This window comes from Cricetulus griseus, assembly GCF_003668045.3.
Source record: "Cricetulus griseus strain 17A/GY chromosome 1 unlocalized genomic scaffold, alternate assembly CriGri-PICRH-1.0 chr1_1, whole genome shotgun sequence".
Lineage (NCBI taxonomy): Eukaryota > Metazoa > Chordata > Mammalia > Rodentia > Cricetidae > Cricetulus > Cricetulus griseus.
In genome coordinates this window covers 152,446,426-152,511,098 of record NW_023276807.1, presented here as the reverse complement: position 1 = coordinate 152,511,098, position 64,673 = coordinate 152,446,426, and the positions used below count along the sequence as shown (strand labels likewise).

Below are 64,673 nucleotides of genomic sequence, written 5' to 3'. Positions count from 1 at the left end.
TTTGGTTTCTTTGTCAAAACTCAAATGTTCATAGGTGTGCAGGTTAATATCAGGGTTTTCAAGTCAATTCCATTGGTCTACATGTCTATATTTGTGCCAATACCAAGGTGTTTTCAGGACTATAGCTCTATACTAGAGCTGGAAATCAGGGATGGTGATACCTCCAGAAGTTCTTTTATTGTACAGGATTGTTTGAGATATCCTGGGTATTTTGTTTTTCCATATAAATTTGAGAATTGTTTTTTTAAGTTCTGTGAAGAATTGTGCTGGGATTTTGATGGGGATTGCATTGAATCTGTAGATTGCTTTTGACAAAATTGCCATTTTTACTATGTTGATCCTACCTATCCAAGAACATGGGAGATCCTTCCATTTTCTGGTATCTTTAATTTCTTTCTTCAAAGACTCAAAATTCTCATGATGCAAGTCTTTCACTTTTTGGTTAGCATTACCGAAAGGCATTTTATGTTGTTTGTGGCAATTATAAAGGTTGATGTTTCTCTTTCTTTCTCAGCACTTTTATCATCCATATATAGTAAGGCTATTGATTTTTTTCAGTTAACTTGTATCCTGCCACATTGCTGAAGGTGTTTATCAGCTCTAGGAGTTCCCTGGTAGAATTTTTTGGTTCACTTATGTGGACTATCATATCATCTGTAAACAGTTAAAGCTTCACTTCTTCCTTTGCAATCTGTATCCCCTTAATCCCCTTTTGTTGTCTTATTGCTCTAGCTAGAACTTCAAGGACAATGTTGATGAGATGTGGAGAGAGTGGACAGCCTCGACTAGTACCTGATTTTAGAGGAATAGCTTTGATTTCTCTCCATTTAGTTTGATGTTGGTTGTTGGCTTACTGTATATCGTTTTAATTATTTTCAGGTATGTTCCTGTTATTCCGGATCTCTCCAGGACCTTTATCAGGAAGGGATGTTGGATTTTGTCAGAGGCTTTTTCAGCATCAAGTGAGCCTGAACATAACACCATTAGCACAGACACTGAGATCTACAATTAATAATTGGGACCTCTTGAAACTGAGAAGCTTCTGTAAGGCAAAGGACACAGTCAACAAGACAAAACCTCACCCCACATAATGGGTAAAGATATTCACCAACCCCACATCCAACAGAGGGATAATCTCCAAAATTTACAAAGAACTCAAGAAGCTAGTTCAAACACAGCAAATAATCTAATTAAAAAGTTAGGTACAGAACTAGATAGACAATTCTCAATAGAGGAATCTACAAAGGCTGAAAGACACATAAGGAAGTGTTCAACATCCTTAGCCATCAGGGAAATGCAAATCAAAACAAATCTGAGATACCATCTTACTCCTGTCAGAATGACTAAAATAAAAAAAACACCAATAACAGTTTATGCTGGAGAGGTTGTAGAGAGGAACACTCCTCTACTGCTGGTGGGAGTGCCAACTCGTAAAGCCACTTTGAAAATCAGTATGGCAATTCCTCAGGAAAATGGGAAATCAGTCTACTACAAGATCAGCAGTTCCACTCTTAGGTATATATCCAAAAGAAGCACATTCCTACAACAAGAACATCTGTTCAACGATTTTCATAGCAGTATTATTTGTAATAGCCAGAGCCTGGAAACAACCTAGATGCCCCTCAACTGAAGAATGGATAGAAAAAATGTGGTACATTTACATAATGGAGTATGACTCAGTGGGAAAAAAGGCAATGGAATCTTGAAATTTGCAGGCAAATGTATGGAACTAGAGGAGACCATTCTGAGCAAGTTAACCCAGTCACAAAAAGAGAGTCATTGTATGTACTCACTCCTATGTGGATTTTAGACACAGAGTAAATGATTGCCAGCCTTACAGACCAGGCTGCTGTAGAAGCTCATAAACAAGGAGGACCCTAAAAGAGACATACATGGTACCCTAGGGAATGGGAAAGGGACAAGATATCCTGAGTAAATTGGATGCATGGGGGGAGGGGAGAGGGAACCAGGAGAATAAGAAGGGAAGAAGAGGAGGGGTTAGGAAGACATGATGGGACAGGGATGTTGAGTTGGGGGAAGAACAGAAGAGAGCAAGATAAGAGATCATATAATAAAGGGAGACATTATAAGTTCAAAGAGAAATCAGACACTAGGGAAATGTCTGGAGAGCTACAAAGATGACCCCAACTAACAATCTAAGCAACAGAGGAGAGGCTACCTTAAATGCCCGCTCCTGATAATGAGATTGATGACTAATTCATATGCCATCCTATAGCTTTCATCCAGCAGCTGGTGGAAGCAGAAGCAGACACCCATAGCTAAACCTTGAACTGAACTGAAATCCAGAAGCAGAGGAGTAGGAGTGATGAGCAAAGTGGTCCATACCAGGTTGGTGAAACCAACAGAAACAGCTGACCTGAACAAGGGAAAACTCTTGGTCCCCAGACTGATAGCTGGGAAACCAGCATAGGACAGATCCAGACCCACTGAATGTGGGTGTCAGTGAGGAGATTTTGGAAATCTATGGGTCCTCTTGTAGTATATCAGTACTTATCACTACCATAGGAATGGACTTTAGGAGCCCATCCCACATGGAGGGATACTCCCTGAGCCTAGACTCAAGGGGTTTGGTCTAGGCCCTATCCCAAAGAATATGACAGACTTTGAAGACCCCCCTAAAGGGTATGGAAATGGTAGGGCATTAGCTGGGGGGAGCAGGGGAGGAGGGCAGGAAGAGGGACCTGTGATTGACATGTAAAATAATTTTCTTTCTAATAAAAAGGGGAAAAAATGAAAACACATACCAAAGGAATTTTGGAAATTGAAAATATGGGTAAATGAACAGGTACTACGGATGCAAGCATAACCACAGAGGCAAGAAATGAAAGATAGAATCTCAGGGATTGATGAAACAATAGAGGAAATTGTATCACAAAAAAAGAAATGACCCAGAGACTAATGTTGGGGTTCCAGCTGAAGATCAGGGAATCAAAGTAGCTGGCCTCTAAGCTTCTTACCTCTACCTCGGGCTGAATGGGCTGATTCTGTCTCCATTAGCTCTCACCTAGCCTCAGAATTAAGTCTCTATTGAGTGAAGATGGAGAAGTTCTTCTTGTTTGTTGTTGCCTTCTTTTTGTATTAGGCATAAATGGAAAATGTAGTGATATGTTGTTTAAGTTTTATTAAATCTTGACTAAGGATTCAGAAAAGCCTAGTCAGTCCCAAGCTATAAATAGTGGTGATGCGCACCTTTAATCCCAGCAGCCAGAATCTAGGAGGTAGTGGTACATACCTTTAAACCTAGGACTCAGGATTAAGAGATAGATCTCTGTAAGTCCAAGGCCACCCAGAACTCCACAAGAGTGAATCACCCTAAAAGAGAATTACAGCTCATACCTTCAATCCCAACACTTAGGGAAGTATATAAGGCAGAAGCAAGGTCTCAGGGTGGTGTTCCTTTTCCACCCATACTGAGAAGAGGCAGCAGTTTGAGACTCAGAGAGTAATGTCATGTTCATATGTTTGTTGCAACAAGTCTTCATATTTGAATTAAGGAATTTGACCTGTTAGCCATAGACTGAGTTTCTGTCCTTTCTGGTCCCTCTACCATTCAGTCCCAAATGAACACACTGAGGTTCATATTAATTATAAACTGTATGGCCAATGGCTCAGGCTTCTTACTGGCTACTTCCCTCTTAATTATTAACCCATTTCTACTAATCTAAGTATTTTCATGTGGTCTTGGCTTACCAGAGAATGCCTGGACCTGTTACTCCTTCAGTGGCTACATGGCATCTCTCTGGCAGCTCCTCTCTGCCTCCCTCTTCCCAGAATTCTCCTTGCCTGGTAGCCACACATAACTTCGTTCCTAGCTACTGGACAATGAGTGTATTATTCATTAACCAATAAGAGAAACATATATTCACACAATAAGGAACTCCCTACCATCTCCTCTTTTCTGTCTCAATAAAAAGGAATGTTTTATCTTTAACATAGTAAAATTATATATAACAAAAGTTAACAAGAAAGAGTTATAGTTATGATATATAGTTCATTAACATTTAACAAAATTTAAAGAAAATATTCTATCATTTATCCTATCTATTGACTCTCAAGATTTATATGTAACATACTGTACATATGTTTGTTTCTAATATTGTTCAAGGCATTGTACCTATACAGCTCATTTTACAATATTATACAAATCTCTAGTCCTTGAAAGTTATTATTATTGACTATTGAGATAATAAGGAAATGTAGTTTAGTAAATAGTGAACTGTTACAATCAAACTTGTAGTCACTGTAGGTGTGCTTACAAGGTCAAATAGGTATTTTAGAAAGATAGAACTTCTTTAAAACACTTCAGAGATCTACATAATATGGCATTTAACATGTTTCAATAACAGAGTTTTAATGACAATGACACATGTCTGCTTCTTGCAGCATGCATTATTGTCAGATAAGTTGATGGACATCAAAGACTCCACATGGAGTTTACTTTCTTTGTTGCAAAGGTAAGCTACAGTGCAAGAAAGTGCACTTGCTTCAACTGATGACATTATGCTGTACAAATTGGACAAATGTGTTATTAAAATGAGTGACTGTAAACATCTGGCTAGACAAAGTAGTCCAGTATGTCAGATTACCCTGGTTCACAGAAATGTCTCTCTGATATGCCAGATCTAAAGGCTGAAGATGGATGCCCCATGTTACTGAGCAATCTTGGGGGACTGTCCAGGCAGCAAGCTTTTTCTGTCATTTCTCATAATTTTTGGAAGTCTCTTCCTCACACTTTCTGTTTACTCAGTTAATATTATTTCCCTCTCAGGTCTCTGAGGGAGTTGAAGACTAGATAGTAATAGTTACAGTTTTCCTTGTTTACCAGACTCAGGAAAGAAACTTACTAAATATTTGTTAAGTGCAATAGCCTTTAAAGATACTAAAGGATAGTTTGATATTGCAAATTAGAATAAAAAGTAAATTAGCTTCAAGACTTGGACTCATCAAGCAAGAATTAATAATGAAGTATTTCCTTTGAATTGCCTAATGCTAATGGACTAGACACTGTTAATGTACTTAGTGCCTGTATATATTGGATACATTTATTGCACTTATTGTATATACTTTGTCTTATAGTAGTCATTAACTTTTTTAAAAAAATTAGACAAAAAAGTGGGATATGTGGTGATTTCTTGCTTGTACAAATAAACCCAATCTGAGGATCAGAGAATGGAGCTTGCCACTAAGTAACCATAGAGGTCTGAGGTCTGTACAGATAAACAGGAAATGAGGTAGCTGGTTAGAAACAGAATATAAGCAGGCAGAAACAAGAACTCGCTTGCTTGTATGCTGAAACAGTAAGGAGGTATGGTGTGGTGGTGGTTTGCTCATTCTTTCTGATCTATCAGCATTTTCCTCTATATCTGACTCCAGGTTTTTATTACTTAGACATATTAAGAACTCAATTTATACTTAACATCCAAGCATGTTATTTATAATTAAATAAAACCTAGTGTCATTTCATTAATTCTATTTATTGAGCATAAATTGTTCTTTCTTCTTTTTTATTATTCATTTTTATGAGTTGTGGTTTTCTCATTGTTGTTACCTTGTAAAAACACAATAGAAGGAAATATTTGGGTTTATCCATAAGGGAATTTCCAGAAAGAATTAACTTCTCAGTTCTCCATGATGTGAGGGTATCCCTGCCACATAGTCCCATCACATAAACCACTATAGACCTTGTAGGAAGCCGGTTCCTGCATTATAATGCTGCCTGAAGACACCAAGGTGTGAATTACTTCACAGGCGCTGGGTAATCTCCATTCCTTTGATCTCTGCCTATCCCGTGGCTCATTTTAGCCTGAGGAGCTAAAGCCATTCATAGGGTAATACGTCCCAGGCGGCTGGTCAGCCTTTTATATAGGGATGGTTTTCTTGGTTCAATGTCTCTGCTCAGTCTAATGCATTAAAGCTTGTCTGCAGAAGGATCCGAGTGTCCTGCGTGTATTTCTTGCTGGCGAGGAATACAGAGCGGGTGCGGGACATATGGTGCTGAAACCCGGGAATTGTTAACATCTCCGGCATCACGGAGACCCCTCTAACAGGGCGGATTCAGAACTGCAGGGTGGTAAGTTCGGAGAGGTATGCTTCATTCTGACACCTTCCTTTTTGACTTTGCTTTTAATTTGCCACCACTATGGGATGGAAAAGCCTTAATTCTAGTCTTTATTCTAATTTTGTTCACATTGGTCTTATATTATGCCCACCGTGGCTGGTGTTCCAGTTCGAGACCAAGCTTACCCCAGGTAGCCTCCAGCATTATGGGCTCTTCAAAACAGAGAGACCTAATTAAAAATTATATAGAGATTGAGGCTTGCCGTCCCATGGTAGCAGAGAGTCAAAAAATGCTTAAAGAGGTACAGGATAATATATCAGAAACCGAACGAGATGAGAGAATAGGAGCTCGAAAAAGGAAGGACATGTCCAAGGAAAAAGGCCCTCCCCAGGATATAAAAAAAGGGGGAGAGAAAATAGGGAATAACCGGTCACACCCCGGTGAATTTAAGAGAAATAAAGATTTAAAACCTAGCCTCTGCCCTACAACGAAACTAGAGGTCTTGGAGCAGAGCAGTTCAGACTCTGAGATTTTAGACTCTAACAAGGAAACAGAGCTAGAGGAGGAGCTGCCAAAAATAAAAGCAAATATGAGGCCACCGCCTGTTAATCCAGCGGGTGTGCTTCCATCAGCACCGCCATTATTTGGTACTGACTCTTTTTTACCATTAGAGGAGCGAAGGAAATTGCAGATGGCTTTCCCAGTCTTTGAAAATGAGGGGGCAAGAATACATGCTCCCGTAGACTATAATCAGATTAAAGAATTGGCTGAATCAGTCCGGAAGTATGGGGTCAATGCCAATTTTACAACAATACAAGTAGAAAGACTAGCAAACTATGCTATGACACCCACTGATTGGGAGACAACAGTAAAAGCAGTGCTCCCCAATATGGGACAATATATGGAGTGGAAGGCTCTTTTTTATGATGCAGCCCAGGCACAGGCAAAGGCCAATGTCACAGCAGAAAATGAAAATCAGAGACAATGGACCTTTGAAATGCTGACAGGACAGGGGCCACATGCCCTCAATCAAACTAATTACATTTGGGGCGTATATGCCCAGATATCAGCTGCCGCCATTAAAGCATGGAAGGCATTGACAAAAAGAGATGAATCAGGTGGACATCTTACAAAGATAGTCCAGGGGCCCCAGGAGCCATTCTCTGTAGGAAGCCGGTTCCTGCATTATAATGCTGCCTGAAGACACCAAGGTGTGAATTACTTCACAGGCGCTGGGTAATCTCCATTCCTTTGATCTCTGCCTATCCCGTGGCTCATTTTGGCCTGAGGAGCTGGAGCCATTCATAGGGTAATACGTCCCAGGCGGCTGGTCAGCCTTTTATATAGGGATGGTTTTCTTAGTTCAGTGTCTCTGCTTAGTCTCTGCTTAGTCTCTGCTTAGTCTCTGCTCAGTCTCTGCTCAGTCTAATGCATTAAAGCTTGTCTGCAGAAGGATCCGAGTGTCCTGCGTGTGTTTCTTGCTGGCGAGGAATACAGAGCGGGCGCGGGACATATGGTGCCGAAACCCGGGAAGCTTAACATCTCCAGCACCTCAGAGACCCCTCTAACGAGGCGGATTCAGAACTGCAGGGTGGTAAATTCGGAGAGGTATGATTTTTCTGGACTTTGGCTTGGGAATGTTGCTATTTTGGGAGGTTAATCTATTTTGACTTTTCTCACTGTTGTAACAATCTTAAAGAAGTCCAAAATTACATATCAGAAACCGAATGTAATGAGAAAAATTCGGAGAGGTATGATTTTTCTAGACTTTGGCTTGGGAATGTTACTATTGTGGGAGGTTAATATAGAGGCTTCTATGCTTTTACTAGGAGCTATTTTGACTTTTCTCACTGTTACAGCAATCTTAAAGAAGTCCAGAATAACATATCAGAAACCGAATGTAATGAGAGATGGGGCGCGCCTAACAATAAAATATAAGAAAAAAGGACCTCCCGGGATGTCTAATGACATGGGAGTATATGTAAAAAGAGAAACTACAACATATAAGAAAAAAAGACCTCCTGGAATGTCTACTGACAAGGGAGTGTATAAAGCTTTAAATCTTAATAGCTCTGATAACCCTAAAAGCTCAAGAGATAAAGTTTTAAAAGAAACAGCTCAGCTGGATGAGGGAGAGACAAAAAAGGAGGGAGAAAGAATGGGGAATGGCCGGTCACACCCCGGTAAATTTAAAAGCTGCCCTACAACGAAACTGGAAGCCTTGGAGCTGAGCAGCTCAGACTCTGAGATTTTAGACTCTAACAAGGAAGCAAAGCTAGAGAAAGAAACAGCACGGCCAAAAATGCCAGCGGGTGTGCTTCCATCAGCACCCCCACTATTTGGAACCGACTCCTTCTTACCATCAGAGGAGCAAAAAAAAAAAAAAATTACAGATGGCTTTCCCAGTCTTTGATAGGGGAAAAAGGCCATGCCTGCTATTCAACACTTCTTAAAGGCCTGGAATGCCTGGGGCTTTAAAGCCTCATTTACATTAACGCTGGGGGCCATACCGAGGCCAAGCGTCTCACCTCAAAAACTAAAAGGCCAAAAGGAAATGGTAAAATGGAAAGATATCTTAACTGATCTTTGGAAAGGCCCGGATCCTATTCTCATAAGATCCAGGGGAGCGATATTGTGTTTTCTCACAGGATGAAGAGAATCCCCTGTGGATCCCAGAAAGACTCACCCAAAGAGTCCCTTCAGACCTCCAAAAGTCGGAACTCCACCCTCTACCCCCGGGAGTTGAGAGCCGCTATTGTTATCCAGATTAACTCATGCCCTTGGCGGAGCGATTGTCTCTACTTAAGGGGTGGGGGTAATTGTTCGATGCAGCCGTTTACAGATTGCTGTTATTTTTGGCTGGTCTGTGAGAAAAGGGGTGGGTATAATTGTTCGATACAGCCGTTTTTTGGCTGGCCTGTGAGAAAAGGGGTGGGTGTAATTGTTCGATACAGCCGCTTATGGATTGCTGTTACTTTTGACTGGCATGTAAGCTCCAGGGCTCAAACCAAGAGATCACCCAAGCGCTTATATTTTGGCTAAGCGATAGGCCGCCGGCCAGACAGCTCTTGCACACCCGGAGCCTAGGCTCACTGCACAGGGTAGAGTGTCTGGTTTGTGCAGCCCCAAAAAGAGGGATGCTGAGCATAGGCATCGCACAGAGTTGCCTATTATACAGGCTTCTCTGGGAGGTACGTTGACCTGCATAAGGGTTACCTGCCTTGAGAATCCCCTTTCCCAGAAAAACGGCAGAGGACAGGTCGGGAGTACTTCGGGTCAAACTGACAGCCTGATGGTGACTCTCGTACACAGTCTTAATGTTTGATTTTGGGAAGGTCAACCCCTGCCTCTATCCCTCAACATATGGGTGACCTATTTGCTTGTAATAATATAAAGCCTTTTCATTAATTAATAAAAAAAGGGTGATATGTAGGAAGCCGGTTCCTGCATTATAATGCTGCCTGAAGACACCAAGGTGTGAATTACTTCACAGGCGCTGGGTAATCTCCATTCCTTTGATCTCTGCCTATCCCGTGGCTCATTTTGGCCTGAGGAGCTGGAGCCATTCATAGGGTAATACGTCCCAGGCGGCTGGTCAGCCTTTTATATAGGGATGGTTTTCTTAGTTCAGTGTCTCTGCTTAGTCTCTGCTTAGTCTCTGCTTAGTCTCTGCTCAGTCTCTGCTCAGTCTAATGCATTAAAGCTTGTCTGCAGAAGGATCCGAGTGTCCTGCGTGTATTTCTTGCTGGCGAGGAATACAGAGAGCGCGCGGGACAATTCTCAGACTTTGTGGCCAGAATGACAGAGGCTGCTAGCCGGATATTCGGTGATGCAGAACAAGCCATGCCTCTGATTGAACAATTAGTCTTTGAACAAGCAACTCAAGAATGCCGAGCAGCCATAGCTCCACGGAAAAGTAAAGGTTTACAGGACTGGTTAAAGATCTGCAGAGAACTCGGAGGGCCACTTACTAATGCAGGCTTGGCCGCAGCCATCTTACAAACCCAAAGGCGCCGAAATACGTCTGCCTGCTTTAACTGTGGAAAAACAGGGCACCTTAAAAAGGACTGTAGAGCCCCTGAAAGGATTAGAGAAGTGGAGTTGTGCAGGCGCTGTGGAAAAGGTTATCATAGGGCCAGCGAATGCAAATCCGTGCGGGACATAAAAGGTAGGCTTTTACCCCCTAGGGAGGAACCTAAAGTGTCCCAACCAAAAAACGGGCTGCGGGGCCCATGGTCCCAGGGCCCTCAGAAATATGGGAACCAGTTCCGGAAAAGCAACTCAGAGAAGGAAGGGACTCCCGAGGACACTCCGGAGTGGACCTGTGTGCCGCCTCCGACTTCTTATTAATGCCCCAAATGAATGTTCAGCCGGTCCCAATCCAGTCTCCGGGGCCTTTACCCCCCGCTACCATTGGGCTTATTTTGGGCCGAGGTTCCTTGACCTTACAAGGACTCATTGTGTATCCTGGAATCGTAGATCCATATCATAAGGAAGAATTCCAGGTCCTCTGCTCCAGCCCTCGGGGCGTGTTCTCCATAAAGCAGGGAGATAAGATCGCACAATTAGTGCCATTGCCCTCCCCTGGGGATAGAGAGAATTGCACCTCCCGAAAAAGAGCCTTGGGCTCTACCGGTAATGATTCAGCTTATCTGGCCATACCCCTAGATGAGAGACCAACTATGAAATTATTGGTTAATGGAAAAGAATTTGAGGGGATTACAGATACAGGGGCTGACAAAAGCATCATTTCATTGCATTGGTGGCCGAAATCCTGGCCTACTGTGACTTCATCACATTCTCTTCAAGGCCTTGGATATCAATCCTCTCCAGCTGTCAGTGCTGCTGCCTTGGTCTGGCGGAGCACCGAGGGCAGGCAGGGACGCTTTACCCCCTATGTCTTGCCCCTCCCAGTAAATCTGTGGGGGCGAGATGTGTTACAAGCCATGGGCATGACCCTGACCAATGAGTATTCCCCTCAGGCATCAGCTATTATGACAAAAATGGGCTATGTACCAGGAAGGGGCCTGGGCAGAAGGGAGCAAGGTAGAATAGAGCCCATTGAACAAAAAAGGAATCAAAGCAGAATAGGACTGGGTTTTATTTAGGGGCCATTGAGGCTTCACGACCCATACCGTGGAATACAGAGGACCCGGTATGGGTCTCTCAATGGCCATTATCCTCTGAAAAGCTGGAAGCAGTCACAAGACTTATACAGGAGCAAGAACAGTTGGGGCATTTAGAAAGTTCTACTTCTCCCTGGAACAGCCCAATTTTCATTATAAAAAAGAAATCTGGAAAATGGAGGTTGCTCCATGACCTGCGGGCTATTAATAACCAAATGCGCCCTCTGGGCCCTGTCCAGAGAGGCCTCCCTTTGCTTTCTGCGCTACCCCAAAATTGGAAGCTTCTTATTATAGATATTAAGGACTGTTTTTTCTCCATCCCCCTCTTTCCTCGGGACCGGCAGAGGTTTGCCTTTACTGTTCCCTCACTCAATCACATGGAACCAGACAAGAGGTACCAATGGAGGGTGCTCCCACAGGGCATGGCCAATAGTCCAACTATATGCCAATTGTATGTCCAAAAGGCATTGGAACCTGTAAGGAAGCAGTTTACATCCATGATTATGATTCACTATATGGATGATATTCTTATCTGCCATAGGAAGATAGAGGTCCTGCAACAAGCCTTCCCCATGCTGGTAGCTGAGTTAAAACAATGGGGACTGGAGATAGCATCAGAAAAGGTCCAGGTCTCAGATACTGGTCTCTTCCTGGGCTCAGTAATTACCCCAACAAAAATAATCCCACAAAAAATAGAAATACGCAAGGATCATCTGAGAACCTTAAATGACTTCCAGAAACTCTTGGGGGATATAAATTGGCTGAGACCCTTTTTAAAGATCCCCTCTGCAGATTTAAAACCCCTTTTCGACATCCTGGAAGGTGAGCCTCATATTTCTTCCCCCAGAAGCTTTACTCCGGCTGCTTGTCAAGCCCTACAAAAAGTGGAAAAGGCCTTGCAGGATGCACAATTGCATCGCATAGATGAGACATTGCCATTCAGCCTATGCGTCTTTAAAACGGCTAAGTTACCGACCGCCGTCTTGTGGCAGCATGGGCCGTTGCTTTGGATTCACCCAAATGCTTCCCCCGCTAAGATCATTGATTGGTATCCGGATGCTGTCGCGCAGCTCGCACTTCGGGGAATAAAAGCAGCTGTCGCTCATTTTGGCAGGGACCCTCATCTCTTGATTGTACCTTACACCGCTGCGCAAATTCAAACATTAACAGCTACTTCTAATGACTGGGCGGTGTTAGTTACCTCCTTTTCAGGGAAAATTGATAATCATTTCCCAAAACATCCAATCCTACAATTTACACAAAATCAGGCTATAGTGTTTCCACAGATGACAGCAAAGCATCCAATCCCGAATGGGACGGTGGTTTATACTGATGGTTCCAAAACCGGTGTAGGGGCTTATGTTATAGGAAATAAGGTAGTTTCTAAACAATTCAATGAAACCTCACCCCAGATCGTTGAATGCCAAGTGGTGCTGGAAGTCCTTGAGGCCTTTCCGGGGCCACTTAATATTGTATCAGATTCCTCCTATGTGGTTAATGCAGTCAACCTCCTTGAAACTGCTGGTATAATACGACCCTCCAGCAGAGTTGCAGGTATCTTTCAAAAAATACAAATTACCCTATCAAACAGGAGGTTCCCTGTTTTTGTCACCCATGTTCGAGCACATTCGGGGCTCCCAGGACCTATGTCCTCTGGGAATGATTTGGCAGACCGGGCCACAAAGCTGATGGCTGCCGCCTTGTCCACCCAGATACAAGCTGCACAAGAATTTCATCAGCGCTTTCATGTGACGGCTGAAACCTTACGCCGTCGATTTGCTTTGACAAAGCAGGAGGCTAGACAAATCGTTACTCAATGTAAAAACTGCTGTGAATTTTTACCTGCACCTCATGTAGGAATAAATCCGCGCGGCATTAGGCCGCTGCAGATGTGGCAAATGGATGTTACACATGTTGCCTCCTTTGGAAAGCTCCAATATGTTCATGTCTCAGTGGACACCTGCTCAGGCATAATTTGTGCCACGCCTTTGACAGGGGAAAAGGCCGCGCATGTGATTCAACACTGTTTAGAGGCTTGGGGTGCCTGGGGCAAACCTCATATCCTAAAAACAGATAATGGGCCGGCTTATACCTCTCAAAAGTTCCAGCACTTCTGCAGACAGATGGAAATTACCCATCTAACTGGCCTTCCTTATAATCCTCAAGGACAAGGCATTGTGGAACGTGCCCATCGCACACTTAAGTCTTATTTAATCAAACAAAAGGAGGGAATGGGAGCATCCTTACCCTCGGTGCCAAGAGTTGCAATATCCATGGCACTCTTTACCCTTAATTTTCTAAACACCGACGTTCAGGGCCATACAGCGGCCAAGCGCCATACCTCAGAACCTGATAGATCTAAGGAGATGGTAAAATGGAAAGATGTCTTAACTGGTCTTTGGAGAGGCCCGGATCCTATTCTCATAAGATCCAGGGGAGCGATATGTGTTTTTCCACAGGATGAAGAAAATCCTCTGTGGATCCCAGAAAGACTCACCCGAAGAGCCTCTGCAGACCTTCAAAAGTCGAAACTCCACCCTCTACCCCCGGGAGTTGAGAGCCGCTATTGTTATCCAGATTAACTCCTGTCCTTGGCGGAGAGATGGCAAGGGGTGGGGGTAATTGTTCGATGCAGCCGTTTACAGATTGCTGTTATTTTTGGCTGGTCTGTGAGAAAAGGGGTGGGTATAATTGTTTGATGCAGCCGCCTGCGAAATGCTGTTACTTCTTTGGCTGGCATGTAAGCTCCAGGGCTCAAACCAAGAGATCATCCAAGCGCTTATATTTTGGCTAAGCGATAGGCCGCCGGCCAGACAGCTCTTGCACACCCGGAGCCTAGGCTCACTGCACAGGGTAGAGTGTCTGGTTTGTGCAGCCCCAAAGAGGGATGCTGAGCATAGGCATCGCACAGAGTTGCCTATTATACAGGCTTCTCTGGGAGGTACGTTGACCTGCATAAGGGTTACCTGCCCCAGTCCCCCTTTCCCAGAAAAATGGCAGAGGACAGGTCGGGAGTACTTCGGGTCAAACTGACAGCCTGATGGTGACTCTCGTACACAGTCTTAATGTTTGATTTTGGGAAGGTCAACCCCTGCCTCTATCCCTCAACATATGGGTGACCTATTTGCTTGTAATAATATAAAGCCTTTTCATTAATTAATAAAAAAAGGGTGATATGTAGGAAGCCGGTTCCTGCATTATAATGCTGCCTGAAGACACCAAGGTGTGAATTACTTCACAGGCGCTGGGTAATCTCCATTCCTTTGATCTCTGCCTATCCCGTGGCTCATTTTAGCCTGAGGAGCTAAAGCCATTCATAGGGTAATACGTCCCAGGCGGCTGGTCAGCCTTTTATATAGGGATGGTTTTCTTGGTTCAATGTCTCTGCTCAGTCTAATGCATTAAAGCTTGTCTGCAGAAGGATCCGAGTGTCCTGCGTGTATTTCTTGCTGGCGAGGAATACAGAGCGGGCGCGGGACAAGACCTTGCTTGCAATGATGGATACTACCCCTTCAAATCATGGGACAAAATATATTTATAATAACAGAATTTGGTTTTGATGAAGGACTTGGTAAATGTGATGAGACATTGGCTTTTTTAATGAAAGAATTGCTCTGAATGATGCCTCTTAGAGAGCTTTGATAATTTTTAGCTTCAGCAGAATTTCAGGGCACACAAGAAGATACAGGCAGATCACACATCCATATGCAACACCTGCATGGGCAATCTTACAGAGATTAGTGACTTCAGGAATGGTGGACATGGTGTTTCCATGAGAGGAGGGAACATAGATGCATGTACTCACCTACTTCTCAGGGCCTTTGTGGACTAAGATTCTGATAACAAGATATTCAACTATTTATTGTGTTTATGACATGCCAGTGGACAGGTTAGTTGAACCAACTGGCTGCCTTAGCTGATGACATCATTCAGGCCAGTGTGTTCAACAGTCTCCCAAGGGACATGTGTAAGAGGAGGCAATTGCCTATCTGCCCCCCAAGGTTTCTGTCAGTCAGGTAAGTTAGGCACACTGTTAAACTATTTTAGAAATCATATGTAAGTGGATATGTTAGGCAACATTCTTACAAAAATTCTGGATATTGATATCCATAAAAAACTTAACAAGCTATGCAATTATTACATTTTGGGTTCTGTGTTGAGAAGAAATTTCAGACAAACCTCTTGCTAACCAGTGTTCTTGCTACTATCCAAATATCTTAGAAACAGAAGAGTTATGCAAACAGGTCATTGACTCCTAAATTTGCTTCATTACAAAGTATGTGACATTGAACACCTCTATGCAATATGAAATAATTAATATTTGCTTTTACTATCTCCATTCAGCTCACAAGTTCAATGTGGTCATTTAGTATATTTGCTTTGACCAACTCAGGTTATATTTTAACTCATGCTTTTTTTTTCTTCTTGGATATAAGGATAAGCCATGACAGAAGGGAACACACTGTGAACAGAGGACTTTGATTTTCCAGGATGCCTGTGAAGTGGATGCCTCTTCTGCTGCTCCTGCTGCAATTGACTTGCTGCTTCAGATCTGGGAATTGTGGGAAGGTGTTGGTGTGGCCAATGGAATACAGTCACTGGCTGAATCTAAAGATTATACTGGATGAACTTGCACAGAGGGGTCATGAAGTAACAGTTCTGAGACCTTCAGCTTCCATCTTTCTTGATCCCCAAAAGTCACCTGACCTGAAGTTTGAGAGTTTTCCTACATCTCTCAATAAAGATGATCTGGATGAGGTTTTCCTATCGCTTGTGAATAAATGGATTTATGAGATACCAAGAGATTCATGTTTATCATACTCTCCTTTGCTACAGGATGTGTGTGAGAGATATTCTGACAGTTATCTAAGTCTTTGTAAAGACACAGTTTCAAACAAACAACTGATGACAAAACTACAGAAATCCAAGTTTGATGTCCTTTTATCGGATGCCATTGCTCCCTGTGGGGAGTTGATAGCTGAACTGCTCGAGATCCCTTTTCTATACAGTTTTCGCTTTTCTCCTGGCTATACAATGGAAAAGTACAGTGGAGGATTGCTAGTCCCTCCCTCTTATGTACCTATAATTTTATCAGGATTAGGGGGTAAAATGACATTCATGGAGAGGGTAAGAAATATGATATGTATGCTGTATTTTGACTTTTGGTTCCAGTCATTTAATAAAAAGAAATGGGATCAGTTTTACAGTGAAACTTTGGGTAAGTTCTTATCTGTAGCTCAGTGACCATAATTTCACAAGTATTTAAATATATCCTATGTCCCTGAAATGCAAAGTGAGAGTTGTCTTTTATAGGTGATCAAATATAATCTGATATTAGCTACCAAACTCAAAAACCTGTATAAGCTCATATTATTGATTAAATAGAAGCAGAGCAGTTCTGATACGGGACATTCTGGTGAGGTATGCAGTTGCAAAGAGATGCCAGAAGACTTTCCCTAAGTGATTCTTTACTCATTTTACAATAATTTTTATCTATTTTAATAAATCACTAGCTCTTAATCAAATCCTGGCTAATGTAGACAAAAGGACAGCATATTTTACAGTTTTAATATGTATATAATATTGAAGAATTTTTTTCTCTTGCATAGGCCACCTTCTTAATTTAAAATTAAAATGTGGTATCTGAAAACAGGACCAAATAGTTAACAGTGTTTTCCATTCCGGTGGAGTGCCTGAGTTCTGTTACTAACACCCACCCAGGTACAGTGGCTCAAAATTGCCTGATAAACTTAGCATACACGAACACACACACACACACACACACACACACACACACACACACACACACAAACACGGATAAATCATAAAGTGTTTCCTCTGTATTTCCTAAAGTGTTACCTTACATTTGAAAGATACTATGTTAGTTCACAAATGTAAAAATGGAACTGCAGTTGCTATTAATACCAAGTTCCTTTATTGTGTACTTTCCTAGCATCCATTGTTTAAACACTACAGAAGCATGGGTGCATGTGCACTCAGTCTGTACATTCTGAAGTCATGGTTTTTTTCACTTAAAAATATGCATAGTTAAGATTGGGCAAAAATTTCTACTATCATAATTTCTGAAAGTGTTGTGATAATTTTTATAAGTGCTATTAAATTAGTGGTTATTTCAATAACTATTTAATATCTCAAATTACTGAGGAAATGATAATTCTTACCATTTACTTTAAAAATAAGGCCAAGTTGACATTTATATATCAATTGCACATGCAAATTATGTTACATATTAATGAGCATTGGTTTTTAAATGCTCTTGTTCTGTACCAAAAATAAATTCTTCCATCATTTTTAAGAAAATATATATTTTGTATTCTGATGACAATCCTGGTAATTTTTCAGTTTCTCATTTGCTCCTATTCTCCATCTAGGAAAGCACACTACCTTAGCTGAGACAATAGGCAAAGCAGAAATGTGGCTCATTCGCTCCTACTGGGATTTGGAGTTTCCTCGTCCAACCTTACCAAATGTTGAATATGTTGGAGGACTCCACTGCAAACCTGCCAATCCCTTGCCTAAGGTAAATACATTTTTTTTTTTAAATCTCTTTTCCATTCTATTTAATCTTTGTTAAAGATGATTCTATACCTTTCATTACATTTTGCTCCCAGTGATAGAGATATAGAGGAAGTGGAATTAAACATCCTGCTAACTATGGGGTCAATAAAGTCAGGAATGAACAGGATAGACCTGGGAAATATTCATATCAGTGAGTTAAATGAAGTCAGTTAGGGTACTTGGGTGGTTAGCCATTGGGTAAAGTCCTTACCAAACAACTATGAGGATGTAAGTTTGAATCCCAACACCCATTAAAAAATTGGGTGTCCCACACAGTACTATGACATTGGTACTTAGGATGCAGAAAAGGATTGATACTGGGAGCTTGCTGGCCACAATCTGGTAAAAATTGTAACATTTCTCTTCAGAATGAGAGCCTCTACAACTATATTAAAGAATGATAGAGAAAGGCATCAGATTTTAACTTTTGGCACCTATGTGCTAAAACTAAGGCAGAAAACCTCCTCAGGACCCCCAATACATACATACACACACACACACACACACACACACACACACACACACACACACACAGAGAAGCACACTTGTACACACATGCATGCACACATATAAACACATGCAAAAAACAAAGAAACAAAGAAATTAATTCAGTTAAACTCATCACTTCAGAAACTATCAATCATCAAAAGCTGTGACTAACATGTATCTGAGGTAATTGTTTCATATCCAGAGAAACAAGGATATAGCTTCTGTCCATCCAGTGTTCGTGAAGGTCATCTCTGAAAATACCTTATTTAAACACAATTTCAGAATATTATTATGTGGTATATGTTTGCCATGCAGTTATGAATATTTCAAAAAATACCAAAGCATTTTATTAATCATAGTAGGAAGTTTGTATTAACTACTAGATATGCAAATACTACAGCATAGATATTATTTCATCAAACATGAATTAGTAATATTTAACCAATCATTATAGGAGAAAAATAAAATAGCAAGGGAAAAATATCACATTTCCTGTAGGATGAAAACTTGTAAATGAAGCTACAATTTTATGAATACTTTATAAAGTATGCTGGCACTCCTGAGTTTTAATTTTGCCAGAGGAAAGTAATTAAAATGTTCGTTGCACAATGTGTGAGTACAAAGTCTTTGACACTGGCAGTTTTGTCTTCTGTATGTATGTTTTAAAAACACTACTCTAAAAATTCCTAGGAGCACCTTAATTTCTATTCTCCTAGTTTTTTCATAAAGGTATCATAAGTGAGTTCTCAACAATTGGTATTTTGTCATGAAGCAAATTCTCTTCACAGGAAATGGAAGACTTTGTCCAGAGTTCTGGAGAGCATGGTGTTGTGGTGTTTTCTCTGGGGTCAATGGTCAGTAACATGACAGAAGAAAAGGCCAACACAATTGCATGGGCCCTTGCCCAGATTCCACAAAAGGTGAGGTAAAGTGCTCCATGGGAGGTAACTGTATACTAAGTCTGTCAAAGTCCTTGAAAGGTCTGATGATTACAGAAAGGACTTGTGAAAGTAAAGTTTTAAGTATGCTCTAATTTGCCTTAGAAACAGATATTCATAGCAGATGCTACAATACCGCAGAAGGTGCCTTTGACTGAGAGTAACTTGGATATAAGCACTGTGATCACTGTGCACACATTCTGAAATGCTGGCATAATAATGAAGTTCCTTTCAAGAGTATATAGACATAGCCAAATTCTTCAGTGACACTTTTTCTATTTGTTGATTATTTAAAGTCACTGCATACATTAGATTTTTCAGGGGGTTATTTACTATTTCTACAGAATAACAGTAAGCAAGTATTGAAAAGGTTTCAAATGTAGCATGACTCTGCATCCTAATTTTAGAGTAGGCCTGTTCAGAGTGCAGTGAGAGAATCTTTTAAAGGAAGGGAGTCCAAGGCTCACCACTCTCAATCAAAGCACACTTTTGGCTAATTGAGAGAAAGAGAATTAAAAGAAAAAACTATGTTCTGAACTGCCTTGCCAATATTTGTATTGGAAATGTATAAAGGAAATACAGAGATGGGTGCTACCCTCATAGTTACGTCTGTGCCTCTAAATGAAGAAACACAGAGCTTGCTTGGAATCAGTCAGAGTGAAAGTTCTACCACTCAAGGAAGAAAAGTGAAAACAAGAAACAGTCCAAAGGAATCTAAAGTTTAAAAAGTATCAGGTGACTCACTTCATATAGCATACTACAAATTAATTTTCTATGGATTAGATTGGAATGTTTGTGAACATTTTATAATTTTGTAGTGGAACAGTCTCTCTTTAATCACCTCTATTAATTTTCTGATGCAATAGTTAATTTTGTCAGTCATATAGCAAATCCATGGTAACCATGTGGATAATGGTTCATTTAATGAAATTTGCCTGAGAATTCTACCACTAGCACCCATAATTGGCCTGGACATGGAACGGGTTTTTCTGTCTCAGACCATTCTGACCTCTGATGTAAAACCATTGCAGTTTGTCATAAGGACTACATACCAATCAGTAGGATGTAAAGTAGTGTCATTAGATTTGGGGATATTTTTCAAAAACCATTTATGGACAGCAAATTATTTACAACATTCTGCAAAGAATCCTTGCTGGGATTAATATACTCATTAAATCAGTTCCAATCCAGACCCCAGATATGGTTATAATTTTAGAACTCGCTGACAAACCTCATAAAATGGAGCATCTACTACATGCGAACATCATTTGCCACATTCAAGGAAATTCTGAGCTACAGAAATGGCTTAGTATGTTATACATTTTCAGTGCAGTGTGATCAGCTCAGTTTGAATCCCTCAAACCCACATTAAATCAGGTATAGTGTCTGTAATGCCAACACTCCCTTCAGAGATGAAAGACAGAAAAAGGAGAATTCCAGTGGGCCAGAAGCAGAAAAAAACTGAACAAACAATATGAAACTCTGTCTCCAACAGCAGAGATATCAGAAAAATATTTGTCAGTATGGCTACTGATTTTTTAGTTAATCTTGTATCCTGCCACTTTGCTGAAGGGGTTTATTAGCTGTGGGAGTTCCCTGGTAGGGTTTTTCTGGTCACTTGTGTAAACTATCATACCAAATGCAAATAGCGAATGTTTGACTCTTCTTTTCCAGTTTGTATTTCCTTGATCTCCTTTGTTGTCTTATTGCTCTATCTAAAACTTCAAGTAAAATATTAAAGAGATATGGAGAGAGTGGACAGCCTTGTCTTGTTCTTGATTTTAGAGGAATCAAGTCAGTTTCACTTAATTAGTTTTGATGTTGGCTGTTGGTTTGGTGTATATTGCGTTTATTATGTTTAGGTATGTTCCTATTATTCCTATTCTCTCCAAGACCTTTATCATGAAGGGGTGTTGGATTTTTCTCAAAGGCTTTTCAGCATCTAGTGAGATGATTATGTGATTTTTCTTTCTCAGTTTGTTTATATGATAGATTACATTTCATATGTTGAACCATCCCTTCATCCCTGGAGTGAAGCCTACTTGATGATGGTGGATGGATTTTTCTGATGTGTTCTTGGATTTGATTTGTTAGTATTTTATTGAGTATCAATGTTCATAAGGGATATTGGTCAGTAGTTCTCTTTCTTAATGGTGTCTCTCTGTGGCTTGGGTACCAAGGTAATTGTAGCCTCAGAAAGAGTTAGGAATCACCATTCAGCTTCTATTGTGTGGAATAATTTGAGGAGCATTGGTATTAGGTGTTCTTTGAATTTCTGATAGAATTCTGCATTGAAGCCATCTAGCCCTTGCCTTTTATTTTGGTTGTGAGACTTTTGATGACTGCTTCTATTTCATTAGGGGTTATATTTAAATTTCTTATCTGTTCTTGATATAATTTTGGTAAATGATACCTATCCAGAAAATTGTTCATTTCCTTTAAGTTCTTGATTTTGTGGAGAACATGTTTTCAAAGGATGACCTGATGATCTCTGGATTTGCTCAGTGTCCATTGTTATTCCCCCTTTTCATTTCTGATTTTGCTAATTGGCATGCTCTCTCTCTGTGTCTTTTGGTTAGTTTGGATAACTGTTTTGTTTATCTTATTGATATTCTCAAAGAACTAACTCTTTGTTTCATTTATTCTTTGCATTGTTTTCCTTGATTTTATTTTATTGATTTCAGCTTCAATTTCACTATTTTTTTGCTGTCTACTCCTCCTGGGTGAGTTTGCTTCTTTTTGTTCTAAAGCTTTCAGTTGTTCTGTCAATTCTCTAGTGTGACTATTCTCCAGTTTCTTCATGTTGGCACTTAGTGCCATGAACTTTCCTGTTAGCACTGAATTCAATATGTCCCATAAGTTTGGGTATGTTGTGTCTTCATTCTCATTGAATTGTCTGAAATCTTTAATTACTTTATTTCTTCCTTGACCCAGAAATGGTGCAATTATGCATTGTTCAATTTCCATGAGTTTGTAGGTTTTCTGCAATTTGTGTTGTTGAATTCTAACTTTAAAGCATGGTGTTCTGATAAGATACAGGGTACAATTCCAATTTTTTGCACCTGTTGAGGTTTGCTATGTTGCCAAGAATGTGGTCAATTTTAAAGAAGGTTCCTTGTGGCACTGAATACAAGGTATATTCTTTTGTGTTTGGATGGAATGGTCTATAGATATCCATTAAACCCAACTGGGTCATAAATTCTATTAGTTCCTTTGTTTCTTTGTTAAGTTTCTGTCTGGTGATCCTGTATAGTAGGGAGAGTGGGGTGTTGAAGTCTCCCACTCTAATTGTGTGAGGTTTGATGTGTGATTTGAGTTCTAGTAATGTTTCTTTTATGAAAGTTGATGCCTTTGTATTTGGGGTATAGATTTCAGAATTGAGACTTCATCCTGATGGATTTCTTGTGTGATTAATATGAAATGAACTCCTCATCTCTTTTGATTGATTTCAGTTTAATGTCTAATTTGTTAGTTATTAGGATTGCTACCTCATTTGTTTCTTGGGTCCATTACATTGGATAATCTTTTACTAATCCTTAACTCTGAGGTACCACCTTTCTCTGAAGTTCAGGTGTGTTTTTTGTATGCAGCAGAAGAGTGGATTCTGTCTCCATATCCATTCTGTTAGCCTGTGCCTTTTTTTCTGATGCAAAACCAATGAGACTTTTATTGCAATTGTTTAATGAGCTAACCTCATTAGCTCAACCTTTCATCTATCTGCCACAGTGGATGACTGGGAAAGACCCTGAGAAACCACAGGACAGAGATCTTATAGGACAGCATAAGGGGAGTGTCCAGGGGTATGCACAGGCTCAGGATTGGTGCATCTCCAGTCTTGGAGGACCTGCCTTGTGTTGATTGGTCAACTAGTTGTTATGGCCTATAGGCCCTCCCAGGGCAGTTGCTATGCTCTGTACGTCATTGCTGTGCACTTATCTGTAAAGCACACCCAGAGCCATAAAGCATAGTCCAACTAGCTTTACCAATAGCCAAAAGAAAAAGGGGGTGGAAATCCACCCACAATTCTACCACCACCAACAAATCCAAAACAAAGAAGAATGAACAATCAAAAACACATAAGCTAAATTCAGATGCCTGCCTCATGGCAAGGAACCAAACAGAAGTTAACCTGTGTCTTTTTATAAGCAATTTAAGACCATTAATATTGAGTGGTATTAATGGCCATTGATTGTTCATTCTTCTTTGTTTTGGATTTGGTGGTGGTGGTGGAATTGTGTGTGGACTTCCCCACTGTTTTGTGTTTGGTAAAGTTTGATTATCTATTGCCTATGTTTTTTGAGTGTAGTTATCTTCGTTGGGTTGGAGATTTCCTTCCAGACCTTTCTGTAGGGCTGGATTAGTGAATATGTATTGATTATATCTGATTTTGTCATGGAATATCTTGTTTTCTCCATCTATAGTGATTGAAAGCTTTTCTGGGTGTAGTTGTCTGGGTTGGCATCCATGGTCTCTTAGTGTTGGTAGATTATCTATTCAGGACCTTCTGGCTTTCAGAGTCTCCATGGAGAAGTCAGATCTGATTCTGATAGGTTTGCCTTTATGTTACTTGGCCTTTTTCCTTAGCTGGTCTCAATATTCTTCCTTTATTCTGTATGTTTGGGCTTTTTTATTATTATGTGGTGAGGAAACTTATTGTGGTCCACTCTATTTGGTGTTCTGCTAGCTTCTTGTACTTTCATTGTCATGTCTCTCTTTAGGTTGGGAAAGTTTTCTTTCATGATTTTGTTAAACATGTTTTCTGCACCTTTGAGGTGGGTTTCTTTACCTTCTTCTATAACTATTATTTCTAGGTTTGACCTCTTCACAGTGTCCCATATTTCATGGATATTTTGTGTTAGGGATTTGTTGGACTTAAGATATTCTTTGGTCGATAAATCTATTTTTCCTAGTGTATCTTCAGCACCTGAGATTCTCTCTTCCATCTGTTATATTTTGTTGGTTATGATTGCATCTGTAGTTCCTGATTGTTTACCCAGCTTTTCTGTTTCAAGCATCCCCTCAGTTTGTGTTTTCTTTATTGTCTCTATTTCAGTTTTCATGTCTTGAACTGTTTGAATTATTTCCTTCATCTGTCTGATTGCGTTTTCTTGCCTTTCCTTGCTTTCTTAAGAGATTGGTTGATTTCTTGTGCTTTTGGGTTTATTTTTTCTTCCATTTCTTTAAGGGATTTTCTCATATCCTTTCTGAGGGCCTCTATCATTTTCATGAAAGTGTTTTTAAGTTTATTCTCTTCTGCTTCATTTGTGTTACGATGTCAGGGTGTTCTTAGTGTAGAGTCCCTGAATTCTGGTGGTATCATTTTGGTTTTTCTGTTTTTGAATGTGTTTTATATTTTCTTCTTCCATCCCATCTTCAAGTGGGTGCAGGAGGAGTTTCTTCATCTTCTGGAAGGTATGTTCCAAGGTTCCCTTCTGGTGGGTGCAAGCAGGTCCAATACTCGAAAGGCTCTTCTCCACTCATGGGTGGAGGTGGGACTAGTATTGGGCCTTGACAGTCCTGGATGAGCCAAACTACCTGGATGGGATCCCCAATGCACATTCCCCAGGCCTTAGGCAGCTCCAAGCAGGCCACTAGAAAATGTCGTCTGGCAAATTTTCTATACTGAGAATACGGCTCTGGGTGTGCATGAACTCCCTTGGACACTCTACCTCAAGTCATCCCCAGGCATTGAACTTCAGTCAGCAGAATCTGCGGTAAGAGAAACTCCAGCCAGGCTACCGAAGTTACAGTGGCCCTGTCCCCAGTGCCCAGACCAGCCCATCAGTGTTCTTTTTTAAGGACACCAATTGTAGGAAAAGAAGGTGGTGATTTAAGAAAGACTGTGGTAGGGAGTGAATGTGATAAAAGCACATTATATGAAACACCCAAAGAAACAGAAAAAAAAGTAATGTCAATTTCACTTAGTGTGGTCATAGTCATCATGGACAGCAGTTGGAATTCCAATGTGCAGATAATGCAGGCATGTTCTGAGTCTTTTTGTCCACAGTATTGATCTACAAACAACATACGTCTTTTGGGGTGAACTTGATACAGCAGGTTTACTCTCTTGTTTTAAAGCCTAAACTGTCACAGCTCTGGAGACAGTAGGACTTGGGAGAATGGAGCTGATAAATGAGGCAGATTAAGTCTCATGCAATAGCAAGTTTATTTAGAGAATCAGACAATGTACACTCCGAGGGTTACGAAAGGTCATGAATAAAGATCATACAAATTCAAGCTATATGCTATCATAATGACAAGCTGTGTGTATGTGGCAAAAACATGCTTTTCCAAAGAGGCATGAAAATAACAGTTTAATTTCTTTACTTATTTATTCATTAACCCAGGAATGGTGCAACTGCAAGTTGTTCAATTTCCATAAGTTGGTAGGTTTTCTGCAATTTGTATTGTTCTTGAATTGTAACTTTAAAGCGTGGTGGTCTGATAAGACACAGGGGGTTATTCAAATTTTTTGGTATCTGTGGAGGTTTGCTACGTTGCCGAGTTTGTGGTTGATTTTAGAGAAGGTTCCATGTGGTGTTGAAAAGAAGGCATATTCTCATGTGTTTGGATGGAATGTTCTATAGATGTCTGTTAATCCCAATTGGATCATAATTTCTGTTAGTTCCTTTGTCTCTTTGTTAAGTTTCTGCCTGGTGGTCCTGTCCAGTGGTGAGAGTGGGGTGTTAAAGTCTCCCACTATAACTGTGTGAGGTCTTATTTGCAATTTGAGTTTTAATTATGTTTCTTTCACGAACATTGGTGCATAGATGTTTAGAATTGAGACTTCTTCCTGATGGATTTTTCCTGTGATGAATATGGGAAATGACCTTCTTCATCTCTTTTGATTGATTTTGGTTTGAAGTCTAATTTGGTAGATACTAAGATAGCTACCCCAGCTTGTTTCTTTGGTCCATTTGATTGGAATGTCTTATCCCAACTCTTTACTCTGAGGTAATGTCTGTCTTTGAGTTGAGGTGTGTTTCTTGTATGCAGCAAAAGGATGGATTTGTCCTCATAACCATTCTGTTAGCTTGTGCCTTTTTATAGGCCAATTAAGACCATCAATATTGAAGAAAATTAAGGAACATTTAGTGCTTATTCTTGTTTGTTTTTGATTTGTTGTTGGTAGTGGTATTGTGTGTGGATTTACCCTGCTTTTTCTTTTGGCTTTTGGTAAAGTGGGATTATCTGTTGCCTATGTTTTTGTGAGTGTAGTTAACTTCCTTAGGTTGGAGTTTTCCCTTCTAGTACTTTCTGTAGGGCTGGATTAGTGGTTACATATAGTTTAAATCTGGTTTTGTTGTGGAATATCTTGTTTTCTCCATTTTGTTTCTAATTTAAATAAAAATGGAGAAAAACAGAAGCTCAAAACTTAGAGCACATCTGAAAATTCATAAAAGAGACCAACTCAATGGTAATTACTGTCCCTATACTCATACAAAAATAAGATGCTTTATTATGTGAGTAGTAGAAGGAAACTTTTAGCATATGTTGAAGCTATTCATAGTTAGATGAGTGGCATTACTCAGCCTTATGATCATTGTCATGTTAAAGCCATTCTACCAAGAAATAAAATAGTTATCCCCAAAAAGACTGTTGGAAACAATCTACAGATGCAGCAGTATATCTATCAGGACGACACTGAAATCATGGATTAAAAGGATATAGGATAAATTTGACAATAGTAGAAGTCATAAATATTGAAAGTGTGAATACTTGTGCCAGGGTAAGTTTACTGGTAGCCATCCAATTCAACATTGCTGCATAATTTTCTGTATGTTTTATGGGACAGAATATTGAAATTTTATTTATAATTACTTTCATTTAACTACCATAGTGTTACTAGTGCTTGAAATTTTACAGAATGTGATATAGATTGTTTTGGACCTAATGTTTATTCCTATTTTCTCAATTATCAATAAATACAGTATGACTTGTATTCAAAAACAAAAAAGGACAGTTTAAACTAAACATTGTCAGTATAACAATACAAAGTGGTAGTGGTTAACCTGAAGTAGACACATTCCTATCTGCTCCACCTGGGAGGAGGGTAAAAACACACTCCAAGAAATAAGAGAATGTGACAAGGAAATTAAAACAGTTTTCTGTCCTTCCAAAGTAATGTATAAATGAAATGTAAAATTCCATAGGGTTCTGTAACTCCCTTTTAAACTGACAGTTAGTTAGAGGTAATGTCATACAGCAAGGATCAAATCCATATAATTGTTAATATTGGGTCCTCCCCTGGAATACTTGCTGATCAATAAGAGTAAGGTAAGCAGTTAGTATTTTATGGCCCTTCTGCTGTAAATAATCCACTCTAATCCACATTTATCCTTTTGTGCTACACTACCTTTGGAGACAATTTAGTGGGGAAAATAATTAAATTTTAAGGCAGCAAGTGATCCTGCCAATATTCAAAAACCTCTTTTAGTTTTGATTCAAATACCTGTAATTCTACCTTTGCCTCTCAAGATAAATTAAGGGCTATCCAATGCTGTCTCTCCTTTCGGCATTTTAAATAGATTGGTTAGGACATAACTAGGTATTTCTAAAGTGGTGAGTAGATACTTAACATTCCCTAATAATTTTTTGAAAGTCATTGAGTGTTTTAAAATTGTATTGTCCAATGGGCATTTGCATTTGGAGGGGTGGGCTTAGTAATTGTTCTAGTAACCAGTTGCCTCAGATATTACACAGTGTCTGATCATTGTACTTTTTCGAGTGTAATAATAAGCCCATTTTTTATGTAACACATACTGAGTCATGCCATATAAGGATTGTAGCTCTTTCTCTTTGGAGGTGACTAAGAGGATATCACCCGTATAATTAATAGTATTAAATAAACAAGAAATAAAAGGAAAGGAAAGGACATGTCTGCCCATAGGCATGGTGAAGGAGAAAGTTTATTATAGATATATGAGAGATGATAGCCAGAGGCAGGGACAAGGACATCTGGGAGAGTCCAGAGTGGACATGACCAGACTGAGCTATGCCTTGTGAAGACAGCAGAGAGGGGAAGGGAGAGAGGAGAGATGGGAACCAGCTGAAGCAGCCAGGTCAAAAATACAAAAAGGAATGGGTAACCAAAATTGTTGGATTATATTGTGAAGGGCAGCCCAGCCCCCTGGTCTGGAGAGTTCAGGACACAGTGCAAGGTATTCCAGACAGGGGTGCCCTAGAACAAGTAGGAACTGAGGCATACAGGGAAAACCTGGCATACAGCACAGCTTTGAATTGTTAAATAGGCACCTCAGCCATTATTCCCAGGTTTGAAACCTAACACACACAAGCTTTACTGAAGGTCTCGCTCAGAGGCTTTAAAACCTTCTCCTGCATTGTACTGACAAATAATAGGGAATTTTGTCATGCCTTGAGGTAACACGGTCCACTGATATAAGAGATGAAATTCTTTATGATTGAATGAAGGAACAGAAACACCAAAAATTACCTTGCTATCTGGATGAATATGTGTAGTATAAAACTAAACTTTCATAAATGCAAAACTATTAAAGGCCAATTTTTACCAAGGCTGTAAAGCCCCCATTGGTCATAAGGGGGCAAAACACTTCATAAATAAATCAACGATCTCCGTTTGCCAGATTCTTTTTTAATCATAAAACCAGGAGGGTTCAAGAGAGAAAAAGAAGGCTCTATGTGTCCATTCTCCACTGCTTTCTGACTACCTTGTGAAGAGTCCATACCTTTCTTTATAAATAGGCTATTGAGGCATCCAGATAGGGTTGCTGGATTTTATGTAGTTTTTGGCCCCATTGAAAGACCGAAGCCATGCTAATGTTCTTGTCCACATGGAAATTTAGGTCCCATAATCACTTGTAACTCTTTTTCTAGTCCTTTGATAGCCAATCTTACCATTAGCAATTGTAATTGTGAAGAATGGGTAGCATTAGTGGTGGGAATATAGATTTCTGCATGAGCTTGTTTTAAAAAGTCTCTTCCCAAAGATTAATCAGAGCATGAGTAACATTTGGCTGGAGGGTTTCCATTATGCTGTCTGGGCTCATACATCGCAATCCTGTAGCATTCTGCTTAATCTTGTTAGAGCTCATAACAGGGTGGAATTTACCACCCATAATAAGACCATTCTGGTGGCCATTCTTCCATGGATATAATAGAAATATAAGTTCCATAAACAATTAATCCTACAAATATTTTTCTTCTTATTTTTAAAATCAATAATAGTTTATCATTTTCCTTTAGTAAGGGGCTTAAGGCTACAGTCTTATTTGTACTACTTAAGTCTCCCTTATGATGCACATTTCTTTGTGAAAGGACTATATAGGCAATAACAATGACTGCAATTTTTTCTCTCACTTTAAATGGGCATTTAGTAGGCACTGTGATCATGACTGCAATTTCCCCATTAAATATCATCAATGACTCCTGCATGAACTATGATTCCTTTCATGAATAATCTGTTTGAGGCAGTGTGGGTCTCCAATATCCTGTGTATAACTTAAAAGGATCTTAAAGAGAGGAAACAGCAACACTTTAGAGAAGGGAATATCAATAGCAGCACTTCTTTGAGTAACAGTCTGTAACAAAAGAATAGATTGACTATATATGAAGCTGGCATAAATGTTATCATTTTAGATTTAAACCCTTAAATTTTGTGGAAATTATAAACAGGCCCTTAATATGTTTCCCGATATGTTGAGTGGCACTGTTATTGTTGCCAGGCAATGTTTTGCCATCCTTATCATTTTTAGAACAACATTTCTTTTTTTTTAAAAAATTTATTTATTAGTTTAGTTAGGGAACAAGCTTGTTTCACATGTAAGTCCCTTCTCCCTCACCCTCCTCTCACTCCATTCCTCTTCCCCCACCCCCAGCCCACCCCCTACTCCATCCACCCACCACTCCCCAGGCAGGGCCCTCAACAGGGGCTCTGCAGTGTCCACCAAATCTACCTGTGCTGGGCCTGGGCCCTTCCCCATGTGTCCAGGGCCAGAGTGTAACCCTTCAGGTGGGATGGGCTCTCAAAGTCCCTTCTTGCACCAGGGAAAAATACTAATCCACCACCAGAGGCTCCCTGGAGTGCAGAGGCCTCCTTATTGACATCCATGTTCAGGGGTCTGGATCAGTCTTGTACTGGCCTCCCAGACAGCATCTGGGGTCGATGTGCTCTCCCTTGTTCAGGCCTACTGTTCCTGTGGGTTTCTCCAACCTGGTACAGACCCCTTCAATATTCATTCCTCCATCTCTTCAACTAAATTCCCGATTTCAGGTCAGTATGTATCTGTGGATGTCTGTCTCTGCTTCCATCAGCCACTAGATGGCATAAAGAGAAGTCATCACTCTCATTTTAGTGGAAGGGCTTTTAGGTTATCCTCTCCACCATTGCCTGGATTGTCAGATCGTGTCATCCTTGTAGGTCTCTGGAGATCTCCCTGGTTCCAGATCTCTTCTCGGACCTATAGTGGCTCCGTGTGATATGATATCTCTCATTCTGCTCTCTCTCCTCTATTCTTTCCCAACTCAATATTTCTGCCCTTCCATTTCCTCTCCTCTACTCCTCTTCTCTTGCTCTTATTGTAGCAGCTCCCTCCCCCCTACCCTCATGTTCCCAATTAGTTCAGGAGTTCATGCCACTTCCATTCCTGGGGACCATTTATCCCTCAGAGTCCTTCATTTTTCCTAGTTTCTTTGGTGAAGAGGATTATAGGCTGGTAATCCTTTGCTCTATGTCTAAAATACATATTTGAATGAGTACATATCATGTTTGTCTTTATGTGACTGGGTTATCTCACTCAGGATGGTTTCTTCTAGTTCCATCCATTTGCCTGCTAATTTCAAGATTCCATTGCTTTTTTTCTGCTGAGTAGTACTCCATTGTATGAATGTACCACATTTTCTCTATCCACTCTTCAGTTGAGGGACATCTAGGTTGCTTCCAGGTTCTGGCTATTACAAACAATGCTGTTATGAACATGGTTGAACATATGTCCTTGTTGTATGAACATGCACTATTTGGGTATATACCCAAGTGAGGAATGGATGGATCTTGAGGTAGACTGATTCCCATTTTTCTGAGCAACTGCCATACTGATTTCCAGAGTGGTCTTACAAGTTCGCACTCTCACCAGCAATGGAAGAGTGTTCCTTTTTCTCCACATCCTCTCCAGCATAGACTGTCATTGGTTTTTTTTTTATTTTAGCCATTCTGACAGGCGTGAGGTATCTCAGGGTTTTTGAGTTGCATTTCTCTGATGGCCAATGATTTTGAGCACTTTCTTAAGTGTCTTTCAGCCATTTCAGATTCTTCTGTTGAGAATTCTCTATTTAGTTCTGCACCTCACTTTTTAATTTCATTGTTTGGTGTTTTGGTGACTAGCTTCTTGAGCTTCTTATATATTTTGGAAATCAGAAATCTGTCAGATGTGGGATCGGTGAAGATCTTTTCCCATTCTGTGGGTGGTCAGTTTTCTTACTGACAGTGTCCTTTGCCTTACAGAAGCTTCTCAGTTTCAGGAGGTCCCATTTATTGATTGCAGACCTCAGTGTCTGTGCTCCTGGCGTGATTTTTCAGGAATAGGTCTCCTGTGCCAATTTGTTCAAGGGTAATTCCCACTTTCTCTTCTAGAAGATTCAGTGTGGCTGGATTTATGCTGAGATCTTTGATCCATTTGCACTTAAGTTTTGTGCATGGTGACAGGTATGGATCTATCTGCAATCTTCTGCATGTCCGAACCCAAGTGTACATGCACCATTTGTTGAAGGTACTATCTTTTTTCCATTGTATAGATTTAGCACCTTTGTCAAAAATAAGGTATTCATAGGTGCGTGGGTCAATATCAGGGTTTTCAATTTGATTCCATTGGTCTATCTGTCTATTTTTGTGCCAATACCAAGCTGTTTTCAGAACTATGGCTCTATATTGGAGCTTGAAGTCAGGGATGGTGATGCCTCCAGAAGATCCTTTATTGTAAAGAGTTGTTTTGGCTATCCTGGGTTTTTTATTTTTCCATATAAAGTTGAGTATTGTTCTTTCAATGTCTGTGAAAAACTGTGTTGGGATTTTGATGGGGATTGCATTGAATCTGTAGATTGCTTTTGGCAGGATTGCCATTTTTACTATGTTGATTCTACCTATCCATGAGCATGGGAGATCTTTCCATTTTCTGGTATCTTCTTTAATTTCTTTCTTTAAAGTCTCAAAGTTCTTATTGTACATAGACCAGCATTTCTTATCCCTTTCTTGCATAGAGGTCATAAGGCAGGAGCTCATTGATTCTGAGCATTCAGTCATTACAAGGACAATTTATAATGTTTCTTCAAGAGCTACTTTGTAACATCTGTTTTTGTACTGCATAGATTTCTATAGCAGCTAATTTTGCCCTATGTTTATAGATCTCTATTTTCTACATAACTTTGGAAAGTCCATAACATTTTTTATCTCTCCTTGTGGCTTGATTAATTCATAGTAATCTTTTAATTTTTTTTTTTTTTGCTTTCCCGAGACAGGATTTCTCTGTGGCTTTGGAGCCTGTACTGGAACTAGCTCTTGTAAACCAGGCTTGTCTCATACTCACAGAGATCCACCTGACTCTCCCTCCTGAGTGCTGGGACTAAAGGTGTATGCCACCAACACTTGGCAATTTATAGCAATCTTGACTGATGTTATCAGAAGCTAAGTGTTTTTAAAAACTCATGAATTTGTTCCACATTTACTTGTTATTCAATAGCTACTTTGAATCTTTCTATGAAATTAGTATAAGGTCCAGAGGGATTTTGTATATGTTTTATGTAACAAGACACAAAGTCATACTCCACATCAATTTTCATCCAAGCAATGAGAGACAGCTACATCCTTAATGTGTGAGAGATCTGCAGGAGGCATATTAAGCAGCTGACAATCTGTTGATGCCCATGTACCAGTCATTGTCAACATTTTATGTGACATTTCTAGTATTAACCCTCAGTCTTAGCTGTAGAAATATTTTATGCACTTTATCAGAAAGATGCATCTTACACTTAAGGAATTGGATAGTCTTGCCTGGACTGTTTGTTACAGTATAAGCTAGACATACAGGACCCACAAGAAAGTGACTGCTAAACTCACAAAACAAGACAGTACTGAAGGGTTCCCATTGAAATGGAGAAATGTGCCAGACACACTGTGGCCTATGGGCTGAAGATGGATGCCCCAACATTACAAAGGAACTTTGGGTGACTGTCCAGGTAGCAAGATGTCTCTGACAGTTCTAGAGTTTATATATTATCCTTCTGTGGTCTTTGATAGAGTTGAAGACAGATAGTTATGGTTATAGTTTTCTTCAGTTATTATAAAAAATAAGTTACCCTTCTCTTTATTTAGACAGAAATGAGGAGATGATGGGGAATGTACTGTGTATGTTTATCTTATTGATTATTAAATAAAATAGTTTGGCCAATGAGATAGCAAGTTAGACAGAACTAGGAGTCAAAGATGATTCTGGGAAATGTAGTAGAGAAGTGCTGATCCAGGCAGGAAGTGACATAGCAAGGAGACTCATATTTAAGCCAAGGAGAAACAGGAAGGCTCCCCTTTTCACCTTCGCGTCCTCCAGCAGCAGGATGTGAGCCACCGGCAAGAGAGGATGCCAGCAAATGACATCCTCTATAAAGATAAGTCTTATAACATATATAGATTTATGATAATTAAGACTGAGCTAGCAGATGAGAAGTTCTAGTCATGGGCCACGCAGCTTTGAACCTAATGCAAGTTTCTGTGTATTCATTTGGGCCCTAACTTGGGTGGCATAAAGCACCCACGTGGCAGTGGGGCTCAGCGGCTATTGACAGAAAGATTTATCATAACAGGATAGAGCTAAGAACTATTTTAACAATTATATGAACATCATATGGAAACTATTTTACATTTTTGTTCCAGTCAATAGATGTTAATAACTACATGGAGCAGTAGGTCCATATGAAGCACAAGCCTTCTTAAAATCTTTCATTATATCCAATTCTAGTCCCTGATGAATATTTTGATTTATTGAAATTTCACTGGAAATACTAAGTTCAGCTCAGTAGGCCAGGGAGGAATTGGTAAATTAATTCCTTTCCCTGCCCTGCCTTAGCTTATCTAGGTTGTAAAGTTGGCTTTTTCATAGGCTCTCCTAATTCCTCATCAAAAAGTAGAGAGAACTCAAGATTAGATTAGACTGATTATCAGATTTCTCAAGCCATGCTTCAGGATTGTCTTTAGACAATACAGGAAATACATTTAAGGGGGTTTCCAGTAAAGTAGCTGAGGGAGCTATCACCTGCGTAGTTGCCACAGGTGCTGTTTTTACCTTTGATTTTACCTACACTGGGAAAGTCATCTCTTTCTCTTTTTTGCCTCTTTTACCCATTTTAAGATGTGACCATCTAGTTTATATTCATGTAAGGAATTATCCTATCTTCCTCATGATTAATAACCTTTGTTATTACATATTTTATTACATATTTTATTCAGAGTCCAAATCAATGCCTAATTGACCCAACAATGAATTGGGATCCTCTCCTCTTATTTATATGCCATTTCAATATTCATTCAGACTCTATCCCATACTTCATCTAAAGTGCCTTCTTCTGGAAACTAGGGATTATGATCCCAAGCCATTTGTAGGCAGTCTAATAGTTGTGATTTTGATACTAGTCCTCCTCCCTTCAAAATAATAATAATAAAGATGCACAAGCATTGACATAGGCAAAGTCTTCCCTGGTTTCTGCCTCGTTATAGTCAATAACCTCCTTCTGTGAGGCTCCTCACTCTCCTATCATGTAGCCAAGTTTAGTTCTCTGTGCAGGAGCCACTTGTCACAGCTCCAGAGAAAGTGGATCTTGGGAGAATGGAGCCAAATATTAGGCAGACTAAAGTCTGATGTGATAGTCAACTTTACTATCAGACAATGTATACTCTGAGGGTTAGGAAGGGGCATATGAGTGAAGATAACTTGAATTGAAACAATATACAATCACAAGGACAATCTATGTATGACAAACAAACAAATGAACACATATTTTTCCATAGAAGCTGTCTGAGGTAGGTTTTAATTGCTGTGAAGAAAGATAATGAACATGGCAACTCACAATGAAAACAATTAATTGTGGTGGCTCACTTACATTTCCAGGATGTTCGGTCCATTACCATCATGAAGGGGAATGTGGCAGCATACAGGCAAATGTGATGCTGGAGCTGAGAGTTTCAGACAACAGGAAGTCTACTGAAAGACACACAGAGGGAAGCTTGAGCAGAAGAGACCTCAAAGCCCACCCCCACTGTGGCACACTTTCTCCAGCTAGGCCACACCTACTAAAAGTGCCACTTTCTTAGGAGGCCATTTTCTTTCCAACCACCACAGAGGCACACAAAGCACACACCACTGTCTGCTATACCTGGAGTAGACACTCCCCTGTCTGCTACACCTGGAAGGAAGATGAAAATACATTCCAAAAAATTCTTGTGTTTTGAAGAAATTGAGGTCACAAGACTATCATCCTGTTTTATTAGAGTGTTCTCTCAAACACTCAGAATTCTCCTCATGTGACTCCTTTCCTGGACCATGCTCCAAAAGTAGACTATGCAAGGTTACTCCTGTGTTGGGTCAGATGACTGATTCCATTTTCCCATTGACCAATATTATGGCATTGTTTCAAAGAACTCCAGACCAGAGAATATTGTGGATCAGGAATATTTGTCATGAATTAATAAAGACAGAAACTTGAAAATCATTAAAAATAGCATAGGACAAGAAAATAAAAGTAAACTGTAAAGCATTTAAAATATAATATTAAAAATAGACTAGGAGAGCTATCAATATATATTTATATAACATATAAATTATTAGTAATTTGCTATGTTTTCTTTTCATTCCTCTCCCCAAACTCCCGCATATCCATGGTCTTTTCCTAATACATAGCATCTATTTTTTTCATTAATGTTGTTATATACACATATGCACATACATTTAAATTCCAAAATGTAACCTGTTCAGCCTGTATAAAGTTGAATTGGGCTCTAGAAATAAAGATTATCTAACCTTTAACAGGTTCTTTGGAAATTTGATGGCAAAACACCAGACACCTTAGGACCCAATACAAGAATCTTCAAATGGCTCCCCCAGAATGACCTTCTAGGTAAGACTCTGGAAAGCAATCCTATATAGTTGACTTCAAAACCCTTTATATTACATCTAGTGAATATATTATTTATTTAAGATAACAATATCTGACATGCACTTGGTCTTTTTTTAACACTCAATTTTCCTTATCTACCATGTAATCCAGGTGTTCAACTGGAAATCAGTATTCCAGTTTAAGTCTCAATTCACAAGTAAATTTGCAAGATATCTGTCGGTACATTTAGTTTCTTCTGGCTCTGAATAGGAAAACATTAATACTGAGATTATGAGTTTAAGAATTAAGAATCTTCTTTAGATTTTCTTGTGATGAGAAGGGAAGGTAAACTGGAGTCATGATGTAAACTAAATTAATAAATCCAATTATTAAAAAAATCTTCATGTAGAAAAATATCCTTTCAATTCCTCATAGTATACATTTCTCACTTCATGTCTAATACTACTAAGGGGCCTCTGGTAGTCGATCAGTTTCCCTAGTATATGAATGGACTTTGGAATCCCATTCCACATAGAGGGATACTCTCTCAGCCTAGACTCACAGGGGAGGGCTTTGGCCCTGCTCCAACTGATATGACAGATTTTGAAGATATACCCATGGAAGGCCTAACCCTCCTTGGGGAACAGAAAGAGAATGGGATAGGGGGTCGGTGAGGGGCAGGGGAGGAGAGCAGGGAAAGGGAACTGGGATTGACATGTAAAACAAGCTTTTTTATAATTTAAAGAAGATATAAAGGTTAAAAAAGAAGAGATTGCTAATTAATGGTAGTCTGAATTCCTCTTATTCCAGGTCATCCGAAAACCAAAGCCTTTGTAACTCATGGTGGAGCTAATGGCATCTATGAGGCAATTCATTTTGGAATCCCTATGATTGGCATTCCTTTGTTTGGAGAACAACATGATAACATTGCCTACATGGTGGCCAAAGGAGCAGCTGTTGCATTAAATTTCAGAACAATAACAAGGTCCGATTTGCTCAATGCACTGGAGGCAGTCATAGAGAATCCTACGTGAGTATAATCTTTTAAAAATGTGTATTCATTATTTATTTATTCATTATTCAATGTGATTCTTACTGAAGGCCACAAGGGCAAGTATTATCCTAAAGGCAAAAATAATACAGAGACAATTTAGGACATGATTCAGTGTCATAGGTTTTTCCTCTCTTTTGTTATTGTTTTTTATTTGCATGTTATACTTTATGTTTCTTTCTTAACTACTTCATTTCCAAACTGCTTGGCCAACAGACATATGTCAACAGCTTTTGCCAATTTTTCTTTTCAATTCTTTTAGTGAAGTAACTGATCAGAGATTTAAGGTTAATATAAAACTTAATATTCATAAGTGAAGTAAAATGAAATGTTATGTGTGGTACCAGATGTATTACATGTAGAAGCTTTAGGGAAACATTACAAAAGAGAAACTTGAATGTTATAAAAGAAATATCTAACTTTTATAGAAGTTGTAACATTCTGCATTGAAATAACATAGATACTAATATAAAACGAAGTGTTTGAATAAATGTTTATATATGCAGTCTGTTTTAGGACAAATTCATATAGTGAAAACCTATTAGAATGAAGGAAAAATGGATATGCCCATCATTATTTTTCTTTGATTTAAAAAAATCCATGTGGAAGCTCTTTCCTGGAAACACTATTTCTCTCCTACTCTTAGCATTGCTTAAGTGCCTGTAATAATTTTGTGTAGAGTTCTGACCAGTGTGAGATTGAACTCTTTCCATGTTAGCATGGCTATTGCTGTCATACTTTTTCAGATCTTGTTTAGGGAACTACGTTGTTGAGAATGACTATTGGTGTTGCCATTATTAAGATCTTCTTTAGATATCTATATTGCTGACATTTCACCATTAGAGCTTATCAAAGATGCAAATTCACAGCAAATATCTTGGCCTTCTCTGGATTTTAAAATCTTTCAATCCTCTCTTCTGTGATGTACTATGAAGGTTATTTTTCTAGTAAGGGGCTTTCAAATGAGTTCCAGCTCAAAGGTCCCTGGGTTCTGTTTCTTAATTGCATTCTCTTTCAGCAATAGAAAGTTACCTCCTATCTCTGGAGAATAAGCAGCAACAATAGGCTATGCATTTTGGGAGTCTGTTTGACACCCATGGCCAACATCTTAAAAGAGGGTTTCTCATGTCTTGTGTTGGGGTTTATATTAGGTCATCTTTGTCTTTTAGATGGAGCACAATCAGTCCAGATGAGAAAAGATAATTAACTATAAATGTATATTTATATGTGGAATTGCATGTGTTATGGGAGATTTGGATAAATTGTTAATATTACAATATTTATGGCTTTTTCTGACATCCATATTGTTAATTTATTATTTTCTGCCCTTTGCTATTAACAGCCTCTCCCTTCCCTATGGAGCCTTCCCTTTTCCCATTTCCCCATCAGATACGTTTCATGCTAAATTTTAAGAAAATGTAATATGCATACTAAGAGATGGCAATTATTTAATGAGAAGAAATATCTCTCATTTTGCTTTTAAATATTAAGACAGTAAATCACTATTATTAAATTTGCTATTTCTTTTTCTTTTCTTTTTTTTGTTTTTGTTTTTTTGTTTTGTTTTGTTTTTCGAGACAGTGTTTCTCTGTGTAGCTTTGGAGACTATTCTGGCACTCACTCTGGAGACCAGCCTGGCCTCGAACTCACAGAGATCTGCCTGCCTCTGCCTCCTGAGTGCTGGGATTAAAGTTGTGCACCACCAACGCCAGGCTACAATTGCTACTTCTGCTACATCAAACTGACAAGAGGGTTGATGACTCATTTCTCTATGTTACCCTTCTTCTTTATATACTCATCAATAATTATTTTAGTATTAGAATCAAAGGCAGCTACAATACTTCAGTGTGGAATTTTTACAGCTCTCACTTCTAAAATTACAATGATATCAAAAAGTGAATATCAACAATCACAGCAAAAATTAAGCTTGAAAGATGGCTCAGTGGGTAAGTTAAAGTCTACTCTAGCAGAGGACAACAACCATGTCAAGTGATTACCAACATCTGTAACTCTAACTCCAGCAAATCTCATTATACAGACAGACAGACAGACAGACAGACAGACAGACAGACAGACAGACACACACACACACACACACACACACACATATAGCCAAATTTTATTGCGAATCTACTTTACAATAAGAATAAATAATTAAAATTCCCAGTGCTGTCATAGAGAAGAAAGATACCCTTCCTATCAGTTTCATAGGTGATAACCTACATGAAAGCAATGGGAAACAGCTATTATAGCTAATTAACAAGAACCAGGACACTTTTGTAATTATAACCACTACTCATTGATAGCATTCTTTAGAAATATCATTTCAATGTTTATCATTTTTACACAGATATGTACCAAAATGGAAACTAGAGAGGGATTTTCTTTCTACTTATACATCCTGACACTAGTATATGCTTTGAAAACAAAGTTTATTAATAATTGCTTATGGTTAACTGAAGTTTTATCTACTCAAATAATATCTCATTTTGATATTTTGTATTTAGGACTAGCTGTCTCCAAACACTACTTTAGGAATATTTGATCTTCCCATGTTTCTTTTTAGATGCTTAATCTTTTTTTAGAGAATACTTTATTTGTTTTTGTAATCAAACACACGTAGATAAGACTTTACATATTTAATACAGTGCATTACCCCTGTACAAATGGAAAAAATTAAGTTCAACATTTCTAGACCAATATGGCTGTTAATTTCTGTACAATGCCAACTCAACATGGTAAACTGGGATACTTTTTTAAAAAGTTGACAGCACAGCTAAAGTTTCCAAAAATTCAAATTTTATATGTATATATATATTTATATTTATATAAAAAGACCAATATAGCAGTATGTTATGCATCGATAGCAGCACAGCTTTTCTAGGTTCTGCAGTCTTTTGAACAAAAATTGTAGAGACATCCATCACACTCCATTAAAAAAATAAAATAAAAAGCAGAAACCCAGAAAACTGCACAGTTCTGTTACTCTTGTGGTACTTGCCACCATTTTTTTAAATCAGCTTCTCAATCATCATCTGAAAGGAAACCATTCTGAGAAACATCATTAAAACAGCTCTGATAAAGCACAATCACTACTATGTATCATAAAGCAGGTCCACATATGAGTGAGTACATTATTCTTGCATGCTAAAAGAGCTTAGATATACCTGTGAAGATCTTCATATTCATGAACATAAAATATAATTCATTTTCCTTCTATGTTTGTGTAATTTGCTTTACTATCTACACAAGAAAATTACACATGTGCATTTTTCATAAATTATATAAGCTGATGTCCCGTTTTACTTCTTTCAGCTATAAAGAGAATGCAATGTGGTTATCAACCATTCACAATGATCAGCCCATGAAGCCGCTGGACAGAGCCGTCTTCTGGATTGAGTTTGTCATGAGACACAAAGGGGCCAAGCACCTGAGGCCACTTGCATACAACCTCACCTGGTACCAGTACTACTCTCTGGATGTGATTGGATTCCTACTGGCTTGGGTGGCAGTCATAACTTTCCTTGTCATAAAATCCTGCTTATTCATTTATCAAAAATTTGTAAAGACAGGAAAGAAAATGAAGAATGAGTAGAGCTCTTTGAGAATGTACTACAAGAACTAAATTTCAGCATCATTTTAATTCATCATTAATGAACTGCCTTCTAAACATTCACTGATTACTTGATCAAAGCATACCTTCTTTGGATAGAGGAAAGGGAAGGGAGAATAATGGAATTATATTATAATCCCAAATAAAAAACATGATAGAAAGAAAAAGGATGAGCAAACTGTAAGGAATAATCTAGTAAACAGAATTCCTCCACAGTATCTGCCTCAGGGCTGTCTCCTGATTCCTGCCTTAAACTCCTGACCTGCTTTTCCTCAGTGAAGTGCAGAGAGCCATGATGTAAAATAAACCCTCACCTTCATCAATTAAAAGTGAAAATTTGAAGAACTCAAACAAAGGAGGGCCCTGGACCTGAGTCAGGGCAGACACCACCATGATGAGCAAATATGTGGTGGAGAAATAAAGAGTAAAAGCAAAGGTAAAATCAAAGCAAGCCACAAAGTCTATTACAGTACCAAAGTACAGATTAGTATGGTTAGAAAACCGTAAGATAGTGTGCCATACAACTACAATCTCTGGCCATTATAATGAAGTTAAGTATGTTATAAATGATGAAAGTGTTTTGCTTTAACATTGGACATTACATTTTAACATAGATTTTGAAAGTAAACAAGGTATTAGGCTGGTATGTCAAGAGCTAACTGATGAAATTTTGTTGAATCATGTTAATAGATACTAACTTTTAGATTACTGTCCTAGTAGTATAATAAGATTTAGTACCTGCACCATAGCCCCACTATTTATTGCTTTGTGTTTTTCATTAGAGCTCACCATTCTGAGAGGTCAAGTGGAATTAATAGCTGCCTGCATAATTATGAGAAGTTGGCCTTAGGATATGATGAATCCATTGCTTCTGTTCTATGCTCTTATGTATATGCAAAGTCTCTGTCTGGTAATTCACTCAACTGAGCTGAAAATTGAACACTAGTTAGCCTTATTTCAGATAAATTTCTCCTTCCCTCTCCCCCTCCCTTTTCCCTCCCTCTCCCCATCCCTCCTCTTTCCTTCCTCCACCTCTCTCTCTCTCCTGTTGCACACACCTGTAAATCACAAAGTATAAACTCAAGGGATTCTTTTCTTTTGGTGCTTAGAGGTGCACTGTTGATTATTCAGTATTCATGAACACCCTCCCTCCACTTAATGACTTCTAACAAGATCTTGACAATCTGTATTCCCTGGAAGCTAAATTTAAGCAAGCTAAATGGAGGGGCTGCTTTGTTCCCATTCTAGTATTAGATATACTCACTCACTAACTTGCCTGATGTATTATGATTCAGTTTTCAACTTCTTGACCTATTCCAGGACTGGTTTCCTTTTTTTACATAAGGTTATCCATATATAAATTTTGTGATTTCTGTGAGTTTATATCATGTCATCTCTATTACTAGTGTAAATGAATGATCAAGGCTGCTGATATATTGTTTTCTTTATATGTCTTCCTGTATGTCTTTCTTTCTTTACAACAAATAAAACATGACCCAAAATTCCCTCTATTGGGGCATCTTCTGAGTCTAACATCTGATCAGTTTTGACAGGTGTACCATAAAAATCATTGACATTGGCGATTACTTTATATAATTTACATAAAATCAGCTCAACCAAAATTTGGGGGATATTGAGCAAAGATCAAAAGAGTAGAAGTGACTCCAAGATAAGGAAATGTCTAATATGTAGGACTTCTTATAGTCTTCCATGTATGATGTCCACATTCTCATTACTTGGGATTTGAACTGGTGAGTTATATATACAGATTGGAACTCATGGACAATAGCTATGGTTATGTCTCAGACTATTGGCCTATATAGTCATGCTATGCTTACAAGGTCATGTAGTTACCATGACATATTATGAATTATCAGGAAACATGGGATATGGCAAAGTATTGACTAAAATATATGGCAAATTTTTGAACCATCTCTCCAATATCATTAGCAACACTGTAATCCAAAACCCTGTTGGCTAACTAGAATTCATACTCATCTTCTACCTTAATAGGGAGAAGTTGTATTGCTTTGTTAAAAGATTTTAGATATAATATAGAAAGAACCCAGAAAGGGTATTTTTTGGGTAGATTTATAATAGTGCTTTGTCTATAAAAAATGAAAATTTTTAAGCAAAAGTTTAAATAATGACTAATACTGGGAGAATTATCCATATCTTCAAATTTTCACTGCTTTCCTTGTATACAGACTGTGGTTAATACAGTAATAGGTTTTATAAGCATGCATTCACAAAACACACACACAGCTCATTCAGAAGAGACAATGACATTATTATTTGTGCGGATAAAATGAAATCCTGAGTGAATGTGGTATATTGACATTTCAGTACCAAGAAATGTATCTAATGCAAAAATTGCACCCAGAAGTAAAACTATTCTTGTAATAAGCCTGGGAATAGGTTTTTAGGAATTGATTTTCATCAGGAATATGGAGGGATTAGATCAGAATGCTAGAAGTAGAGCTGAATAGGCTATAGGGCTGTTGTAGAAAGAATCAGGAAGAATGTAACATATGGAAAATGTAAACAACTGAGGTTTGACTCATGAAAACTCAGAAAGGAAGGAGGACTCTATGGGGAGCTGAAATATAGGTCATTTAAGTTATGTTTTGGGCAAAGAATCTGGCTGCATTCAGCACATGTCGTGGGAAGATGATTGAAGACAAATTAAAAAGTATAGGGCTGATTTGTTTGGCAAGAGAAATTTAAAACAAACTGCACTCAGGATGTGGTATGACTCCTGCTCACTGCTTTAATTCAGATCTGCACTTAGATATAGCAGATAGTTATGAAAATTGGGAAAATTGTCAAGAAAAGGAATATGAAAAAATTTTAAGTTGTTAACAAGAGGGATACTGAAAAAGCAGCTATAATTGCTGAAGAAGTTAGCACCATTAGAAAGAAACCATGTGCCTTGTACTAGTCCAACTTGAAAAGTGCTTTGAAGGCATAACTCAACTATTGAATGCTCTATCTCATGAAAACTCAAAGCAATTAGAAAAGAAAGAGCCCAGATTAAGACTACTACACAAGGCATTCATTCTCAGAAACTAAATCCCAGAAATTTATTTAGTTAGGTTAACACATCTCCTGATACAACCATATTTATCTTGCCTCAAAAATTGGAAGTATCTTTCACATAGTGGTGGTTTTACAGACATGAAAGATGCAACACCAAGATGATCATAAAGGCCTCTTCTGGATTGACTGGTCTCAGACAGGATGTGAGTAATAGCATATGAGCCTATGCTAGGATGTCCTGATAGGTTATTGCATAATGCTATTAAGGTGAAGCCTAAGTGAGAATGGAGAAAATAGGCTCTTGGAAATACCAGGACCATGGGTCATCCACTAATAAGACCTATATGTAAAGACTATAGTACAAATAACAGAAAGATCCCTTATCCACCATATTCAATCTCTCCACCCAGCCAGGTCATTCATATCTTGTGCCAGAATCTATCTCTAGACTCTATCAAATCCTTCCTTAATGCAATAGGAATCTAAGCAGTAGTGGAGAGGCTACCTTAAATGCCCTTCCCTTATAATGAGATTGATGACTACCTAAAATGCCATTCTGGAGCCTTTATCCAGTAGCTAATGTTAGCAGAAGCAGAGATCCACAGCTAAGTACTGAGCCAAACCACTAGAATCCAGTTGTAGAAAGGAAGATGTGAAGAGCAAAAGTTCAAGACAATCTGTGAAAATCCACAGAAACAGCTGACCTGAGAAAGTGGGAGCTTATGGACCCCAGTCAGACAGCTGGTAAGTCAGCATAGGACTGAATCAGGCCCCCTAAACGTGGGTGTCAGTTAGGAGGCCAGGGTACTCTATGAGGCCTTTGGCAGTGGAACCAGTATTTATCTCTAGTATATGGACTTTGGGAGCCCATTTCCTATGGAGGGATACTCTGTCAGCCTAGATACACAGGAGAAGACCTAGGCCCTGCCCCAAATGATGTGACAGACTTTGATGAACCCCCATGAGAGGCCTCACCTTTCCTGGGGAGTGGACGGGAGGTGGGATAAGGAGTTGGTGGAGGGCATGGGAGGATGGGAAGGAGAGGGAACTGGTGTTGGTATGTAAAATAAGATTGTTCTTAATTTAAATAAAAAATTCTATTTTTATAAAAAAAGAAGAAAATGGTAGTGGTTATTATGTGACATTGTTTGGCTGGACTTTGTAACTTGGCTTTGATTTTATACAAGCTCACAGTAAAATGATTGTTTCAAATATCAGGAGACATTCTGGACTATGGCCTTTTAAACATTGCTGGAACTGTTAAACATGGCAGATATTCAAAGTCTGAATGAGTGCATTTTAGTTTCTAAATTGATCATGAACCTATGGTACCAAATAAAGGAGTAAACTCTTTTCTTGGAAGTAACATGTTAGAATTTCAAGTTAGTTGGAAAAAGACACACATACAATAGAAAATACTGACTATTTGTCAGGATCTAAAGTAACTTAGTAGTCAAACTTCCAGACACTTCCTAGATTAGAATAATTGAGGTAGGAAGACTATTGCATAACTTTGTCTCTTAAAAGATTTTTACATACCAAAATAAGAATTTTTTAATTTAAATAGAAATTAATATAAAATTTTGTTATTGTTGTTCATAGAAAAAATCTTGTATGGGCCTATTGCAGGCAGTCACAGCTACTGGGAGGTAATGGCTACCTAGCTGTGAAGCAACTTCATACCTTCCTCCCTATGTATATGGTCACAATATTTGTATTTCCTCTTCTGTGATGTTCCTTCACCCATAGATATGGTTATACAAATGCCCTGTCTTGAGCTGAGCATTCAGCTGCCACTCATTCTCAGTATATTGAGCACTCATGCTTCTCTGCACTCATAGCTGTTCATTGAAAAGAGGGGCTTCTCTGACTAAGGCCCAGAAGAATGGGGGGGTATGAAGAGGAGTAAGTTTTTTCTTCTCTTGTGGAGCATGATATATGCTAAGTGATAAATTTGAGCTTCATTCCTATGTAGTAAGCTTTTTTTATCAGCCGCCATCCTGAAATAACATTACAGAGACTTGTTAATTATGAATGCTTGGCATTTAGCTTAGGCTTGTCTCAAGTAACTCTTAGAACTTAAATGAATGCATTTATATTAATTTATCTTTTTCACTTGGTGTTCCCCTTCTTCTAACTTGTACTTTCTGTTTCCTCTCTGTGTCTCCTGGCATCTCCCCTGCACCTCAATTATCTCCTCCTACTTCCTTTCTCTGCCTGGAAGTCCCATCCATACTTCCTGCCCAGCTATTGGCCATTCATCCCTTTACTAAACAAATCACAGCACTATATCTTCATCCAGTATACAAATATCACACAATATTGTCTATGAGCTTTAACGATGTGTGAACAGTAGGAAATATGTCATATGTGCACTTGTACTTTTCACCAAGCTTTTTATCAAAATTTTCAGGAAGGTTGCAGCACCTTGTATCTTGGAAAAAATTAGGATATGCATTAAATATACAAACCAAAGACAATAGTAATCACAAGTGGTTTGTATCTGATGCAATTTCTGTATGCATTTCTTAATCCTAGCTTTATTTTCTCAATAAATGATGCATACAAGTTGTCACACAGGCCAGGCAAGTTCTCTTATATAATTCCAAAAGGACTTAAATTATATCTTGAGGATTATTAGTAGAGGATAGAAAAAGTGGTTCAAGAGAAGGTACAAAATTGAATTATCCTTCAGACAAGGGCTTTATTAACACTGACAGACAGATGAGCCTCAGAGAACAGTGGGGGTCTTCAGTAAGATGATTCAGTCCCACAAAACAAAGGGCTAAGTCTACTTTTCAAAGTTTATTAAGAGTTTCTATACTAACAGTCTTATTAATATGTGACCTGTGCATTGTGACAGAGGTGGGGGAGAGGAACACACTTAACATAGGCTATGGGCAGGTCTTGTTCTTTGGGAAGAGCATTGGAAATGGTTATAGTGTAGCATATAAATATAGTCAGGTTGTCCTAGGATTTGGGAAAGGAGGGTAATACTGTGGATTCCTGCCATTTTGACCCTTCATTGTTTAGAACTTGAAGGCACTATGTACTCTCACAATGTCCATTTTAGGGTGCCACTCTAATTCAGAGCAGAGAAACAATTTAAACATTATCTGACTTTAACTAGCTCTCTCACCAATATCAAAGATTCCTTCTTAAGACATAGTTCATCTTTTCTGCTTTTTGCATGGATTATGGTTTCTACTATTTGCAATGTTTCATTCACCTTTTTGTGACTTTAGAAGCAAAAGACAAAGCTGAAAGTAATGTCCTATTCAATTAAACCATCACATAGTTGGCATAAGTAGGAAGGACAGAATTTTAAAGTCAGGATGTCTACATAGCTAGAGGAACTGGAGAAGAGGTGTTCAAGAGAAAGCTCAAAGTTGAATCATCCTTCAGGCAAAAGCTTTATTAATGGCTGACAGACATCAGAGCATAGCAGGGTCTTCAATAAGATGATTCATTTTCACAAAGTGAATAGAAATATCTACTCTTTAAAATTTTATGATTTAGCTTGTTACTAGATACATGGGACACTGTCTCAATAAAAGAAAGAAGAGGAGGATGAAGAAGGAGGAACCAGAGGAAGAGGAGGCTTGCTATATCAAACCTGAGAATAATTTTCTTGAGAGATAAGTACTTTAATTATTTTCTCAGTTACTGTAGGACATGTCTCTGATTAGCCTGAGAATATGTCTCTGAACACTAGTAAAATTTAAAACAATTCCTTGTTTTAAACATTTGATTAGTTTATTTGCCACTGTTAAATGAAACTTACCTTCTAATATTTTATAGCATTTTATGTATTCTCTGATGTATCTCCTTATTACCATATGATTGATATCAGCTATCCTTTGAACAGTCAGTCCTTTGTGGCTGTTTCTAATAGGTCCATAGTATATATGTTAGTGTACTCATATATTAATATGTCTCTTTATGAAGGTGTTTTAAAATTGTGGTCAACAAATCCGACTATACTAAAGCAATTCTGCTGTTGTTCTTTTATTATCACAAGTTAGAGTCCATATTATCAAGCTCATGAACTCTTGAAAACTAGCACTTGATGCAAAACTGGAAGGCAACTTGACTGGTTGGAGAATGTATCTACAAAGCAGCTCAGTTGTCCTGAAACTCTTCCAGGCTATTCACCTTGAAAGAGTATGTCTTAGTAGTTCTTACTGCTTATAGATATTTAGTGAGGGTCAATTAAATCTGGTTGGTTTCAGGGAGTTTTTAAAGGGTTTTTATTTCTTTAGTTGTCCACTTCCTGCCCTCAAGGAGATGTCCTGCAGGATAGCATGTTTCAGTATCTCTCAGAACATCCTGAGTGCTAAAGAGCCTTCCTGTAGGATGGAATATTTCTCCTCTCTTAAGACATTCTGGATCTTAAGGAGCTCCCCTAAAAGGTAGAAAATTTTAATCCCAGAGAAAACTTTCCACACATCAGCATCACAATATCTCTCATTAAAACTTACAATGCCAAGTGAAAGGGTGGCAAATGATCGGGGGGAGGGGGGGGGAAGGAAGAAAGATGAGCCTGATAGAGGCCCATCCATGGAAATCTGTTTTCTCCTGGTAAATAAAGCATTTCTGTTCATTTTATTCTCTCTTCATTTAATTTTTGTTTACTTGTTCAGTTTTAGGACCTACTGGTCAAAGAAGTGGACTTGACTTTTTCAGTCATCTTTGTCTTCTACATAATAAATATTCTATGTGTCTCATCTTATCCCAAGGACCAATTAATCAATGAGATGCCACAGTGACATCTAGTAATAACATAATCCCTGATTAGATGTTGGTCCCAAGAATTTTATTAAGCATCTCTGTAAGCTATTTGATGGTCTTATAGGAGACTGGTTTCAGAGTTCAGGGAAGTGACATGTTACATACTTGACTGACTCAGATAAAATATTTTTATTAGATCTCTACTTGTTAAAGTTAATAATTGCCTTTTTCCAAAAAGATCCAAGTTCATTTTCCAATTATAAAAATCATATTCGGAACCAATATAGATATTGGCCTGTTTTCCTTTTCCTATCTGTGAAAGTCTAGTGAGTGGAAATAATCCAGTATGTTATTTGCATAAGTACCAATGGAGAAACCATATCTTTCTATTACTTTACACAACATTAGATGAGCATGCACCATTTGGTGCTAGTCTCCCATTAATCTGCTCTTGTGGGATTGAATTTTCTCTCATTAAACACTGTTCCTTCTTAGTCTACAAACATAAACACCTTATATATTTCAACCTAATTTCTATTTCCAATTCTCTTGACTGAATATTGTTTCCCCATTTACTTGGAAGACATAAGTTTTAGTCTGTAAAATATATACATATATAAATATATACTTTTTAATTGACAAAATACATACACAGGTATCCAGGGTGAATGTATTTGGTTTTCCTGCAACTTTTAACTCTCCCTAAAGTGCCAGTATTTTTATTACAATAATTTTATGATGAGAACAAATAAGAAAGCATAAACCTGTGTTTCATTTTCTAAGACTGTACAGCAAAAACTTGATAGCTTTTCCTCTCACAAACTTCACAAGTAAAATAGGATTGAAAATAAATAAGCATTGGTTTCCTGGTCTTATGCTGATGCCATCCTGAGGACCAGATCCCAGATCTCCACCAAGAGGGTGGTTAGACTGAAAACAGCCAAAAGGCAACACTTATTTCCAGAAGGTGCCCAGGACAAGCTCACCTGCTGACTGGGAATAAAGAGCTTCCTTGAGAACTCAGAGAATGGACCTACCCTGCAAGGAGAGGCAGAGCTCAAATTTAAATGACTTTAGTCTCCAAGTCCTGACACTATTATTAAATAGACTGGCCCAATAACTTTTCACAATTTCCAAAAGGTAAAATCACAAGTATTAAGATCCTATTTTGCAGGGCACTGGTGGCACACACACCATTTTTCCCAGCACTCAAGAGGCAGAGGCAGGTGGATCTCTGAGTTTGAGGCCAACCTGGTCTACAGAGAAAGTTCCAGTACAGCCAGGCCTACACAGAGAAAGCCTGTCTTGAAACAAGCAAGCAAACAAACAAAAGGTCCTCTTTTTACATGTATTCATTGTTTTTTGAGACAGTCTCCTTATGTAGCACAGTCTATCCTAAAACTCTTTGTGTAGACCAAGCATGTTTCAAACTTATAATCCTTCTGCTTTGGCTTCTCAATGTTGAGATATCAAGATATTAGTTGAGCTTCAGATATGGCACTTTTCTGCAATTTCTGTAATCCCAGTACTCCCGGAGGCAGAGCAGGAGGATTATCACAAGTTAAAAGCCACCCTGGCTACACAGAGAGTTCCAGCCCAGTCAGGGCTATATACTGAGGTGCTATCTAAAAAGAAAAAAAAAATGTAAACTCCATTTGTAATTCTAGTGGTAGACAACTCCATAAAACTAAATTATTCCCAGAGTTGCTTGGAAAGTTTACTGCCAGAACAGGGCTAAAAAGAACAGAAATAGCATGTCTGTGTTACTGCCCTGGTGAGGGACTTCTGGGGACTGGGACACAGGGAAGAGAAAACAAGAGGAAAGTCATGGGTTGACACTAGGTTGTTTCAGGACACTTTGGGACAGGGACTGAGACATACTTGCTTTCACTGGCCTGTTTGACATTTGTGGCTTGTGACAGTCTCTCCTGATTTCTCTAAAGTCAGATAATAGTTCCATCTCATTTTGATGAAGTAGAACTTTTGCATGGGGGCCTGTTCAGTTTGGACCAAAACAAGGGCCTCTCCCTGCACTTTTTATTTTAGTTTTTGATGTGTCTTTGTTCAAATTTTCATCTGAAGGTTCCATATGTACCATGAGCTCGAAATGCGAAATGACAAAGTGTGAGGAAACCACCTTCTTGAGAGTAGAACATCAGATTCAACCAGCAGTGTGGCTCAGCCAGCATGTTGCAGGTAAGCCAGCCACAGAAAGCGAAGGATCATCAAGTCAGCTCAGATGTGCAAAGAAGAAAAATAAAAAAGAGGGGATTTGAAAAGGTACCAAATAAAACTTTCAAAGTGAAACACACAGATACTTTCATTAGAAGTTCAATGAACATGACAACTATCAAAATAGACATAAATAGAGATTTAAACACAGTGTGGTGGTACAAACCTGTGGTCCTAGCTCTTAAGAAGGGTGCAGGAAGATTTCAAGTTCAAGACCAGTGCTGACCATATGGCCAAACTCTGTCACCAAAGGAGGGGAGAATTTAATAGATTTTAATGGTGTTTCTTAGGAAACCACAAAGGGGGCTGCTACAGAGACAATATATATATATATATATATATATATATATATATATGTATATATATATATATATATATATATATATATATATATATATATGTGTGTGTGTGTGTGTGTGTGTGTGTGTGTGTGCATGCGTGCGTGCGTGTATAATATTACATGCAAATATTTTTAATATGTGTGCATATGTATTGAACCCAGGGAACCAATGCACAATTACCATCTATTCCTATGATTCTGCTCTGGGGTCCTTCTCCCTCCCCCAGACTTCTATTTTAAGATCATCCTGATATTAGAGAGAGTTGTTCCAGTTCATCAAATGTAGGGATTTGGACCTGCCTTTTTCAGCTCTATTTTCAGCAGGAGAAATATTTCACCTTCAGTGTTTCTGCTTCTCCGGGGCATTGACTTGAGAAACTCATATCTGTCTATCTTCTATCTATCATCTATTTATCTTGTATCATCTATCAATCATCTATCTATCAATCTATCTATCTATCTATCTATCTATCTATCTATTTATCTATCTATCCATCCATCCCTTTATTTATTTATATTTTGGGCATGGTCTTATCTTGTAGCCAAGGCTGGTCTCAAAGCCTGGATCTTCCTGCTCTAGCCTCCTCAGTGCTAGGATTATGAGATTATGTCACTGTGGCCTGTCTACTGGGGTTTCAAAATTACATTCTGTGCATAGTGAATATGGGTATCTGTGCCACCAGGTCTCAAAGCTAGTCCACAGTAGAGGTTTGAAATGGATGGGAGGCATTCAGCCACTATCCCTCCTGTAAAAGGAGAGATATAGAAGGATGCTGCTGCAGTTCAGAGAACATGCTTTGACTCTGCCCACCTCTGTCCAGTCTCAACTCTGTTGTTAATCACTGGCTATCAAGTTTCTAAATTTCTGCCTTCCCAGATACAAGATTGGAAAGTGTAGGGAGAGTAGTTTATTAGAACAGTGTTTGTGTGCTTGAGGCTCTGGAATCAGTTAGTCCTTAGCACTCAAAACAACCAAAATAGAACAAAACCACACCCTGCTGCATACATTAGGATGATAGTCTCTGTTTTACCTGATAATCAGTGATGATTAAACACACCACATATAGAGGTGTTAGTATATATAGTGCTGTATGTCATACCTGCTACCAACAAACAGTATTCTTGTCACTATTCTTTCACCTCTCCAGAGACAAAGAAGAGAAAATAAACAGGAGTAATAAAAATGTACATAGGAACTCCAAATGGGTCCCTGAGTCCGACCCAGCTCTACAGTTAGATTGTAGAGCTCATCCCAGCATTCCGTTTCCTTTGTTGTTAATTTGCTAATGCCTTACCTACAGAGCAATTGTGAAGGATAAATGACACCTTGGTATGTGGCCAGTGTTTGATTTTTGGCCAGACCAAATTCAAGTGCATACAGACAGGGCTCTCTCAAACAGCAAAACCCTTACATTTCTCATGCATATATGGCACCTGTACAGCAAGTAGTATGAATGAAACCAGGAAGAAAATGTGGCTGGGTATAGCAGCTTGGAAAGTGAGAGCCTAGTATTTGTCTTGGTAGCGTGTGTGTGTGTGTGTGTGTGTGTGTGTGTGTGTGTGTGTGTGTGTGTGTGTGTGTGTGTGTGTGTGCGCGCGCGCACAAGCACATGCACGCATGTGCGCATGGGCATGCATCTGAGAATGGGGACATTGTTCCATTATTTCTCCCTTTTCATGGCATTTAGAACAAGTCTTGCCCAATGGACCCATCAGCGATTCTGAATTCTTGGCTCATGGAGTGCCCAGTGGTTGGTGGGAAGGGGAAGGCTGTGTCACTGGTTGGGAGGAGCTAGAGAAGGTGTAGGTGGGGTTCTTTAAGATAGGACTTAATTCTGCTACTTTGAATAAGAATTTTGCACTTGAGGTTTCCATTTCAATAGGAGGGGAAATCTAGAATGAGAGAACAAGGATATTGTGTCTCCCACAGTAGCCCAAGATTTTCCCTTTTGCAGTAGATGAAACCATCCATGAGAACAGAATCATCTCTCAATTGGACATACAGACAGGACCCATAGGAACTGTCAGCATCACTGGCTGCTCAGTGTCCTTACTTTGAAATGTTTGTCCACTTACATCCTCTGGAGCATCTCTTCATTCCCTGAAGCTATTGTTCATTGCTCAACATGCTTATTTTTTTTAGGTAGAGTCTGATTGTGTAGCCCAAGCCAGTCTAAAATTTGTGGTTCTTTTGCCGAAGATTCGAGTGCTGGGATTACAGTATTGCCACCATCACCTTCATATATTAACATGCCTTTCTGGGGGGTGGTTAGGTGGCTGAGACTGGGGCTCATTATGTATCCCAAGGTGACCTCTTGGACTCCCTATGCAGCCCAGCCTAGCTTCAAACTTGCAGCAATCCTCCTGCCTCTGCTCCCAAGGGCCTGAATTACAAGCATGCATCACTACATTTAGTATAACACACTCATTTTTGTGGGTAAGAAAATCATGGTCAAAGAAATTTGTCATAGAGGAGAGATGTGTTCATGTAGGAGTTTATAAGTGTGTGTTCATGTAGGCTTCAAACACAGTCTGCCATATCACATAGCTTGCTGTATGTCTGTCTCCTATGCCTTGTGGTCATACAATGTACATGTGAGAAGTGTGTCAGTCAGCTGGAGTCCTCCATCTGTATTGACAAACTGTGGGAGCTCAGGAAATCATTTCCTCTTGTCAAGGAAATTAAATAAAAATATTAACACTCAAAATGGAGTTGGAAGTGTTCCAATCAGATCTGATTTGCAATGTAATGTGCTGCAGGCAAATCCACCCATGGAACTATCTTTGAACCTTTGTTAACCTCTGCTGATCTCCCATCCAAGGGACCTCTTCCTCCAAAGTACACCGGAGCCAAAATGGAACCCAGGCCCTCTCTTAAAAGACACCCAATTTCAGATGGCAACAGTGGTGATTCCTGACTAAAATGTGATGTCATTTCCATGGTTGATAACTATTAGTACAGCTACCATTTGGTCAAATCTATTCTATTAGTACAGCTACCATTTGGTCAAATCTATTAGCACACTTTTAAGACTGCTGGCATCTGTGGTTTCCCAGGCTGTAACTCTAATTAGTTTCAAATAAACATAATAAAAATGAAAATAAATAAGCATTCTAATACAAATTATGCCCTGTTAGCTTGATTTTAGGCAATTGTTATTATCTAACTGTTGGCTAGAGGGTTGGTTGTACTGATAACATTGGTTGTGCCTTGTATCATGTTGGCTAGCAAGAAAGGGTGATGGTTTTATTGCACAGGAGTGAAGCCACACCTTTGGGTAGAGGGTGCCTTCTGTCAGTATCCAAGGTTTGTAACAGTTATTTCAAGGTGGATATATTCCTATCACTGAGTAGTCCAGCTGCTGCTCTCTGGGGCATATGAATTTATGAAAACATTACCATTTTGCTTCTCATGTTATTAGGTAATGTTTCTGAGAATGAACTCTTCAACCTCTTTTGGGGCCAATAATAAGAATGAGTAAGGAATAAAAAGAATGAGTAAGGCTACCTGAGTGCTTCTTAAGAGCATAAGAGTTTCAACAGAAGCCAAACCATTCAGGCTAGGCTTTGCCTAGATTGTTAGTTGGTGTCATCTTTGTATATCTCCAGACATTTTCCTAGTGCCTGATTGCTCTTTAACCTAAAATGTCTCCATCTATTATGGTATTTCCTTTCCTGTTTTCTTCTATTCTTCCCCTGACTCAACTTTTCTGCTCCCTCATGTCCTGATCACACCTCTTTCTTTAACATGCAGTTTTAGTTAGTTACACCAATCATTAAAGGATGGTCTGTTTAAGGTACTCCTCTGAAGATTACATGGAAGCCTGATGTCAAACAAATACTCACAAACTATACAATACCAGAGGTTGTAAGTGAGGAAGGACAATGAATTTTATGGGGGGAGATATCCTTAACCCAAGTTGCAACCAAAGGAAAGACATGCGCTAGGAAACCTTGAAACCATAGAAATGACCCATATGTATTCCCTGAAAGCTAAATTTATTTAAGCTAGGTATATGGAAAGGCTGATTTTATTCCCATTCTGGTATTAGATACACTCATTTATTTGACTGATGTTTTATGATTCAGTTTCCAACTTCCTGACCTATGCCAGGACTGGTTTCCTTTTTTGACATAAGGTTATGTATATGTAAATTTTGTGATTTCTGTGAGTTTATACCATGCCATCTCTATTACTAGTATAAATGAATGGTCAAGGCTGCTACCCTCTTTGACTTCAGAGACAATTCTACACATTTATTCATTATTAAAATGAGGAATTTAATTTTAAAAGAGTGCCTATTTTTTCTATATACATATATGTGTGTGTGTGTGTGTGTGTGTATGTGTGTGTGTGTGTATGTATATAAGTATATATTGTTTCTTTATATGTCTTGCTATATGTCTTTCTTATTTACAACAAATAAAATATGACCTAAAATTCCTAGTCGAGTCCTATACCTCTATTGGGGCACCTTTTGAGTCTAACATCTGGTCAATTTTGACAGGTGTACCATAAAAATTATTGACATTGGAGATGATTCTATACAATTTACATATAATCAGCTCAACCAAAATTTGGGGGATGTTGACCAAAGATCAAAAGTGGAGAAGGGACTCCAAGATAAAGAAACGTCTTATATGTAAGACTTCTTATAGACTTCCATATCCAACGGCCATATTATCATTACTTGTGATTTGGATTGGTGAGTTTTATATATATATATATATATATATATATATATATATATATATATATTGAAACTGACATGGAAAATAGCTTATGCTTATGTCTCATACTGTTGGCCTATACACTCATGCAATGCTTACAGGTCATGTAGTTATCATGACATATTATGAATTATCAAGAAACATGGGCCATGGCAAAGTATTGATTAAAAGATATGTCAAATTTTTGCACCATCTCTCCAATATCATTAGCAACACCATAATCCAATATCCTATTTACTACCTAGTATTAATACTCATCCTCTTCCTTAATGGAAGAAGCTTTATTGCCTTGCTAAAATATTTTAGATATGATATAGAAAGAACCCAGTGTGATATTTCTTTGGGTAGATTTGTCTGTATAAATCTTTGTCTGTATAAAAAATAAAAAAATTAAGCAAATGTATAAATAATGACTAATACTTAGAAAATTATTTATATCTTCAAAATCTCACTGTTTTCTTTGTATATAGACTTGGTTTAATATGGTAAGAGGATTTATAAGCATGCATCTACAAAAATACATAGCTCATTGAGACGAGACAATGACATTATTATCTATAGGGATCAAATGAAGTTCACAGTGAATGTGTATTATTGACATGAGAATGTCACACACCAAGAAATGTATCTGATGAAAAAAAGGTTGCCAAGAAGTAAAGCTATTGCTGTGATAAGTCTGAGCGTAGGTGTTTAGGAACTGATTTACATAAGGAAAATGGAGGCCTGAGTGAAAATATTCATTAAGTTATTTTGCAAGGTATCCCACTGAGTAAAAATTGAATAGGTTTCCTATGTGCTTCTCAGTATTGTGAATGCATGCAGTGCCAGGTAACAGGATTATAAAGCAGGGTGGTCTGTTGGGAGCTGCCAAGTACCGTGCCCAAAAGATGTTGCCGGTTTCTGCCTTCTGCCAGCCGGATGGCGAGTGCTCTCTGTGGTAAACAACTCCTAATTTGGTAAAGGTCATGTATCCTCTTAATTCTGCTTGGAGACAACCAATCCTGGTGCACCAGGTAGGGTTAGGTGATTGGTAGATGTAGACTATATCAGGCCCTGTCTTCCTCTACCCGGGGCCGCCATTCACTGTAAATCAAGTTCCCGAATTAAACTGTTGTGAAGAAGATTCCTCGGTGTTGCATCGTTCTTGCTGGTCAAGGGTGGACGTGACAGTGGTCTATGATACAGGGACCATGAGCAAGTTGGACATCTACCTTACAAGACATCTTAAGATGATCTATGCAGGAGATGTGGCAATTGCTAATGGCGAGGCTCACCAAACCAGCTGCTGAGATTCTGAGAAACGGTCTTCTCCCATCCAGATCATGACAAGAACCTCCCAGGAGTCTCCTGCTTACTCTCTTTAAGCCAGCGTAAGTTCTATGTGATTCAGTGTTGTTTTCTGAGTCAAAACTGTAGATTCCTTGTTGTGCTGTTTCCTTTTATAAGACCATTGTCTTGCTGTTTGAGAGTTTGAGACATGTATATAACATGTACTGATCAAACACTAGCTCTCCCCTCCCCTCCATTTTTCCCACCACCCCACACTGCTTTTTACTCCCAACATCAGGATCTCATTTTTTAAACCCAGTTGAGTTCACTTAGTGCTGTCAGTATGTGGAGGATATAAAACCATCTCCTGGTGTATGCCTACCACCCTCAAGGCTGGAGCTTCTGACTCTTCCTCCTTAGTAGCCATCACCTACTAAAAGTTCCTTAGATAGATATTAAAATAACCTACCACTTTGATCACTTGATTACAGATTTATACTTTTGTCTGAGTTGTGATTAGTATATGTTTTGTTGTTCTTCTGATCCTAGGTCATCCAAAAACTAAAGTTTTTGTAACTAATGGTGGAGCCAATGGCATCTATGAAGCAATCCATCATGTGATCCCCATGGTTGCTATCCCTTTATTTGCAGAACAGCATGATAACATTGCTCACATGGTAGCCAAAGGAGCAGATGTTTCACTAGACTTTCATACAATGACAAGCTCAGATTTGCTTAACACACTGAAGGAAGTCATTAACAATCTTTCGTAAGTATAACTATATACACATTTATTTGTCTTGTATTAGAAACCAGGACTATGCACATGCATATTGAGCAAATATTCTATAACTGAGCTATGTCACTAGCTTATTTATTATAGATAATTTCCCATTGGAAGTTCCAGGGAGCAGCAATTAACCTAAATAAGGAAATAATGATAGTTACAAAGAGCTGCATTAGACAGTGAGCAAATGTCAGTGTGTTTTCTCATTATTTTGTTTTAGACAGAATCTGAGTTTAACTTGATATACTCCTATTTCATTATAAAACGCTCTGGAATAAAAAAAAAATATGTGCCCTAGATCAAAGCACTTTGCAGTTGTTTTACTAAAAAATTCATAGGTTTAATTTTACACTAAATGCAGTTTGTTTGCTAAAGTACCTACTGCTAGTTGAAATTGTAGTATAGTGATGCAAATGAACATAGCTACCATTTTTCTCTTACTTTAAAAAGATCTCCTCAATATAGCATTTTGTCTTGACTTGTCTATATTTTTTACTCCTTAAAACTGAAAAATTAACCATTAATATATATTTCCTCATATAACTAATTTTGTGCTGATTTATCAATGCAATAATCCTGAGAACAATGATAATCACTGAAACACCATCTCATTTATGGAAAGAGAATAGGAAGACTGAAGTTTTTATTGTGAATTTTTCAGAGCTATAATTTTTAAAATAAAATGGAATAAAATGAAATGTCAGTGTCTGTCAAAAAATAATCTATTTAAAGAGTAACAAGGCAGATTTTATTCAAAATACCAAAGTAGAGGAAAGAGGCTTCAGGGTACAATGAACCCAACTCTATCAAAAAAAAAGTTGGAGCTTTTATAGACACAAATATAATGGGTAGCTGGATGGATAAACTGGTACAGGCATGGGTTGTACTAGCCTGACTACCTAAGTTCAAGACCCAGAACCAACAGATTGTGGAAGGAGAAAATAAATTATCACAGAATTGTCCTGTGCCTAGGTCTCTGCACACACATATCCATACACCCATATATACATACACACATATATATACACATACACACTCATACACCACCACAACAACAACCAACAATAACAATAATAATAATAACAAATACAAAGTGAAATTTAAAAAAAAAACACTAAAACATGAAAAGAGAGGAATAAGGAAATAGAAATTAAAAAGGAGTCCTAGAGTCAGTGAAGAATTACAAAAGTAGATGGAAAAATTACCTGAATGCCCTGGTAAGAGGGAAAAGCAATGTATATCTCACAGTTTCACATGAGCACAGATGCATGGATATAAAAGTTGAAAGTTAAATCATCTTTAAAGACAGAATATAACTGGAATCCAGGATAATTTGATCTAGGTTAATTGTTAACCAAGTCCTATGTGCTACATGAGCATAGGAATATATCTTTCTTAAATGCAAAATACTTTGTGTTCTAGAGCTTTCAGTTGTGTTGTTACCTCTCTAGCATGACTATTCTCCAGTTTCTTCATGTGGGCCCTTAGTACTATGAGCTTTCCTCTTAGCACAGCTTTCAAAGTGCCACATAAGTGTGGGCATGCTGTGTCACAATTCTCATTGAATTGTAGGAAATCTTTAATTACTTTATTTATTTCTTCTTCTTCATCATCCCAGGAATGGTGCAACTGGGCATTATTAAGTTTCCATGAGTTTGTGGATTTTCTGCAATTTGTGTTCTTGTTAAATTCTAACTTTAAAGCATGGTGGTTTGATAAGATACAGGGGGTTATTTTAATTTTTTGTACCTGTTGAGGTTTTCTATATTGCCAAGTATGTGGTCAATTTTAGAGAAGGTTCCGTGTGGTGCTGAGAAGAAGATAAATTCTTTTGTGTTTGGCTGGAATGTTCTATAGATGTGTATTAAACCCATTTGGGCCAAACTTCTATTAGCATCTCCCATGTTCTTGGATGGGTAGGATCACCATAGTAAATATGACAATCATGCCAAAAGCAATCTACAGATTCAATGCAGTCCCCATCAAAATCCCAGCACAATTCTTCACAGACCTTGAAAGAATAATCCTCGACATTATATGGAAATACAAAAGACCCAGTATAACCAAAACAACACTGTACACTTACAGGAACATCCAGAGGCATCACCATCCCTGACTTCAAGCCCTATTATAGAGCTATAGTCCAAAACAGCTTGGTATTGGCACAAAAATAGACAGGTAGAACAATGGAAAAGGTTGAAACCCTAATATTAAGCCACAGACTTAAAAACACCTGATATTTGACAAAAAAATAAAGTTATACAATGGAATGAACAAAGCATCTTCAACAAATTGTGCTGGCATAACTGGATGCTGGCATGTGGAAAACTGCATATAGATCCATGTCTATTCCCATGCACAATGCTTAAGTCCAAATGGATCAAAACCCCAAGGTAAATCAAGCCACACTGAAAGACTTAGACAAAAAAGTGGGAAATACTCTTGAATTAATTGGTAAGGAGACTGCTTCCTGAAATTTACACCAGTAGCACAGACATTGAGATTGACCATTAATAAGTAGAACCACCTGTAACTGAGAAGCTTCTGTAAGGAAAAGGACACAGTCAGTAAGACAAAACAACTGCCCACAGAATGGGAAAAGTTATTCACCAAGGCCACAACTTACAGAAGGCTGATCTCCAAAATATACAAAGAACTCAAGAAGCTAGTCTCCAAAAGACCAAAAAATCCAATTAAAAAGTGTGGTACAGAACTAAATAGACAATTCCCAATAGAAGAATCTAAAATGGCTGAAAGACACATAATAAAGTGTTCAACATCCTTAGCCATGAGGGAAATGCAAATCAAAACAGCTCTGAGATACCAACTTAATCCTGTTAGAATAGTCAAAATCAAAAACACCAATGACAGTTTATGCTGGAGAAGATGTGGAGAAAGGGGAACACTCCTTCATTGCTGGTGGGAGTGCCAAATTTGTATAGCCACTTTGGAAATCAATATGGTGACTCCCCAGGAAAATGGGAATCAGTCTACCACAAGATCCAGCAATTCCACTGTTAGGCATATACCCAAAAGAAAAACATTCACACAACAAAGACATCTGTTCAACTATGTTCATGGCAGCATTATTTGTAATAGCCAGAACCTGGAAACATCCTGCATGCCCCTCAATTGAAGAATAGATAGAGAAAATGTGGTACATTTACACATGGAGTACTCCTCAGCAGGGGAAAAAACAATGGAATCTTGAAATTTGCAGGAGAATGGATGGAACTAGAAGAAACCATTCTGAATGAGGTAACCCAGTCACAAAAAGACAAACATGGCATGTAGTCACTCATATATGGATTTTAGACATAGAAAAAGGGAGTACCAGCCTACAATCCACACCACCAGAGAAGCTAGGAAACAAGGAGACTCCAAGAGAGGCATACATGGTCCCCCAGAGAAGTGGAAAGGTACAAGATCTCCTGAGCAAATTGGGTGCATGGATGGAGGGGACAGAGATCTAGGAGAAGGAGAAGGGGAGAAGAGGATGGGTGATGATGACATGAGGCTACAGGAAGGTAGAATCAGGGAAAAATAAAGGAGAAAAAGATAAGACATACCATAATAGAGGGAGATATTATAGGTTTAAAGAGAAATTGGGCACTAGGGAAATGTACGGAGATCTACAAAGATGACACCAACTAACAATCTAAGCAACAGAGGAGAGACTAGCTTAAATGATCTCCCCTCATAATAAGATTGATGGCTAACTTATATGCCATACTATAGCCTTCATCCAGTAGCCGGTGGAAGTAGAAGCAGACACCCACAGCTAAACACTGAACTCAACTAGAATGCAGTTGCAGAGAAGGAGGAATGATGAGCAAAGGGGTCCATACCAGGCTGGTGAAACCCACAGAAACAGCTGACCTGAACAAGGGAGAGCTCTTGCTCCCCAAACTGATAGCTGGGAAACCAGCATGGGACTGATCCAGACTCCATGAATGTGGGTGTCAGTGAGGAGACCTGGGAAATCTATGGGGTGTCTTGTAGTGGATCAGTACTTATCCCTAGCATAGGAATGGACTTTGGGAGCCCATTCCACTTAGAGGGATACTCCCTGAGCCTAGATACACAGGGGTGGGTCTAGGCCCTATCCCAAAAGATATGACAGACTCCATAGACCCTCTATGGAGGGCCTCACCCTTCCTAGGGAGCAGAAAGGGTATGTGATAGGTAGGGTTTTAGTTGAGGGGAGTAGTGGAGGAAGGGAGGGAGAGGGAACTGGGATTGACATGTGAAACAAACTTATTTCTAATTCAAATAGAAAATGGAGAAAAGAAAAAATATACAAAATACTTTGCCAAAAATTTTTGTTATTACACCATCTCAAGATTTTTCCTAATGCATTTCCCTCACCTTTTCACAGTTGATGGCTTCTGGCACATGTAGAAAGGAGTTTTTCTCATCTATTTTGGTTCCACTGGACTGTTTTTTCTCTTCCCACCAGGTCCCACAACTGCTTAAGAAATAACCACTCAGAGACTTAATATATATTTGTAATTGTTTGGCCATTGACTTAGGCTTCTTTCTGGCTAGATTTCTCTTAATCATTAGCCCATTATTATTAATCTGTGTGTTTCCACATGGCTGTGGCTTATCTAGGTGATGCCCTACAATCCTGTCTCCCTAGTGGCTACATGGCAACTATCCTTTGTCTTCCTTTTGCCTGCTTCTTTGTTCAGAAATCTTGCCTAATCAAATTCTGCCTGCTCATTGGCTGAAACAGCTTTATTCATTTAACCAATAAAAGCAACACATATGTGCATCATACAGAAGAACCTCATACATCAGGCAGGGTTTGGGGAAGGATTCAATTACCTTTAGGTTGCTCTTCATTGGGAGTTTCACCATTTCCCAATGAGTGTGTGGATACCACAGATTGGACTTGGTGTATTTCGGAGGAGATATATGCTGGGGTGGGTGGACCTGGGGGAAGTGGGAGCCAAGTGTGATAGGGGTGCCTTTGGTGAAATTCCCAAATAATCAATGAAAATTTTACACTGGGAAAAAAACAGTAGGTCACCTGATACCTTTTTGGTCAGAAAAATGAATCCTTTTTATCACATGATGCCTTGACTATTCTTTTCATTGAATAGCTTTGTGCAATTGGACAGTACAAAATTGTACACTGGAAGATGGCCTACTTAGCTCAGAACAATAGCCAAATACCCCATGCTTAATTCAGTATGCTTGGTGTTATAGTACATTTCCCTCTTGTGGCTACAAGGTAATCTGTACCTTCCCTTTATTCATCTAGCTAGTCATTTCTAGCTGCTTTGCTACCCAGAACAAGTATGTGAAAAACACAAACTTTGAGTACACTTTTACTGATTTGCCATTAACAAGATATAAAATAATAATGAAGGGATAAATAATCAAGACAGAACGGAAAATTTTGTTATCATAGCAAATCATTTATGCTAGACAGAATAATTTATAGCAAAAGGTTCTCAAGATCTGACCTGCAGTACCTATTATTAGAATTTTCATTCTCAGAGCATAGACTGCAAAGCAGAACACAGGGAAGAAAGAATCCATCTAAACAACATTTATTTTGCTCAGTAAACAGATTGCAAAGTTGGATGGGAGATGTAATTATCACTTTTGATACATGGAAGATTTTTATAGTGCCCTCCAATGCAAAACTTGAGAATGACTTTAATAATATCAGATATGATAATAATATACAGGAAATAAGCAAGGATTTTTACTGAGCTTGAAATATATAATCCTACTAAACAAATCAATCAGATACAGCCTTCTTGTAATCACTGTGAAAAATCAATGCTGGAATTACTTGCAATATTTACACAGCAAATTAAAGTTAAATGGTGCTCTTTTCCATTGCCTTACATTGAGAATGAGACTGAGCACAGAAATCTCTTTTTATAGCAGCCCAAAGTAATCTTTGTTACACATGCTTCATAATCCACTGTAGACCAATGTATCTCAACCTTCCCAATGCTGTAATCCTTAAATACATGGTGTGGTGACCCCCACCCATAATTTGTTGCTACTTCATAACTGTAATTTTGCTACTGTTATGAATTGTAATGTAAATATCTGATAATCAGGATATCCTATATGTGATCCCCATGAAAGGGTCAGTGGACCCTCCGAAACTCATTGCTGCTGTAGACAAATAAACAGCAAGTTCAAATAACTTTCACAGCTCTGAATTTTGCAGTTTTCAAAATCATAAACATTTCTCATCATAGCAATATAAGTAATACTCTAAAGTTATTTTGAAAATTTTACTCATAGGTTTCCTAGTAGTCTTACATAGTTGTTATGAATTTGTTATTAACACTTATTTAATTTCATGTTATCATTACCTCATGTGTGTTATTAAACAAATTGAAGCAGAAGCAGGCACCCACAGCTAAGCACTGAGCCATACTCCCAGAATCCCATTGTAGAGAGAATGGAGGGATGAGCAAAGGAGCCTAGACCATGCTAGAGAAACCCACAGAAACAGTTGACCTGACTTAGTGAGAGCACAGGACCCCCAGTCGTAAAGCTGGGGAACCAACATTGGACCTAAC

At 38.7% G+C, this 64,673-nt stretch overlaps 2 protein-coding genes across 4 annotated transcripts; both read left to right on the top strand.

The window, feature by feature from the left end:
- The first annotated feature begins 6,292 nt into the window (after positions 1 to 6,292).
- On the top strand, positions 6,293 to 10,466 carry LOC118239639 (igE-binding protein-like). Its single transcript, XM_035452500.1, has 2 exons — positions 6,293 to 7,244; positions 9,845 to 10,466. Exons 1-2 carry the CDS (start codon positions 6,348 to 6,350, stop codon positions 10,427 to 10,429), a joined length of 1,482 nt encoding a protein of 493 aa, XP_035308391.1. The 5' UTR covers positions 6,293 to 6,347; the 3' UTR covers positions 10,430 to 10,466.
- A 5,230-nt stretch (positions 10,467 to 15,696) lies between these two features.
- Positions 15,697 to 40,969, top strand: LOC100758624 (UDP-glucuronosyltransferase 2B17). Of its 3 annotated transcripts, XM_035452489.1 has the most exons (7): positions 15,697 to 16,013; positions 16,365 to 16,423; positions 17,598 to 17,746; positions 19,062 to 19,193; positions 36,257 to 36,344; positions 37,134 to 37,353; positions 40,690 to 40,969. In XM_035452489.1, exons 1-7 carry the CDS (start codon positions 15,697 to 15,699, stop codon positions 40,967 to 40,969), a joined length of 1,245 nt encoding a protein of 414 aa, XP_035308380.1. The 3 variants fall into 3 exon arrangements, with proteins under 3 accessions (XP_035308380.1, XP_035308379.1, XP_027245061.1); XM_035452488.1 differs by lacking the exon at positions 16,365 to 16,423 and having other exon boundaries at positions 15,697 to 16,179; positions 17,606 to 17,746; XM_027389260.2 differs by having other exon boundaries at positions 15,697 to 16,423.
- The last annotated feature ends 23,704 nt before the right edge of the window (positions 40,970 to 64,673 follow it).

Excerpts from the sequence above, each read along its gene's own strand:
- LOC118239639 (XM_035452500.1), top strand. The coding sequence starts at position 6,348 with ATGGTAGCAGAGAGTCAAAAAATGCTTAAAGAGGTACAGGATAATATA. Across the intron at positions 7,245-9,844 it reads GGCCCCAGGAGCCATTCTCT|CGCGCGGGACAATTCTCAGA; the intron begins GTAGGAAGCCGG and ends GAATACAGAGAG.
- LOC100758624 (XM_027389260.2), top strand. The coding sequence starts at position 15,697 with ATGCCTGTGAAGTGGATGCCTCTTCTGCTGCTCCTGCTGCAATTGACT. Across the intron at positions 16,424-17,597 it reads GTTTTACAGTGAAACTTTGG|GAAAGCACACTACCTTAGCT; the intron begins GTAAGTTCTTAT and ends TTCTCCATCTAG. Across the intron at positions 17,747-19,061 it reads CTGCCAATCCCTTGCCTAAG|GAAATGGAAGACTTTGTCCA; the intron begins GTAAATACATTT and ends TTCTCTTCACAG.